Source organism: Chenopodium album, chromosome 24, assembly GCF_948465745.1.
Source record: "Chenopodium album chromosome 24, dcCheAlbu1.1, whole genome shotgun sequence".
In the NCBI taxonomy this organism is placed as follows: Eukaryota; Viridiplantae; Streptophyta; class Magnoliopsida; order Caryophyllales; family Amaranthaceae; genus Chenopodium; species Chenopodium album.
The window spans coordinates 33,769,495-33,841,583 of NC_137857.1; the positions used below are offsets into that span (position 1 = coordinate 33,769,495).

Consider the following 72,089-nt stretch of genomic DNA (forward strand, 5'->3'; position numbering starts at 1 on the left):
ATTTGAGAGCTCAACTGATTGAGGGATCAGTTGAGGGGGAACTTAAGTTCGTAGAGGAACTTGAGTTTAGAGTCTTAATTTGTAATAGGTTGTTTGCCCTATTATTATTAAGAATTGAGTTTAAAATCCCTTGTGGTCGTGGTTTTTCTTCTTGATTAGGGCCAAGAAGTTTTCCACGTAAAATCTCTCTTGCACTTTAAAGTTTTTGTTTGAGTTTCTTTTAGAACCACGCAAAAATTACCCCAGTTCCTCCACAATACAATTCACCCCCCCTCTTGTATTGTTCATTCGAGTCAACAATTGGTATCAGAGCAGGTTCCTCGAAGAAATCAGGAAACCCTGACGAGTTAAGTTCCTGGAATCAAGATGAACAATCACGAGAAACTGGAAGAAGGTTACTCAACGCAGCGTCCTCCTATGTTCAATGGGAAATTCTACACCTATTGGAAGAACAGGATGGAAATCTTTATCAAAGCTGACAACTACCAAGTTTGGAGAGTTATCGAAGTTGGTGATTTTGAAATTACCAAAACCAACAGTGAAAATGAGGTAGTACCTAAACCTATGTCTGAGTTTGATAAGGAAGATTTTGAGAAAATGGAAATTAATGCACTTGCTGTTAAATTACTTCATTGTGGTCTTGGACCCCATGAACACAATCGTGTTATGGGTTGTAAAAATGCTAAAGAAATTTGGGATTTACTTCAAGTAACTCATGAAGGAACTAACGAAGTGAAACGCTCTAAAATTGACTTGCTTATGTCAAAATATGAACGGTTTGAAATGCAACCAAAAGAATCAATTCAGGAAATGTTAACTAGATTCACTAACATTATTAATGAGCTTGTTTCTCTTGGAAAGCAAATCCCTATTGATGAGCAGGTCAGAAAAGTTCTAAGAAGCCTCCCTCAAGATGAGAGATGGAGAGCCAAGGTAACAGCCTTACAAGAAACAAAGGACTTCACAAAGTTCAACATTGAGCAACTTGCTGGTTCCCTCATGACTCTGAGTTGCACCTGGGAACAAGCAACAGTGAAGGAAACCGAGGAAAAGGCGTGGCTCTCAAAGATGGAGATCAAGAATAATCTGAAGTAGATGAAGAAGAGGCAGCTATGCTGGTGAGAAGGTTCAAAAGAATGTTCAACAGAAACAACAGGTCAAGGAACTTCACCAAGAAACCCTCTACTTCAAAGGCTGACTCGGGTTGTCACAAATGTGGATCACTGGAACACTTCATTCGTGAGTGTCCACTTTGGGAAACAGAGAAAGGTAAAGGGAAGGCAAAGGAACAAGTTAAGAGCAACTACAACAAAACTCCTTTCAACAAAACATACATAAGGAAGGCTATGATAGCTGCATGGGGAGATTCTGAAAGTGAGGATGAAGAGGAACAACCTGAAGAAGAATCAGCTCATCTGTGTTTGATGGCCAAACGTGATGACAGGGCTTACTATGATGAGCTTGCTAAAGAGGTATTCCTTGATCCTAATGTACTTAAAACTTATACTAAAGATGCTCTCATTGATTTAGTGTTTGAAATGGAAGATGAATGGACTCACACTAGTATTCGTCTAGGTGAGTGTCAAAGAGCTCTCAAAGTCTGCAAGGAACACAGTACGTGGATTGAAAATCAACGAACTGATGTGCAAAGCAGATTTTTTGAACTTTTTGACAAGAATCTTCTCCTAAAAGAAATGAATGAGAAACTCAAGTTTGAAAATATTATGGTAAATGTAGAACTGACTCAATACAAACTAGCTAATGCTGAAATATCTCCAAGTTCCTCCTCTGAATCTTTGCCTAAATTTAATGAGGATTTTGAAAAACTAAAATTTGATCTTGATGAGTTAAGAATTGAAAAGGCAAAATTGGAGAAGGAACTTGAGCTTCGAAAAGAAAGATGCATTAGTCATGTTGGAATTCCTAAGTGGATTGAGAATTCTCAAACCAAAAGAACTGAAGGTCTAGGATTCATAAGTTCAAAGCATAAGAACAAGAAAAAATATGTAGACCTGCCTAGCTATAAAATATGTACCTTCTGTGGTAAAACTGGCCATCTTGTTGCTACTTGTAACAAGAAGGAACAGTCTGTTAACAAGAATGTTAGGCAAGTCTGGGTAAAGAAATCTGATATTGCTTCAACGTCCAAGGAACCCAAGGAAACCTGGGTTCCTGAATCTAACCAATGAAGTTCTTTTGCAGGTCCTAGTGGGGGGGAACAACATGTGGTACCTCGACAGTGGTTGTTCAAAGCATATGACAGGAGACAAATCAAAGTTTCTCTCACTAGAGGCCTATCCAGGAGGAACTGTGACCTTTGGAGACAACAAGAAGGGAGAAGTAATTGCTAAAGGAAAAGTAGGAAGGTCCAGTTCCCATTCAATAGAAAATGTACTTTTGGTCGAGGGTTTAATGCACAATTTGCTGAGCATATCACAATTTTGTGATAAAGGAAACTCTGTAAGTTTTACCTCTGATTCATGCAACATCATTAATGATAAAACAGGAAGGGTTGTTCTTGAAGGAACTAGAAAAGGGAACACATACATTGTGGATCTGAATTCTGTTCCAAGGAACAACCTTACCTGCCTGAGTGCCATTAATGATGATCCTTTATTATGGCATAGACGTTTTGGACATGCTAGCTTCTCACTCATGGATAAACTTAGAGCAAGGAACTTGGTCATAGGGCTTCCCTCAGTCAAGTTCCTCATACAACATATCTGTGGTGCATGTGTGAGAGGCAAGCAAGTCAGGTCCTCCTTCAAAAGCAAAAACATGGTCAGCACCACAAAGCCATTGGAGCTAATCCATATGGATTTGTGCGGCCCCATGCGTGTTCAAAGTAGAAGTGGAAAGAAATATGTTTTAGTTATTATTGATGATTTTTCTAGATTTACTTGGGTGATTTTCTTGTCTAGCAAGGACGAGACTTTTGATGAATTCGTGTCCTTTGCCAAAAGAGTTCAAAAGTCCAGTGGAAATCAAATTATCCACATTCGATCAGATCATGGAACAGAGTTTGAGAATTCAAGATTCGATGACTTTTGCAAAGAAAATGGCATGGATCATAACTTTTCAGCTCCAAGAACTCCTCAACAGAACGGAGTTGTTGAAAGGAAGAACAGGACTCTAGAAGACATGGCAAGAACTATGCTAATAGCAAGTGGTCTTCCAAGGAACTTCTGGGCTGAAGCTATTAATACTGCTTGTTATATTATTAATAGAGTTATGATGAGACCAATCATTAATAAGACTCCTTATGAACTGTTTAAGGGCAGAAAACCCAATATTTCTCACTTTCGAGCTTTTGGATGCAGGTGTTTTGTCCATAATAATGGGAAAAGGAACATAGGAAAATTTGATGAAAGAAGTGATGAAGCTGTGTTCCTTGGCTATGCATCAAATAGCAAGGCTTATAGAGTTTACAAAAAAAATACATTGTGTGTAGAAGAAAGCATTCATGTGATATTTGATGAATCTAATATGTTTATGAATGTACAGGAACAAGACATTAATGATTATGAAATTGGAATGATTAGAGACAGGAAAGAAGAAGAGGAAGCCTCCAAGCAAACCAAGGAAGTAAGAGAGGAACCTGAGCAAGAACATCAAGAAAATGCTAAAGTTCCTGATCAAGAAACCTCGGAGGAACAAGATCATGGAGAATCCGGCGACGAGGAAAATGCAGAAGAAACCGAAGAAGAAGTGCCTCAAATTGGAGTTCCTGCTAGAGAGTTTCATCCAAAGCCATTCAAATATCAAGGCTCTCATCCAACAGATCTTATCATAAGTGATATTGGTAAAGGAACTCAGACCAGATCACAGATGAGGAACTTCTGTGCCTTCCAAGCCTTCTTATCCACAATTGAGCCAAGAAATCATGACGAAGCTCTGAAGGATGCTGACTGGATAATAGCCATGCAAGATGAACTAAATGAGTTTGAAAGGAACAAGGTCTGGCATCTTGAAGAGAAACCAGAACACAAAAAGGTTATAGGGCTCAAGTGGGTATTCAGGAACAAGCTGGATGAATATGGAACAATTGTGAGAAACAAGGCTAGACTTGTTGTGAAGGGCTACAATCAGCAAGAAGGTATTGATTTCGAAGAAACCTTTGCTCCTGTTGCTAGATTAGAAGCCATTAGAATATTAATTGCTTTTGCCTCTTTCATGGGTTTCAAACTGTATCAAATGGATGTTAAATGTGCTTTCCTAAATGGTTTTCTTGAAGAGGAGGTGTACGTAGAACAACCTCCTGGTTTCGAAAATCCCCAATTTCCTAATCATGTCTTTAAGCTTGATAAAGCTCTTTATGGGCTGAAACAAGCTCCTAGAGCCTGGTATGAAAGGCTCTCTAAGTTCCTTCTTCAAAATGATTTTAAAAGAGGAAAAGTAGATAAAACTTTGTTTTTAAAATCTGAAGGAACTGATTTACTAGTTGTTCAAATATATGTTGATGATATTATTTTTGGAGCAACTAACGAAAACTTGTGCAAGTACTTTGCTGAACTAATGAGTGGTGAATTCGAGATGAGCATGATGGGGGAACTCAACTTCTTCCTTGGACTACAAATCAAACAAACAGAAAGAGGTATTGCAATTCACCAACAAAAGTATGTCAAGGAACTACTGAAGAAATATAATCTTGACCAAGCAAAGACCTACCATACACCTATGGGAACAGGCACAAGGTTAGATGAAGATCTACAAGGAACTAGTGTAGATCAAACTGGATACAGAGGTATGATTGGATCTCTTTTATACTTAACTGCTAGTAGACCTGATATAGCATTTAGTGTTGGCTTATGTGCAAGGTTTCAATCTATTCCTAAAGAATCACATCTTATAGCAGTAAAAAGGATCCTACGGTACCTCAAAGGAACTGACAATCTTTGTCTCTTCTATCCTAGAAGTGATACTTTTGATTTAAAAAGTTTTGCAGATGCTGACTATGCAGGGGATCTGGTGAACAGAAAAAGTACTTAAGGGATGATTCAGTTTCTTGGGCCATGTCTAGTTTCTTGGGGATCCAAGAAACAGAACACAGTGGCCTTGTCAACTGCTGAAGCAGAATATGTGGCAGCTGCTGCTTGTTGTTCCCAAGTACTCTGGATAAAACAACAACTAAGAGACTATGGTATGAAGTATAATTGCATTCCTATTTACTGTGATAATACTAGTGCCATATGCATTTCAAAGGATCCAGTTCATCATTCTCGTGTGAAGCATATTCATATAAGGCATCATTTCCTTAAGGATAATGTGGAAAAAGGCTTAATTAAATTAGTTTTTTGTGAGACTGAAAATCAAATTGCTGACATTCTTACTAAGCCTTTGAGCAGGGACAAATTTGAAAAGATGCGCATGGAACTTGGTATGATACAATTGAGTTAGAAGACCTCAAGGTTCCCCAAGGTATAAGTCAATTGTGCATGCATTATATGTGTCTTACACAATCTGTATATGTGAAAACATAGTCCTGAGCATTAAAATGTATGGCAATACATATGGGATTGTGGCTGTATGTGAAGAAATCAAATTGCACTTGCTTATCTATATTACTAACAAGCTATGTTGATTTGTTCCAAGTTCCTCCTAATATTTTCATAAGATTTCGTTCTATCTCTTCTTGAATTAATTAGCTAGTCAGTTAATTAACTTTTATCTTCCGGGAAAAAAAATCTTATCCTTTTATTTTTGAATTAATCTCTCAAGTTTATCTCTTTAAATTCAAATTTATCCTCAATTAAATACCCTAGTCTTTTCGAATTCAATTCAAGTTTCTGATCAAAAACTTCTCTATTTAATCAAGACTCTTGATGTCAAATCACATTAAATGAATCTTCCATCTTTAATCTGACCAAGTGAAAAGTAATTTCTCTATCCTTCATCAAACGACACATACCCCATTCAATTCACCTTCTACACTATTCCACCGACCTAATTCACCTCTCAGAATTCACCCCACTATAAAATGAAACCAAACCCTAACCACTGTTCCTCACCACCCTACTCCGTAAAATACACACTTGTCTTCAGTGATTCTTCTCCAGTTCCCATGGAAATCTCACCAAAAATCCAAAATTCACCTCAAAAAGCATCACCCATGGAAGTTGAGACTGAAACCTCAACTCAAGCCATCGCTGAAACCCCACAAAACAAGCCCATGGGTCGCAGTGATTCAAAGAAGAGGAAGATAGAGGTTGAAGAGGAATTGGACTACGAGGAACTCGGTGAACCGATTCAGGGGGAAAAATCAAAGTCACCTGCTGTCAAGAGGCTTGAAGCAAGCTCTGATCGATTCATCGCTGGTCTCTGCATTAATCTCAAGTGGTGTGAGATAAGTAAGTATACTGAACTTCTTGATATTCTTGAGGCTCAAAATTGGGTTAAGTTGTTTAGTGAATGTTATGACAATGTGATTGCTCATGCTCCGTTAAAAGAATTTTGTGCAAATTTTAAGAATGTGAATGGTGTGTGTACTAGCCGAGTCAAAAATAAGAAAATTAGTTTTGATGCTGATGATTTGGCTGCTGTGTTTGGAACTCCTAATGAGGGGTTTGATGAGTATTTTAAAGGAGAAACTGAATTAAGTGTTGATGATGTTTCCATTGAAAAAATTGTTGAGTCAATTGGGGGTAAAGCTTCCAAAGTGAAAACCAACCATAACCTGTTCTCACCTATCCAAAAATTGCTGTTTATCTTTGTTCATATGGCCATAATACCAAGAACTCAGCACAGGAACGAGGCTAATCACCTTGATGCTGTGCTCATGTACTGCCTTGAAAACAAGATACAAATAAACTTCCCCTCCCTAATGATCCAGCATCTCACTCACTGCATTGCCAACCATTTGAAGGTTGGATATGCAAATTTGCTAATCACTCTCCTTGAAAGTTGTGGTGTCTCCATGACTAACTATGAAAGCCTCAAGCTAAAAACAAACCATTATGTACAACCAAGAACCCTCGAGGCCAGAAACCTAACTGTTATAGGTGGAGTCACCCAATTCCTTTCCAAAACTCTTCCAAAACCCAAGCAGGATGAAGGTAGTGTGAAGAAAATGGAGGAAGAGGAGTTGGATAGATGGCTGGAGGGAGAGGACAGTGAGGGTGAGGGAGAAAATAAGGCTAAGGAAGTGCTCACAATGCCTGCAAAGAGTGCTCCTAGTGTTGGCAAAAGGAAGAGTACAAGGTTGGCTTTTAGGCCAAAAGGAAAAGACAAAGCTGAATCAACTGCTGTTGTGGATTTATGTGATGATAAGGGAGAAGAGAGAACTTTTGTCCAGGGGGAACAGGGCACTTTCACTGAGGCTGCAGTTCAAGTAGAAGATGAAGTGGGGTTGACTGGTCTTGGTTCTGTCAGCTCTACTGTACAACTAAGGGCTCTCAAGGATACAGTGCAGACACTTGTTGATGCACAGCCTATTCTAGTTCAGAGGATTGAGTCTCTGGAGAAGATGGTGGCAGAATGGGCAAGGGCTTCTACTGAGCTCACATCAGCAGTGCAGCAGAGCACCTCCACTATATCTCAAGGGCAGTCAGATCTGTTGAAGAAGCTGGAGGAGCTGGTCATTGCAGAAGTACCAGCAGAAGATGCAGGAGAAGAGCATCTATCCTCTGCCCCTGAAGCCTAATTCTGTTTTCTCTTATGTCTTAGCCATGAAACTTTTTATCTTTGAATTTGGTCTGGATTGAACTTTGTTTTATTTCGCTTATTTTGGTCTGTAAACACTTAAAACAGGGTATTTTGCTTTTTGGATGTTCTGGAGGAACATCAGCTTGTTTATATAGATGTTGCATGCTTGCTTTATGACTATTTGCATACTATTTCTGCCTATATGTACTTTGTTCTATGCTTTGGACACAAACCATTATCATGGTGCTGTGTTTAGATATATATATATTTGTGTGCATTAATTTTGATGAACGCCAAAAGGGGGAAAAGAAGGCAAACTCAATTGTTGACAAGCTCTCCATCCATCTAAACCTAGAAGGTATAATTTTTCACTTTCAATACTTTCAATAATTTTCAATTCATTCAGTTCCTTGTTATTTTTTAAAGCTAGTTCATTTTTCTTTTAAAGTAGTTTTTCCTTTTCTGATTGTCTTTCAATTTTATTCATGAGTTTGCTTAGGTTTGTCATTCATCAAAAAGGGGGAATATTGTTGATCTTAAGTTTTGATGATGACTCAAGGAACCTAAGCAAACCCATAAGGACTTTAACATTTGTCTATTAGCTTTGAAGTGTTGACAGGTTTATATGCTACGAAGTTCTAGAGTCAGAATGGAGCATGGAACAAGGTCAAAGGAAGAGCTTTGGACAAGGATAGAAGACAATCAGAAGCCAAGTTCCTTGAGTGAGGAACTGAAGCTCCAGAGTCGAAGCTTCACTAAGTTCCAAGGAGTCTATTGTATCTTTAATATTTATTTTAGGCTTCTTGTATATATGTTAAGTACTTTGATTATTGATAGGATTTTAAGTGGATTTAATTTCAGTTTATGAAGATTTTATTTTCCTTGTTTAAAAAGATTCTATTTTCGGAAAATTATCTTTTAAACTATTCTATTTTCTTAAAGATTTTCTGTTTTAATTATCCTAATATTTTGGAAAATCTGACTTGGTAAAATCTCCTTTGAAAACTCTTTTTAAACGGATCTTTTACTTGGTCAAGGAAGTTGAGAAATTTAAGGAAGCAGTAAACCACTTCCTCAAGAATACTTCAGCTTGTTGCCCAAGCCTCCACGAACTGCACTTCCTAGTTTCATGGGAGTTGTGGTGAAGTGGAAGTCAAGGCAGACGTGGGAGTTTTTCAACTGATTTCCTCTAGTATAAATAGAATTAGTTTTCTATTTTGAAGAGCACACTTGAGCATTACAATCTTCTAAGCTTTTCGAAAAGAGTCAAAATCCACTTAAGTCCTTGAGTGTCTTTGTACTTAGCATCTTAGAGTTTTAATTCGAGTTGTATTGGGAAGAGTTTGGGTAAACTCTAGAGTGTGTAGATTGCTTTGAGTGAAGCAAGGAGAAAGAGAGAGATTTGAGAGCTCAACTGATTGAGGGATCAGTTGAGGGGGAACTTAAGTTCGTAGAGGAACTTGAGTTTAGAGTCTTAATTTGTAATAGGTTGTTTGCCCTATTATTATTAAGAATTGAGTTTAAAATCCCTTGTGGTCGTGGTTTTTCTTCTTGATTAGGGCCAAGAAGTTTTCCACGTAAAATCTCTCTTGCACTTTAAAGTTTTTGTTTGAGTTTCTTTTAGAACCACGCAAAAATTACCCCAGTTCCTCCACAATACAATTCACCCCCCCTCTTGTATTGTTCATTCGAGTCAACAATTGGTAACTACAGAATCGCCATGTATCGCCATATAAGGAGAGCGTCATATTATGTATACACGCATGTGCACCTAAATGTATAAGCTTTATGATAGATATTGTTACAACAATTAAAGATGGAAAATTGACGGCACATTATATATAAGAACACGCGATATGGTGTCTGTAGTACACATTTAATTTGCATGAAAGATATCTCTTAACATCTTGAAATTGTCGGAAAATTACTGATCATCACAAGTAAGATAATCTTGCTTCCACGGGAAAATAAGGCACCACAACTGGCACCGATGATCTCTTGATCTCAGAGTTGCTCTTGGACTCACTAGTTCTCTTTTGGCTTGCTGATGCTTCTTCATCACAAGCAACTTGATGGGTGGAAGTTGAGAAGCAACTAAACAAGCTTGAAAATAATGAAGGCATTTTCAAATATATGTATGTATGTTGCAAGTAGTGTTTATGTAAGCTAGCTTTAAAAATTAGCAAGAAAAAAATGATAAATATATTGTTGCAAATGATACCTATGCTTTGATTTTCAAGTTTATAAATAGATGTTAAGTAAAGGTAAATTTAGGCATCCTTGGTGACAAGTAAAAAAGTTTATGTCATATTGCATGCATGTATGTTAGTTGAAGTATTGAATTACGTGGAAATTTTTAGGAGTATTACAAAAATAGTAATATGAAAAATTTGATGCTAATTAACCAATCACGCGATTCCACTTGGTTAAATGTAGTAAAACATTAAAACGATCAGGGAATTTGAGATAGATTAATTAAGGTTTTCTCAAAGCCCAGCCGAGTACACATTTTGTTATTAGGCCCAATATTTGCAAGTCCAACACAGGGCCAGCCAATTCAAAGAGTCACATTACATTTCATGCCTTTGTAGCGGTTTTATACCCAAAATAATTCAAAGTTGTTTTCAGAAAAAAAAAAGTAATTCATATTTCATAACATTTGAGGAAGATAATTTAAGGATATAAGTCATAACTACTTTCGTTTCACTATACATTTATACATACATAATTACATATATACCCCGTATTTTAAAATTTTACATTATTTACTTGTTAATATTTAAATTGCTAACATAAAAACTTTTAGCGAAAGAGTTACAACATAAAAAGTATATTTACAAATTATACCAGGCCTAAGTGTTTTAAATTTATACATTAACATGCATGCAAGTTAAAATGATACGATATACAAAGACACAATATACGCGTGTAATTATTTTGCAAAATTGTACATTGGACGAGTAAGCAATTGAAAGAGTGAAATATGGAGAATGGATTTATAGTGTAAGCATAGTAGGGAGTGAAATTGGTAATAGGGGAGAAATGGTCTAGGTAATGAGAGACAAATAACCCTGTTTTAAACTTTGGCTCTTTTTGGCTTTGGTTACCATTCCACCTGACAAACCCCTTCTTCCTCCTCACCTTTTCTTTTCAAAGGTTTTGGCCTCTTTCTCTTGCTCCCTCCTTTCAATTATTTTTCTACTCGTTTTAAACAACCTTTTTTGTGAATTTCACTACTTAACAAAAGAAACTTATGTTATTTTGCTTGTTTTGTGTGCTCTAAATCATTGACTGAGAAGCTAAGGGCATGTTCTCTTACGTTGAAATTCAGTTCAGTTCGGCTGAGTTCAGTTCAGTTCAGCTCCTAATTTCCTTCTCTTATAAAATATTCATTTCAGTTCAGTTCAGTTCAGTTCAGCTGAGTTCAGTCAATGAGAACAGGCCCTAAGTTTGATTTATACCAAGTTATATAGCTCATCATTCTGGCTATTTTAATTACATGTATAAAGTTACGTGGAAACAAATCTAATAATATTTCACATGATCATTTTTTTTTTTTTTGATATATTGATATAATCTTATAAACGAGCACTTTAATTGTAATGGAGTAATATTTATTTGAACTTTGTCTTATTAGATTTTATTTGAGACTTTTTGTTTCTTATAAATGGGACATTTTACAAATTACAAGTTATTTTGCATGAGTTTGACCTACTGGGATTATTTTGCTTTAGATTAATAGATTATCTCAATTCGTAGGTCAAACTGTATACAATTGATGAAAAGCTCACCTCAAGTGATTTCCATACATTTTAATATGTATTTTTTTTTTTTTTTTAATTGAGGGGTAAATCAAGACACAATAGAATATTAATTTTAATTAATGAAACAAGAGTAGCAATATTATATTGTTGGTTAAATAAATCATCTGGAAGATTTTTTTATAAAGTGCTAATTTGTTTTGTGGTTTAACAATTGTATTTTATGAGAGAAATTGTTCTTGTTCTTCAACCTTTTAAAGTTTGAACTAATTACCCATTTATTAAAATCCTTTCAACTAATTTTGTTGATGAAAATTTTATTTATTAATAAAGAAGTGTATGCAACTTAAAGTACAATGAAATATTAACTTATATAATTATGTTTTGATAATCTAATTACTAACCTCGTTGAATTATTATGTTCTTAATTAATACTAACCTAAGCTTGATAAACACATAGAGGCAAAGACATACACGCACATACAAGTTGTTAATGTATCGAAGGGTACCCTTCTTCTAATCGTTATTAATGAACAAATAGGCTAAGACGTACACTCACAAGCAAGTTGTTAGGTAAATCGAAGGGTATCCATTTAATTTCTAATCGCTATTAATGAACAAAATAAATTTCCACAAAACATAAAAGCTCTAATTAGTGTGTAATTAATTCTACAGTTATACGTAGTACATTCTTATACAGATACAAAATTCTTAAATTCTCAATGAATTAGATCTCGTTTGATAAGACTAAACCTTTTATTAGTATAGTTTAGACTCCAAAAATATTTATAATGAATTTCCAATTCAATTCATTTAATTATTACTCCGTATTGGATATTAAATGTTACAGTACTCTTTTTGATAAATTATTATTGGACATTTTTTTTGAAAGTTTATTGGATATTTCTCAATGTATATTACTTACTCCGTATCTTTTTATTTTGTAATTTTTACTCCCTCCGTCCCCTTTTGATAGTCCCTTATGGACATTTTTCACGGGAATTAATAAACACAAATAAGAATAGTTAAAGTACATTGAAAAAATAAATTGACATTGGGTATGCAAAAAAGTAGAGAGAGAAAGTAATACTCCCTCCGTCCCCTTTTGATAGTCCCTTATGGACAAATTTTAGTCAAAAAATGTTCACCCCATTTGTTTTTTCCAACAACCATAAATATTAATATTTTATCAAACTTTCCTCCAATTTGCAACAATACTTGTGCAAATTTATTTTTCCCATGTAAATTCTGTTTTCCCATGAACTTTTATTACTTTCTCTCTCTACTTTTTTGCAAATCCAATGTCAATTTACTTTTTCAATGTTTTTATCTATGAAAACCAAAAATAAATAGAAAATGTGAAAGTCCATATGAACTAAAAATATGCTAACCTTAAAAACGGCAAACAAATCACTTTTTCCTCATTCCTCGAGTAGTTTACAAAGTCTCTAATTCTCACAAATAAAATATAAAAAGAAAACATATTATAGAATAAAAAAAAAAATAAAAAAAAAAAGTGAAAAAGACACCATAGAAAGAAATCCAAAAAGAAAAATAAAAAGAGACAAATAAAATCCAAGACGTCCGTATTTCATATTCTCACATCCTCAACAAAAGACGCGCTCTCCCTCTCTCATCTCTCATCTCTCATCTCTCATCTCTCATCTCTCCTTCTTCTTCCATTCTGTCCTTGCGTGTTGTCCACTTCTCTCTCTAGTCTCTACATCTCTTCCCTTTTCTCCTTTCTCTCTCCTCTTAAAATTACCAAACTACCCTTCCATCCCCTTTATCACCCCTCCCTCTTCTCCACCTCCCTAAACATTCTCTCTGCAACTCACTCACTCACTCACTCCCCTCCAATGTCGAAACCACCACCCCACCCATCATCAGCCCAGCCCATTAACCCATCATCCTACTCCCACAGCCCAGCCCACTACGCCGTCGCACTCCACGACCACCCCACCCTAACCCGCCTCCTCTCAACCCTCCCCAAACTCGCCGACCCAACCAAAGTCACCTCGGAATCCGACTCACTCCTCCAAGAAAAACTCTCCGATCAGATCTCCTCCCTCCTCGACCGCCGCGACGATATCCCTTTCCGTGACACTCCCCTCCACCTCGCTGTCCGCTTAAACGACGCCGTTTCTGCTCAACTCCTCGCCTCCGCCGGCGCTGACGTGTCACTTCAGAACTCATCCGGGTGGAACCCTCTTCAGGATGCCGTGTGTCGCCGGAAACTGGAAATTGCGAGGATTCTTGTTCAGCATCATCATCTTGCTGCTTGGGCTAAGTGGCGCCGTCGTCTTCCGAGGTTACTTGGTGTTCTTAGGAGAATGAGGGATTTTTATTTAGAGATTCAATTTCATTTTGAATCCTCTTTTGTTCCTTTTATTGGCAAAATTGCCCCCTCTGATACTTACCGGTAATTCCATCGCTATTTCTTTATTACAACCTTTTAGTTCCTACACCCGGGGTGCTGTCGTGTTACGTTCTTTTGTTACGTTACTCCCCGGGTCGTAAAATTACACACTCTCATATTCTTATCAAGAATTATTTAATGGAAACTGGAAAGTAACTGGTGTCAATCTACATTTTTACCTATGTTAGATTTTCAATCTATTTTAATCTAAATTTTCTACAAACAATGCAAGTCTTCAAGAAGTTTGGTGGAAAATAATTTTGAATTTTTTGAAAATTTAAGTTTTAATCTCATCTCGTACCAAAAAAATTAAGTTCAAGTTTTTAAAATTTTAATTTTACATAATCAATTGTAATTTTGTAAATGTTCTTACAAATTTAGCTTAAGTTTCGTCCTAATTACAGGTTTGCAACATTTAATTTTTTGAAATTACTCAACGTTCACTGAACCAGCATTAAGTTATAATTAATCATCTGATTAATTAAATTAAGCTTTAAATTATCATAAAGACTGTACTAATAACGCTAAATTAATGTTGACAATGACAGAATATGGAAGCGCGACGGGAACTTACGCGCCGACACAACACTCGCCGGATTTGACGGCATGAAAATCCAACGAGCTGATCAAAGCTTCCTCTTCCTCGGCGATGGCGACCCCGATAAAGACATTCCAGAAGGTTCTCTTATCGTCCTCAACCGCGACGACGGCAAAATTTTCGACGCTTTTGAAAACGCCGGTTCACCAATGACGGATGATGACGTGGCGGCGTTTTGCTCTCAAACAAGCGTTTACCGACCAGGAATGGACGTCACTAAGGCGGAGCTAATTCCCCGCACAAATTGGCGTCGGCAAGAGAAGATTGAAAGCGTCGGAGAATGGAAGGCGAAGGTTTTCGACGTACAGAATGTAGTGTTTAGTTTTAGGTCGAGGAAAGTGAGTTCTAGAGATGAACAAGTTCTGCCATTAGAGCTTGATGAAGAAGATGATTTTCTTGTGGCAGAGAATTTTGAGTTGAATTTTGATGATAAGAGGAGGCATAGTAGTTTTGTTAAGGAGGAGAGAGAGTGGGTGTCGGTTGGGAGGAAAAGCGTCGATATCAATTTTGCGCCGTCGTCTAAGGTGGCGGAGAGGCGGCGAGGTTCGAGCGTCAATGAGGCGTCGAGGATACCGGTACTCGAGAGGGGGCGAGCTTCGAGTGCTAATGAGGCGTCGAGGATACCGGTAATAGAAAGAGGGCGAGGTTCGAGTGTCAATGAGGCGTCGAGGATACCGGTATTGGAGAGGGGGCGAGGTTCGAATGTGAATGAGGCGTCGAGGATACCGGTGGTGCCTGAGAGGCGAAGAGCTTCATCAGTGAATGAGGGGTCGAGGATACCGGTAGTTGCGGCATCCTCGGCCGAGGTTAAGACGAAGGAGAAAGAGTATGTGAAGAGTTTGCGGCCAACGGTGTGGCTGACGGATGATTTTCCGTTGAAGACGGAGGAGGTGTTGCCGTTGCTTGATATATTGGCTAACAAGGTTAAGGCTGTGAGGAGGTTGCGGGAGTTGCTCACTACCAAGTTTCCACCAGGGTCATTTCCTGTTAAGGTAAGGGCATTTTTGGCATTTCACTTTAATTTCACCTAATTTTTAACTTTGTTCGTTTTTATTGTTGGTATTTCTTGCTTGCTTTATTAATTTAAATAATTAATAATTAATTAATGTGAGTTTGATTTGTTGATGATTGGGATATATGGGGGCTGCAAGTTTTGTCAGTGTCATGTCATGTGTTACTGGGAAATGGTATTTTTTATTGATTCTTCACCTACACTGCAATTGCTCAATTGATTTCAACTTGTTTTGCTAAGTTTTCTTGCTTTAACCTTCGTTAAAACATAAAAGAAATGATAAAGCATCTCTGAAATTTGCATTTTTTTTGATATATTGGGTATATCAAGTGGTGTATATAGTGTGTTGTGTTTTCGAACTATAAAGGGGTGCAAGTTTGTAGCAAGCTAACAAACTACCTCGGATTGTGATCAATATTATAGTTTAGTTAAAATTTGTGGGTTTTCACTTTCCAAGTTTCCTCAGGGATTGGAATTTTTCCTTGTTCGGCGGATGGTTGGTAATGTGTGAAGGGAAAATTAAGGTGGTTTTTGTGAGCATTTATTCGTCTAGCTTAGGTGTTATAATTTGAAGATACGAAATATAAGATAAATAGAACTCTATAGGGAACTTTTAAGTATATATTCTGTAATTCTTAACCTAAATTTTCTTAGTTTTATAACTTTTATTGTTTACTAGTTTTGCTTGCTTTGTCCAAAAGAGCATACTAGTATAGATTTATTGATACTTGGGAAATGTCAAATGTGGGGTTGCAAGGTTTCCTCCTTGTTCTGTTACAGTAAAGATGAAGGGCAGTGGGGGTATTTTACCCTGTTCATAGTACCTGATATAGTGATATTTAACTTTGTCTTTTTTTTTTTTTTGCTACTAGTCTTACTTTGCTTTATTCACTCAGATAATTTGATTTTTATTGAAAATGGGAAATGTGGGGGTGTCAAAATCTTTCCTTTATTGTAAAACAAAAGGTCATTTTTGTCATTTCACCTAATTATTATCCAATATACAATAATACAAGTATACACAGTCTTTAACTTCATTGGTTTATCACTGCAGTATTGTTTGCTTTGTGAGTGTAAGTAACAATGTCTATAATACTTCATATAATACAATCGATTATACAATAGAAATTATGACTTTATCAGTATTAGAAGATAGTTTTCATAAAATGTAAAATTTAGAGGGTATTTTGGACATGTTACATGATTCCTACTTGATAGTTTGACTATACTCTTTATTTGCTAGTATTGGTTTTGCTTTATCTATAGAAATAGTATATAGATTTATTGATAATTGGGAAATGTGGGATAGTTTTGAGGCTTTTTAGGGTAAAATTGAAGTTTGGAACTTTTTACAATATTTGGAGTGTTGAGATTTGGAAGAATGATTTGTCTATTGGTGGGGGGGTGTGTGTGGATGAATTGATATAGAAGGATCAAAACAAAGCTTTGTTTGGGCTTTATGTAATCCAAATGGGTCCACTTGATCCGATGTTTTTGTCTTGGAAATGTGACCGTTTGATTTTGAATTTTACCTAAACAAAATTAAAAAAAAATAAAATATTAAAGTATTATTAAGGAATTTATTTTGTAGGACCATTGTTTTTTTTATGTCGGACTTGGGTCACCCTTAAGTATGTGGGGCCATCCATTGTTAATTGTTCTTAGTGTGTTGTGATTATTGAGATGGAGTGAAGAAGAAAACTTAACCTCTAAACTCTAATATAGTCTACCAAAATTAAGGAATGATGTGGGCATGTGGCATTCTCTATAGTAATTATTTATACAACCAATGTAGATTATGTCTTTTTATGAGAGATTGGTTTTCAAGGTATTCCAGGTTGTTGGTGTATTGGGGGTATGCATGACTTGTGAGAGGAGTTGTCTTCATCATCAAGCTGGATCTTGGTGAATTGAGTGTATCAGACTTTAATGATTTGTGTGATGCTTTTGAAACATTTAAAGTAGTATTCCGTATACTTGAATAACAGGGTACTCGGACTCTTCATTTTACCAAAATCTTGCAAACATTTTCCGAAAGCCAATTTGGTGTTTAGAGACCATAGTTTTTTTTCTCTTAGAGTGCCCTGCAGTCCTGTTGTTGATGAAAGCTGCCCGTCTTGGGTTTGAGCAGTGAAGTGCTATTTTTAGAGTGTGACCTGGCCCGAATGCATTTTTGTCTTTGGCCTGCTATTGCAAGATTTGGGTAATAGATTTCCGACCCTTTACAAATGACCAAAACAGGTTGGTTATTTTGGGTGTGGCTAGGCCAGCTCTTAGCCATAACTATTGTGGATCCATACCAGTTATTATGGAATCTATCATAGCCAGAATCTATCGTAACTATGTGTTGATGTGAAAGACCGCTTGTGGGCTATATGTTAATAGGATCATTCTGTTGAACAGCTTATTAATATGAACTGCAATGATTTCTGACAGTTTAGTTGATCTGATTCAAAACATGGGTGTGAACTGCTTGAGAGGCATGAATATTGAATAATGGAAATGATTTAAGTTTGTTTCAGTATGTTATTTGTGTATGTAAAGCGATCAATCTACATTCTGCTGTCAATCCTGTCATACTGCAACAAGTGACTCATTTTCGGAAGGATGGGAGTTTTTAGGTCACGAATCGTGATCATATACCTAATTTCTCTTTTATCTGCTTTAAATTAAAGACTTGGAACTTTATAGCTCACGGATGTTATGAATCTTAATGTGATGAATTTCTTCTTTTGGTTTCTTTGTTGGTGGTACCAATCTCAACAACCAAGTATGCATCTTTGCTGTATAAATCTAGTGGTCCTGTATTGTTTCTGCCATCTGTATAATTATTGCTACCACTCTGAATTAATGCATGCAATTTTGTCTTGATGATGCAGATTGCAATCCCTGTGGTGCCAACAGTGAGAGTAGTAATTACGTTTTCTAAATTCGTCGAGTTGCAACCAACGGAGTCTTTCTACACCCCGTTGTCGAGTCCAAGATTCTTGAGCAATGGAAATAATGCTTCTGAAGGAGAAAATCGCACCACACCTACATCTTCAACTTCTTCGTGGCTAAGACGAAGTAACAGCAGTCGATCATCTAACAAGACGCAGCAGTGTCCTGAGGCGTTGATTTCAGACCCATTTGCGATTCCCAGTGGATACAGCTGGGAAAGTATTGATAGTAAAAACCGTAAAATGAAAAAATCTAAATCAGTTAGGAAAGCAAAGTAGATAGGCAAGTACAAAATTGTAGTGTAGTTGCTAATTTTGCTTTCCAACTCTTCCTCTTTGTTGATCGAGTTGCATTACTTGCATACGTTGTAGATATAACAAGTGATATTTATCAGCCATAGGCTGCTGAGAATGAGAGAAATGAAAGAAACACGAATTCTACGGCCCAAGCTCGACTCTTGAATTTACATCCAAGCCTTGCTTGGACGTTAAATTTTATGCAATTGCTCACTCTGCTCTTCGGGTGTGCTGAGCATCAAAGGCTCAAAGCTACTCTTTCGTTAGATGCTAATCTTGGCGCGATCAACCATGAAGTATTTTGACCAGAGTAGGTTTTGTGTAAAATCCATCCATAATAAAGACGAGCAGTCTAATTTGTGAGATCGTCTTATGTAAGACTTTGTGCTAAATAAAACCGTCTTATGTCAAACTTCGTACTGAAGAGGGTATCCAGCTATCTAAAAGCGTTCAAAGGTTGAAAATCTGTTCCAAAATACTGTACTTGATAGTAAAATGCAATATCTTACAAAAACAAAATAAAAAAACTTGATGAATTTAGCTTTGAATATCTTGAGCTCTATATTTCCCTTTCACTGAAGTGATTCTCTCTTTGTATCTTTTTCTTTTTGCTTTTCCTTTGCAGGATTCATGTTAAATTCTGTTTTTAACATTCTTATGACCTTGGAATCTTAAAAGAACAAAAAAATTTAAAAAAAATACATTGGAATATAAATATTAAATCTGATTCTTAAATAGAAATACCAAACCTTAACTACATCCAGGATGTCATATTAATTCAGCAAGCTAAGGAAAGGTTTGTACGGGATATATAATGACCCAAATCATTACTTTATAAAAAGCCTTTAAGATACCAATGAACCGTGCAAGTTAATAAAAGCACACTAGCCCAAGCCTATAGCCTAAAAATAGTATGAACCTTACAAATGATTATAAATACCAAGAGTCATATGGTAGGACGGGCTCTCTCACTTTTTCTATTTTCTTCTATTTTTCTCTTACTCTCTTATGCTCTGATCATCACTTCGGTTCCACCCCGGAACAAGGTTAACTATTTTAACAGGTGAATAATCAATTTCAAGGAAAGAGACCTTATATCCTATGAACTTGTGGTTGCCATATACGAAGTATGATTTAATTACAACTTTAATGATAAATTTAATGCTAATTTCCTCTGGTCACTATCTTATATTGCTTCACATGTTACAATATCGATGATTAAAAGTTAGACATTGACAAGTTTGAAAGTCAATTTGTTACGTGTATTTAAAAACAAAGGAAGTATATTAACATTGTGGATTCAACATTACAAGAAACAACAATTAATATTGATTTAGTTTTGGATTTTTGCATAACCATCGAGGAGGGATAATCACTCTGGTCCTGAGAGAATTAGTTAACAATAGTGTTTTATTTGATGGAAGTCACTAGTAGTCCTAGAAGGAGTGTTCATAACCTCGTAAGGGCAGGGCCTTAGGGGGGATTGGGTCGAACGGATCGGCTGGAACACATGGTTGGTCACTATGATAGCTAGACAGCCCATTTTAAGGCCTATAATGGCCATATCTACTTCATAAGCACAAAAAGTAGTTAAATTGGATTTATCTTTTTATAGATGTTAACTAAAGTCTAAAGTAGCTATTTAAGATCAAGAAGAAAATAGAAATTGTCTATAAAATTAGCCAATAATTGTAACAACTTCCAAATGAGGAAGAGTGATTGGACAACAAAGAAGAAAAAAAGATTAATAAAGGTGTTGGCACACAAAAACACTTTGCTTAACAAGAAGGAAAAGGTACATGTAAGAAAAGTAAGTTGCCTTGTCTAATGTCCACTGAAAGCAGCATAAAACAGCCAAACCACATGCATAATCAAACCATTTTTCTAAGAGACATTGTACCATATTTTTGCTCCTTAGTTTCTTGTTGCTAGAGCAAGCACAACTACACAAAGCACCCCTCAAATCTCTCCTCATAGGTTGGTATGGCATCGGAGGCGCCAACGTGGGCTGATCAATGGGGTGAAGGAGGCTTTGGTGCTATGGAGGACGTACACCCAACTGATAAGATGGAGAACAAGAAGAAGAAGAAGACTTTCTTAGGAGGAATCGGTGCCAAGGTCGCGGCAATGGTAGGAATCAAGCGGGCAAAGCAACAACTTGATAAGAAGGATTCTATTCCAAAATGACAAGATTGCTTCCCTTTTGTTTTCTTATGTTTTGCTTGTTTTTCTCTTTTCCTTGTGTGAGAAATCAGCTTAATTATGAATGAAGTTTTTGATCAAATTGTTTTAAGGCTGGTGTACTTAAGATAGTTGGGAGAACAATCTGCATCTCAAATGTTACTGGAAAATTGCAAGGCTACATGAAATTCATGTTTTTGTCTAGCAATCTAGCATAAGTGACCTACAATCCATATGATTACCAAAATAAGCGCAAATTGTTCTTAGAATTGCAAATTAATGCGACTAATATTTGATCATTTTTCATAATACAACCCCAAAACCCAACATAAATGGTCCATCACTCAAATACGACCCAAATTAATCCGAACATATTCTATCATTTATACTTATACAATGTTATAATTTCAAAACCATTCCCGCTTTTATACTTCTATAGCATATATAAGGACATACAATGTTGTGATTCCTATTGGATTAGATATCGGAGATATTCAAATTCTTAAATTAAGGTTATTAACATTTGCAAACTAACTTAAACATTCACCCACTGAGCACAACTTTGAATAATCAATAAGACAAGTACCACAATAATGGCAAAGTCAAAGGCACTATACATTCTTTATACTTGTATATCATTAAGTAGGGATTATTTGATTGATACTTAATACTCGTATATGGCAAGGACAAGCAAGCAAGGTTAGCATATGGTTCTTTTCTATAGATTTGCTGAGCCAAACGATTCACGGGTTTCCTAAAATGGTTCAAAGGGAAAAACATCTTAGGAGTTAACACCCTTGTTCTTTTTCATTCCCTTCTACATAATTGTTATTTCCCTTCCAAAACAAAACTCAGATATGAACCCATCTCTTTTGCAATATAGGCTCAAGAAGCATAGCCATGCCGGCTTTAGCATGAAAAAGAACAGAGTATTACTCCAAACTTGTAAGTTGTAACAGAAAGATAGCTTTGGCCATGAAGTAGTGACAAAGCATCAAACTAAAAGAACATATAAACCAGCAAGCCGTTCAATCTAAAGAATCTTCAAAATACGTAGTTAAAAATATCAACAGAATCAAGCCTGACTGTCAGGAACACAAATTGTGCTTCTAAGAAAACAGCAGTAAGATAAGCAACCGAGGATTTACATTTCTAGTTTATGTCAACTTTGATTATTTACGAGCACATCAGTCAGAGCTGTCACCAATGCACCTCAAACCAAACACATTCTCCCCACTGTAAGTCATGTATAGAAACCCATCTTCATCCTTATTGTCCTCATAAATTGTTGACATCAAAGCAGCTGTAGCACAACCAAACAACCAAGTCACAAACCATAAAATGAAAAAAGCATGTAAGATTGTTAAAATAGTATCAATCAACATTAACAGATTGTTCCAACTTACCAGTTGGAGGTAAAATATTTTTGACAAATACAAATATGGCTTTCTCAGGACTTAGATTCACTCTCTTCCTCACCACATACACAAACTGTCCGACAGTCAAATCAGCTGGAACGAGGTACCTGCAAGACATTACAACAGGTAGCCCAAACATAAATCACTAGATCAATGATATGATAAGAACATTATTCAGATGTGCACAACCTACAAATAGTTAGATGTTGTTGCAATTTAGCAAACTTATATAAACTGATAATTACAAGTGTCAATGTAAAAAGAATGAGAGAAGTTTCATAATGCTAACATTGCTAAGTCAAATCTTAGTATCAAACTGTAAATCGAGACAACAGTGCACATGTGCCATGAAACCAGTTCAACAGGTGCAATATTTTTCAAAACACCAGTTATGCTACTTAGCCTCAAATATTGGAAATTGAAGACAGATAACCAGAAATGGGACTAACTTTTTCTTATCAATGTCAGGAATATCAGTTCTTTCAGCCTTCTCCACAATCACCTGCATAAATTGGAAAAATAGGTGAGGTTAACCATTGATAAGAAATCAAAGACGCAATTACTCATCATCAGAATCAATTAACAAATACAAGTGTCTTACAGGAATTCTATCAGGATATTTCTCCCTGATACGAGAAGCTTCAGCTTGCCTCTTTTCTGAACAAAAAAAAAAAACCAGCTTCAATGCTTTTGCATCCAACAGCTTTAGCAATCAAATTAACATTCTTCAGGGAAAAAAAAAAGAAAAAAAAAAGATACATGATGGAAAACAAAGCTACAAGTCAATACAACAAACATGGGAATAATTAGACCTACAACACAAACACATTTTTGTAACATGGTTCAAAAGAAGCAACAACCTTCAATACATTAGAAAAACTTTAATCTCAAAAATTTTCAAGCAAGGTATCTAACCATGACATATTTCACATTTAGAACAGCATCTTACAAACACATTGCACAAAACCGGGAAAAAACAGAAAATTATTTTATCAAACAAGCAAGATGCTTAATTTGATGAATTATAGCAAAAATCTCAGCCTCTTATCTCCCCAAGTTCACTAGAGTAACCAATGTATGTCATCAATACCAATTGAATATCCCTAGTCTTATTAGTTTCCTTCACAATGAATTAAGGATATTCCTTCAAGAAAAGAGCAAAAATTCAATTGCTTAACTTATGCAATACTTATTGTACATCATATCCAATACTTTTTTTCCCAAAAACATCAAGCCAATGGTCCAAATTAAACTGAAGCAGGACTACAAGAATTGTCACTCCAGTAAGTACCCGGTTTCGATGCAAAAATGTACAAAGAAAGAGTCATATTCAAGAACACGTTTACTAATGAAATAACACAAGACACAGGACATGATCAACCAAAATTCCCCCTTTCCTCAACATTACATCAACCAAATCAATATCATTCACTATATTTTATTATCATGAACACAGGATTTTAAACTTTGCAAGCAAAACCTTTATCAAATTACAAATTATTGCAATAATTAACATAATCAAGCATAATTTATCCAACATTCATGTATAAAAACTACCCATATGCATAATTCACATAATTTGATCACCAAAATATTCTACTGAAGAAAAGGCCCAAAATTGCTTCCAAGATTCATATTTAGAAACAACCCAGATAAATATTTCACAAAAGTTGATCATCAAACATTCAAATACCACCAAACAAAACCAAAATTTAAAGGGGGCAAAAAAAAATTCAAGAAATTGTAACAAACCAAGAGGGTGCTCGATTTTGAATGAACTTTTAGCCATCTCACCACTCAAAAAGGTAGAATTGAAACCTGCAAATATCAAGCAAAAAAGATAAAACAATATTAAGGAAAATCAACTATAAAAATAAAACTCCATAGAAAATTAAAAATTGGCAAATTAAAATTACCCAGAACAAAAAAAGGGAAGATTTTTGGATTGAAAACCTCTTTTACCAAGAACTCAATGTGGCACGTCGCAATCCAAAAAGCAATCAAGAAGAAAAAACAAGAGAGAAAAAGGGTTTTGTGGATATTTATATAGTGTTCTGAGATTTTTTTAATTTTTTTATATTTGTTTGGAGATAATTTTATATTTTAGGGAAAGGATAGAAAGAGGGTTACGGAATTGCAGGGTGATCGAAAGGATTGTTTGTTGGATTGTCGTAGTAATCAAGGGAAGTATTCTTAATTCTCTCCTAATTCTCTCCCTTTGGTGTTTGGTAAACCTTTGGAAGTTTGGATTTTATATCTTTTGTGTTGCCTTGCTGTTATGTATAACCGAGATAAAATCATGTCAATCGATATAATCTCTATTACCTTGTATATAATTTAGTGAAAAGTTTATAGTTTATATTTAGCTAAAAATAAATGTTTTTTTTTTACAAAATATAATTGTGAAGATTGACTATTTTTTTACAAAGTATAATTGTTAAGATTGACTGATTCTATATAGATGGAAAATTATCGAATTAACATGATATTAAAAAACATGACACATTTCCCTCAAAAAAATAAAAAAAAATTTTAAAAAAAAAACCTTGCAAAGTAACAAGTGTTGTGAACTTGTGATAAAGGAAGGAAAATAACAATTACATTCTTAAACATCAAGGAGTAGTATTTTGATGAATATCTCATTGCCCTGGCTGCCAGGGCGAGCTCGCCCTGGCACAGCGGAAGGGGGCAAAATACGATGTCAAGGAAAATGGCAAAATCCCAATTGCCCGGGCGCTAGCAACATCATCAACATGAGCTTGCTCGCCCGGTCGGGCGTGGCCTTTCCCGATAGAGCACATGGGAATCCAAGCTTTTGAACGTCTTTTTGTAATCTTCTTGGCTTTCTTTCTTGCTCTCTTATTGATTCCTTGTGACCCCCAAATTAAAGAAGATGATTAAGGTGATTTAATCTTCATCTTTATGTTGATTTATTCACTCTCATTGATGATTGAGATTCCTCATATTCTTCCATCCATCTTTATATATTGAAGGATGATTTTCTGATTTTATATAATTGAACTTTACCTTCAAACACAAGCTTAAAACACATTGGGCATAAGTTTCTTGACTCCAACCTTCCACCCAAAAGTGCCTTTGTGTGAAAGTGGTGTGTTAACCTTAGGGAACGTGCTGGCGAATACAATTGTGCACCTCGGTTGCGCCGGAATTTCGTTTTCAAGTCAATAATTTGCATCACGACACACCGTACTCTTTCATTGTCATAAGATCGTCTTTTTCAATCTTATTATTTTAATTTCATTATAGCCTTGGAAATTCTTCTTATTTTACAACAACAAGTAATTACATATGTCTCAGTGTTTGTGTTTGCGTCTGTGTTTATGTACTCCGTATACGTTAAATTTGTGCCACATTTTTAAACTATGCATGAGACGGCAATGATATATTAGACCCTCACGACTTGACATGGGGTTTGGCCGTTTGGGTCATGTTTGAATTGCTATTTGATATATACTTTTTTCTTTAAGAAATTGTACTCAAATGCTCAATGTTGTGATTTAGATCAATGATTGATTTCAAACTGTGCATAATCCAAATTTAGGATTACCTTTCATGAACATTATTTTCATTATCTTCAACTTGAGGTGCTCAAATAATTTTAAAAATAATTTGAAACCCGTTATTGATTCTACTTGAGGAGAAAATACAAGTTAATATCCTATATTAACAAAACTTACTTGAATTTTAAAAAAATTTAAAGATGAATTGTTTGGTTGAATGATGTGGAGGTTTTGTTTTTGTTTTTTTGTTTTTTTTTGACAAAAGCAAATTATATTAATAAAATCACAGTTTACAACATATAAAATAAAAACTAAAACTTACTACTACATGGCTTTTAACAATTAAGCCTTTACAACTTTCGACATTATAAACCATATTACATAATTGGGGATTAGGAAGTCTTTATAGGCCAAAGAGCGGATACCTACTTCAAAACACACAGAGAGCAGAGAGTATAAAAATTGTTCGATCATGGCTAGTTTAACCTTACCTAGTGGGATCAACTTATCACCAAGTAAGGCCTTCAAATTAAACTGATCACTTGGACATGTGACCTTTTCTTCAAAAACTGTTCTTGTTGGCAAGAAAGCTTTGCCAACGTCGAGGCTCGAGAAACCCCAAAACAAAGTTTGGGCGCCTGCTTCGGATAGAAAATGTCAAGAGTAATGGTCACAATGATCACTACAAAGAAGGGAGCAGAATGACAACCATAATCATTCCACCATAACACACACTTCACCCTAGCCATGATCAACTTCTTGTTCGTCCTCCAAACAACAACAACCCATGTTAACTTTCTCAACACAACAACAAAACCCAATCCCTTAACAAGGGATCCAAACTCCCTCCGCACACAACCATCCAATAAACTATAGCCAATACAACCAGAAACACAGGACAACAACCAAGAAAGGCTAAAATAAACCATACATAACTTTAAAAAATAAAAGCAAACTCTGAATAATAAGAAGAAAATACATACTTAGATTAGCCGACCAAGTCAGAGAGCCCCTTTCGGACCCATAATCCAAAACCATAACAACAAAGAACCTCAAAACCCTAACCATAACTTCACCGTTTTCGTCATGAACCACTCCTGACGGCGGTGTTGTTGCAGGCGTTAGGTCAAATCATTCAAGATACAAGTGTTATGCCTTTTTATTAGAGAACTTTGGACAACTGATATGTATATAATTAGAGTGCATATAGGACCTATTTGTTAGGCATGCATATAGGAGGGCATTATGGGGTTTTACTCTTTTGCATTTGATATTTTTCTACTGTGGTACAATTGATGTACTATTATGCATGTATAATGTACCATTAAAGTATAAGTTGTTTTAATAGTATTTTTTGTGTACTATTATGCATGTAGTACTTTTTAGCATCCTATGTCGTTAATTATTTTCTCCTAAAATACCTACCACCTGTCACATATTATACTGTAGTGGTACATTTTTTCATCTTATTTGTTTCTAAAGCATATAAGCGCTATGCGCCAATACTTAACCATATAAGTACATGATAAAATCTGTTACAAAGTGCTTTTTATGCTTGATGGGCTGACGGCGTAAGTAATAGGTGTTATACCAATTAGCAAACTATTTTTTTTTTGTATTCCATCCGGTTCACCCTTTAGGCTAATCTGGATTTGGAGATCAGTTCTGGGTGGTTAGGTTCCAGTTCCCTCCCAATTGTTGTTGTAGGGAATCGAACACGGGTCTTTTTTACTAAGTGTAATCTCAGTCACCACTACATGAACCAACAATCAGTTGGTAATTAGCAAAACAATATGTTGCAATATTATTAATGAACAAGTGAATAACTAATGGGAATAGGATGAACAGTTTAGTCTTGTTTAAATCCATGTTATAAACAATATTAGAGAACAAATCAAATGTCATTTTTACCACTTCCTTTCAGTTAGCATCAAATACATAAAAATATTTGATTTTCTAACAATTGACTCACACATTCGATTTAGCTATTTGTGCACATTATCTCTCTACTATCACTTATATCACGATTTTAACAAAAAGTTTGACATGCTAAAAAAACACAAAATGCGGCCAAAGAATGTGTGTTAGTTTGTTAGGACAAGAAGTTAGTAAATGATGAAAATGAATAGCAATTACATACTAAGTATTATAGAATAACATCTTAAAATGTATGTTTTTTTAGGGTGGATTAAATGTAGTTATATCCAAAACACAAGCCATATTGGTAAGTTATTACTTCAATCATCCCATAATATGATGTCCATCTATATATTTTAGTGGTCAACCTCTTAAAAATTAAACTAGTTTTTAGGTTCAAGCGATGTTCTAAGTTACTGCATTATTTTATGATTGAAATCTTTATTTAAACTTATTTAATTTTGGTAGAATGACATGTGATATAGTGATTGCTTAGTGGCTTAAACTTGTAATGACCACAAGCCTTGAAATCCATTGATAGAGTTGTTTGAGTGATAATACTCATAAGGTTTTCTAGATTTCAGAGATTATGAAACCCTACATTTTCAATAATAATCCTCGTTAGACGAACCAACAAAGAAATTAAATCTACTAGAATAATCACCATCTTAAAGATGCAATCAATTTATTGAAAGCAATTAAAAAAAATTTGGGGCTTACCACCGGTAAAAATACCAGTGGAAGCCCCTACCAAGATTCACAATTGAGATCAGTAAAGAATGTTATTAAAAAAACTAAAAATATCTAGCAATGGAGGCTAGAATAACCTTTCTAATGAAAAAAAACCCTAGAGGGAATCAGAAAACCCTCTCAAGAAAAACCCTAGAGAGAACGCAATTTTTAACCTTACTCATTTCCCATTGATTGATTTATCAAAACGTCAATATGTGAATCAGAATTCCCCTTATTAAAAATAACCTTAAGACCTTGCAAATTGACTGAGTGTAACCACCTAAGTTTGTTGAGAAGTTTGTTCTCTTTAAACTTATATTGTTTTTCACACCTTTGAATCAAAACATATGTGTAAATCAAGTTGGTAAAAGTTTGTGACCAACTTCCCCTTAATTCTTCTTGATTCTATGATTTTTTTTAGTCGAAAAGGACACAAAGCACAATATCTTCTTTTTATTACCCCCTTATACTTAACCACTTATGCGTTATGCCTATTAGAATAACTTGTGAATCATGTGTGCTTATTGCTGTGCTATAATATCCTTTTAAATTAGTAAACTAGTGAGTAGCTCGGGCGTTGCCCCGACATACTACTTCTTATTATTTTTCATACTATTATAGTATAATATTATTTAATGTGCAACATTAAAGCATAATTGACTATTTGTCAAGATGGTTAAACAGTAGTGAGGAGGTCTACGTGGCGTAGAGACATTTCTAGGAACGCCTTTTAATATATTAGTATAGGTTTCAATATATATTTCTATTTTTTTAATTTTTTTTTGGTGTTCCATGTGGTTCATCTTTTGGGCTAATCCAAATTCGAGGTTATTTATGGGTGGTTAGATTCTGATCCCCTCCCAATTGTTGTTGCAGGGGATCGAACACGGGTTCTCCCTACCATGTGTACCAATCATCAATACACCAACAATCAATTGATATATTTCAATATTTTTAAGTAGACATAGTTTGACTTTTGCACTTTTTATACAATCACCTTAACTTTGACTATCTATTGTAATTTATATGTAAGGTAGAGCATAGTCATGTCTCATGTGGGAAGTAAAAAGGAAAGAAGGAAGTATTTTCTCAAATTAAAGACGTTGCAACAATTATAAAACGAAAAAGACCAAATTTTATCTTTCATTTTATAGCAATGCTACAATTAACCTCACTAATTAATTTGAATTCTAACATTACAGCTTATAAATTTGTTTTACATTAAATCTTTTTATATTTCATCCAATTCAAATTACAATTTTTTTTCTACACACAAATTACAAGTTATTTACAAGTTGTTATTACTCTCATATCTTCCTATTCTTATGTTATACTCCCTAAAGTCCCTATGTCCCATATTAAGTGTTTATTTCATTTTGCTTGGTCAATTAAGCATTTTTTAGATGGTTTAATTTGATAATGCATAATATGATATCTACAAATTAAGACAAATTTAACAATCATCACATGGCTATGGTTTATGGAAATGACTTTGGCACACTAATATAGAATTTGTAAGACCCATTGTGAGTATACACTCTATTTAGGGTTGTAATTTTGAAAATATGGAGCCTAAAACAAAAATATTATTGTAAGATATGTATAATCAAGCTTAAATAAAATGCATTATTTACATCTACTTATAATTTATACCCACATTTAACATTTTCCTGTATAAAATGTTAGCACCAATAATAAATAAATTCTGTACAATTTTCTATCCCGACTTCCATATTTAATTGAAAAGTTACTACACATTTACTTGGGATGAATAAGCATTAATAACCTACTACTGCCCACCTATTTATTCATTTATTTATTTATTAATAATAATAAAACTAAAAGAAAAATACTCCAATAAAGATGACTTACCGGTGGTTGAGAACATGAAAAAGGCAGTGTTGTGTTGCTCTCCCATATCCTGCATACAACAAAATTAATGTGCTCTACGCACCACCAATATTCAATAGTACTACACGGGATATTGGCACGGCTCAATCAAATACACAAGGTTCTCTACTACGAGAACCCGGTTTTCTGATTGAATCGTACCAATATCCCATGCACGAGTTTAAACAAAAAAAAGTATGTGTGAACCAAAACCAACCAGAAGGGGAAGAAGGGAAATGTTCATGTTCATTTCATTGAAGATGCATAACTAGTACGAGAATTAAAATTTTGGGACGTGTACGAGAATTAAGATTGCGTACATCTGACAACCCTATAAACCCTACTTGAGGCGAAATCTTTTTTTTTTTTTTTAAATGATTTGTTGTTGTTAAAGAGGTTTGAGAATTTTGGATGTTGATATAGATGGAGAGAAAGAGGAAGAATGTATTTGAAAGTTTTTAGAATGAATTCATTGAATTAATATGCCAACAACCAAATACATAAAAAACACAATAAGAGAGGAGGAGGAGAAATGAAATGAGTAGGGCAAAAAGGAAATGATATAAAAGCCTCTAAATGTTTGGTATTTATGAGGATGAGTTGGGAAGGATGGGAAGAGGGGGGCAAGAATCAAGATGAATGTTACAAAAGATGCTATTGTATTTAATTTTGAAATTCAAAATAATTATTTTTGGTTGATATGCAATATTATTTATTGATTTTTTATTTATATTTTTGGTAGGTGAACTAATTAAACACTGATTTAAATGGGGGCAGCTGAGTTTTTATGGTCCATTTTTGAGGTCAGAAATTATTGCTTTTTACTCTACATGATTTGATTTTTCATTAAGATTTGGTATATATATTGAATTTGATTTGGAATTAATCACCTTTTTAACTAACCACCTTTTTTTATTTTCAAAGGGATATGGATTATTTGATGAGATCTTGGCAAATCGTGTATGATTGGGATATATAATTCTTCAAATTGGAGGGGATATCATACATCATGACTGATTCTTAGGTAATAATAGTATTATGATTTGACAAAGAAATCAAAAGAAATAATAACATAACTTATAGTCGAAATGTTGAAAACTTTATTAAACAAATGGAGTGGTAACATTGACGTACAAGTATATATAATAGTTAATCTAATGCATAAAGGTTGACAATTACAATAATAAGAACACTTCTTATGTCAACATAATCAACTAATTCAAGTCTAAGTAACAACAAGTGATGCAAGTATAATGTGTATTGGCGCATGTTACATACACAAAAGTCGCATTTAAGATACATATATGGCTAATAAAATGTGAACCACCAATCTTTTTAACATGAGAAACTAACGTCTATTATCAGTGGCCAAGTAAATCTTGTATTAGAACTAATTTGAGTTTATCAAATAAACTTATAGCTAGATCTATTTAAAATGATTTGAACTTATCAAGACCTTGTTGAACTCATTCTCGTCAATTTTATTTGAGCGTTATCTTACTTGTGAATTGACTAGAATGTATCCGTGCTAATACACATGAATACATGATATATCAAACTTGCAAAGAAAATGAATGTTGTTCAAAGTTAGGGAAGTAATGATGTATAGTACAATTAGAGATCATACATTGTATTCATCATGCATCAATGTAACAATCTCACACAACTTCTACAATTATTTGTCATATACTCTTATGCATTAAGTATTTAATTTATTCATGATGTTAAACAATGTAACATGATACGTTTACTTCTTATAGTAAGTTTGGATAAGCAATATTTCTCTTGTAATTTCAATGTTTTTTCGGTGCTATCATGTTGTTGGGTTAGTGTAACCCAAATTTCATAAGCCCAATTAATTACGTCTCAAGATATTCAAAAACTTTTTACAAAAAGAAACTGATGGAGAATTGTAGAAAAATCTAAAATTGGTGAATGGTCATAAAGATTTTAGATTTAGTTAGCAATTTAAAGAATATAGATATAGAATTTTCCACACTTCTTCGCGAAGTGAGTATGATTAAAGTATCATCACTTACGTTTACACACACAGGGTTTGATTCATAACATAAAATAAGGAGGTGAATTGAGTTTAAATTCGATTAAGTACAATCTGTTCACTGCCCATGTAAGAGCAGTTAGAAATGAGTATCCTATCATGATTTTGACAAAAATCTTAATAAGATGAATTCAATGAATAACTAGTACTCACTGCTATAGAAGTAAATTTGGTAAGGACTATAAAAGCTATGTCCAACATATTGAGCTCAAGTCTTACTTGTGGACCCAAAATTGGTTGATAGATGTTTCTCTATGTAAATTGGAAATGAGTTGATCCTTTATTTCTCTATTTGAGCATTTATTTACTAATTTGGTGAAAGAGAAGATAATGTGATTTTTTGTCTCTTAAGTGTAAATAGGGGAAGAATGGTTGGAACGAGGGTAATGTATTAAGGAGCGAGTTAATGGAATTTCATGTATAAAAAGTGACAACATAGAATGTGGGTGGTAGAATATAGTGATTGTGTGAGGAGTGAGAATATGTTTTGGGTGTATTAGTTATTCACCATCACACTAGTTACGGTGATGACTGAGAAAGAGGGAGTGTATAGTACATTGAACACTGTCTAAGCTCATTTGTTATTTTTTTTTTTTTGCATTATGCTTAATCTAATCATGTTTTAAAGAGAGTGTGAGAGAGAGTTAATTAGTATGTAAAGTTATAAACTTTGGAGAGCACAAATCACCCAAAGAGAAGGTATAGGTTAAAAAGTATCTTACTTTAATTACTTAAATAGAAAGTCATTAAAATTGGCATTAAATTGACTTAATATGTGTCAATTAAGAATGTTGAGATAGGTCCTTAATAGTATTTCTAAGAGGTGGTAATGACAGTGGATTTCGGTTTTCTTCCCTGTTTCATTACTACTCGTTACCAACCCCTAGCTAAGAGACTACTCATAAGTCATCACATGAAGAAAAACACACTAATAACAAAATCTAGGGTATCCATTATTTTAACATGTAGAGAATGGAATAGAAATTACCACTTGAAGCTTCAAAATTGAGGAGATGGTTGGAAATTGGAGAAATAAATCTTGAAATATCTTCTACGATGATCGAGTTTGTAATATTCTTTTTAGATACTTTGATTGAAATGGAAACTTATAAAAAGAACATATACGTATTGGTGATGAAATTGTATAATCAAAGATGTCTGTTTGAGGTTTCCCTTGCAGTGATAATCACTAACATATTACCATAAACATAATATATTCCCGCCTACCGAACAAGTGCTAAAATCACTCCGGGAGGATGCATGTTTTAACAGGTAGGGTCTAATAAAAGTATCACCATCTCAATTGGAATAGGAAGTGAAAACATAAAAGTTGGTGTTGAGCTGATCATAATTGCATGGAATAGAGACTTGCCTATTTCCTTTGATGTGTAAAAAAAAAAAGTACAAAAGATACAACAATTTACAAATCTTTCTATAGTACAGTCTGATCTCCAACATACTTAACCAAAATCGACGGAGTAGAGGTCATATAACAAGGTGGAGAAAGAATAAATCAATCTAGATAACATCTCATACAACACACCTACTTACACAAGACAACCATCCGAAACTCTCGTTGATATAATACATGTACAAAGAAAAAATTCTAACATGCTAACTGATCCGAGCTGAACGAAACATAAGGGCAATTCATGGTAGAGAAACTCTCAATATTGGTTCTCTAACCAGTTGAATAATAGTTTCGAAAAGTCCTTATTGCCTCCCAAAATGTTGCTTGTTGCTTCCTCACTCATTCAAAATGGAGCACCACCAATATAAGTTTTCCCTTAACCCATCCACCAGTATTTTATCTCACATGCAGGACGTGTTTACACAAAATTGCTCTATATGTGTTTCATATACATAGGTAAAGTAGAGAAGTATGATACCGGCATACCGCTGCTGTATTCTAAAGAGCCTGTGCCTGAGTTTTTCAAAAAGTGGCTTTCCATAGTTCATCCTCACTTTCCCCACAACGCTGGTGAACCTCATGAATCCTTTCATCAGACCGACAAATGCCACTGCAGATCCAGTCAAATGAAGCACCACAAACATTTCCTGCCTGAGCTTTCCATTCACAATCTGTAGTGATAAAATAAGCACAAAAAATTAATGTTGAGGTTATCTTCTTTATCTATCAGAAGGAGATCAAGATTACATGTACAATTTTACTGGTATAGAATAAAATTTGTAAGGGATAGTAATGAAGTTGTATATTGTTCACGCAATGGTTCATACTTATATAGTTGTCTTAGAAGTGCATTTCCATTGACAAACATTGATTATTCTACTCTCAAGGAAAAAATTATTTGTGAAAAAAATTATGAAAAGAATCCTACCTGGGGGAGTACCACAACATAGATTCTTGTCATCAACATGTGTTACATCCAGACCAATAAGCCATGATCCTAAAGAAACATCTTCATTCGCATATTTGTGCAGCAGATGTCTGGAAAATCATAAATATCACCAAAACAAATCACATTACTAATCAGGAAAAGAAACAGTGTTCTGTTGAGGTGTCCATTATTTCAAGTGAAACATGGTCCGAACATATTAGAGATAGCACATCATATAGCTAGCAGTAGGGGACTAAGCAGGTAGCCAAAATGTTCAAATTATAGAATGATAACTCACAAAGATTCTAAAAGTTGTGGATTTACTTGTTAATGGCTATATAGGTTGCCAAATCATTTGAAATAGCATATAGCTGTCCTGTAGCATGTCGAAAATACTTGTTTCCCTCTCCACCAAATTTCCAATGCTCTGGCTCTTGATATCTCACTCCCCTGTTCATGATAAGCAGCCATTAGGGGCTATGAATTAATGGTCCCTTCTATAGTATATAAAAAATGACAGAACTCATATTACTTTTTAGCAAGGATTGGACCAGACTTCATGCAACCTACATATACTCTAGGCTTCAAGCGATGGCTGGATAAAATCCTCCCTAATGTGCCTGCATAAAAAAAATCTAAAATAAAAACACAACTTCAAAGTATAGATGCATAAACCTTTTGCTATGAGAACTTCATTGTCAGATAAATTATCATAAAACACAAACTATCTTGCTTTATTGATAACTAAGAATATGCTTGTATTAAAAATTTAAAATAGACCATTTCTGTGAGAGGATGAGAAGAATTCCACTACCTAGCTAAAGCAATTGGAGATAGCTATACAATACGAAGTAAAAAAAATGGAGACCATGAAGCGAACAAAAACTAAGACTCAAAGCACATTTTTTCTCACATTTTCCCAGTACGAATAATCCATTTACAGACGTCCATCATCAAAATTTGTTTAGACTACAGTAGCTGCCTTCAGTCAGCATAATATCCTTGTGTTTGAACATTGTAACTATAAATAATTAATCGTTATGGCACAGAATGTTATGCTAGAGACAAGGCAACCTTGAACTTCACTTTATTTAATTTTCAGAATATATTAGAGAAGAGGCCATTGGGTCTTTCAGTCGGTACTACAGAGTACAGAAATTATATTGATTCTTTGTGTTAAAAAATTTATGGGGAATGCTTGGACAAGAATGCCTGAAACTTCTATTATGTTCCTGTAGATAAATTATTCTATTCATGAACAACATCTTCCACTGCACAAACTACTATGAGAGCTTAAAATTTATAAATGGCTGCAAAATCCTCCCTCTTCTAGCAGCAGCACATCATGCTAGGTGCTACATCATGCATTGATTTAATATACTAGTAAAATAAATTAGATTCAAAATGTGGGCACTTAAAAAAGCCTATGGAAGGGATTTAAAGAATGAAAGTGCTTGAGAAACTCCTTACCTAGATTAACATGAACATCATCATCTACTTTTACATAAAAGTCAGCATCCCACAGGCCAACAGCGGTGGAAAAGTATGTCCTTGTCTTGGCTGAGAGTTCCAAATAGCCCTCTACATGTTCCTGCTTATAGTATGAATATGTACAATTTAAAAGATGGCAGATAATAGTTGTTTTCATGCATCACAGTTAAGATAAAAAAAGGAAACAAAGCTTACCAATCTCAAAAAGTCTCCATGTTTGTTATCCTCTGCTTCGATTGCCTTATCAAGAATGCCACCAGATGTTGAACTGATTACATATTTCACATAGTTACATTTTTGTACAATTGTTCTTATACAAAAGAATCTCTCATATATTAATCAATGGAGAAACACAGAAGGAAAAACCAGCCAAGGTCAGCATCAGATTACGAAAACATAACATTATAAAGGCCTGAGGTGACCTTGAGTCAATGACGGATAGCGTGTTTGTAACCCGTTAAATTGAAAATAAGAGGCAAAGCGTATGGTTCCGACCACCCAAGTGGCCTCCTAGGGTCTTGTGGGGTTCATGGGAAGAACCTCATCTTCTTTCCTTTCCAGGCCCGGAAAAGTTGAAAATTCTCCAAAACTGAAGACTATAATCCATGCTTTTAAACAACTAAAATTCCAAAATTGAAGTGGATTGGGGGCTATCTAATGGCATCAAAAAAGTTGGTTTAGAACCATACTACGCCTACCAAAAGGTCTCTAAAGTCTTAAAATGAGTTTGATTCAATTATATGGCCATTTCAAAGATCTAATTCCGGCTCCACCCCAAGACTAGTTACAAAAATGCCACTTCACCTGGTGTTCCTGCAAGTGCTAATATCTGTACCCATTTGCAAACAAAGCCAACGGCTAAAGAACCACTTCTGTACATTGATCGACCTTCATGGGAATAACAATCCTAGTTGGGGGAAGGGAAGAAAAAATATGAAGGTACATCATAACATATATTCTCTAAAACTGCATAACCTAAAAGATTATTATTACCTGTGGCCAATCACAAATCGTATAACGATGCCCTTTTCTTCTTCTAGCTTCTTTCTTTTGTCACCTTTATATTACAAAAAAGATCTACATATCAACATTGGTAACCACGCTTATAGAAGAAAAGAGGAAATATAACCAAATGGATGCCCAACCATAAGTTTATTGTATGCACCTTGTGGCATCCAAGTTGCACGAACTGAATCTCTTCGTTTCCGGCTATTAAAAGCTGTGTTAATTCCTATGACCATCAAATATTTTCGTTTAGAAGTTAAGTCAGCAATCTTCAAGCTCTCTGTTACAGGAGATCCATTCATTATTGACTCTTGTGCTGCTCTTGCAGCAGCTAATTCTTCTTCAAGTTTTGAAATTGTTTTATCCAATGAACTGCATCAGAATAAGTCATCCAGCTCATTACACGTGAATTAGGAGCAAAAATAAAGGTGCATAAGTGAAAACATCATTCAAGCATAAGAGAGCTTACTGTATGCTGTTGCCTTTCACCAAGGATTCCCTAGGGACATGATTAGATTCATGCTGAAAAACCTTCATATTGTGATGGGAAATGTTGGGTTAGATGTAATGGTAATTTACATATTAAGAAGGATAAGCTTGGATTAAAGAGGCAAGTACTACTTGAAACTTGACAAGTGAAAATTGTAAATATGAGCATGAGTCATTCAGTAGTTTAATGAGGAGAGTACTTTATGATCCCATACTAATATAGGCATTTATGATGCCACTTTACTATTCCACTTTTATTATTTAAAAATAAAAGTAAAACAATATATTGTGAGAGGAGATTTATTTTCATGTTTATCTCAGAGATAAACTTGAATTTTCCCTTAATACATTAGGTATTGTGCAGCTAAGATGATCGCATATGAATTCAAACACCTTCACAGTTCACAGCATATCTGGATAATGCTTTAGAGATATGCGCTTTATATAAGATCAAAGGAAAGTCATCATTGCACTGATAATTGAAATAAGCTGGACTATTACTAAATTAATCAGCTCAAGTCTAAGCCACACATGAAAGAGCTTAATAATTTAATCAAACAAGAGCCAATGTACGACTGAACTTTTCTACAAAATAGAAAAGCCAAAACTCTGTGATTTAGTCAGTGGAACAAGGAAAAGGTCTAGTTTTCTATTGCAGAGCTAGAAGAATAGGTGAGTTCTATCAGCATGAAGATTTCAAAATCAAATTTAATCCCTATATTTGAATTGGGGATGGAAGATAGTATTCTAAGAGGATAGACACCTGTTTCTGCTCTTGTTTTGTCCGTATGTCTTCACCTCTGCCCCTTGTATTCACAGTATCTTTTTCTTCAGGCATCATCCACATCCTGGGACATGAACGATGTTGATAAGGAACATACATCACGAGAAGAGTTTAAATCACCACCAACAGTTCTACAAAAATGTACAAGATACTACTAAAAGTTCAATGCCAGAAACTGTAAAGGCAACTTTTGAACTTATTGTTGAATTGTATTTTTATACTCAAAATTATATAATAACAGATGCATAACCATTCAACTTAAATCACATGTAGGTTTATCACAAATCTCTTTCGCAATCGTAGTTAAGGCAGCGTGCATGTAACAAACCCATTTTACATGAGTCTCTTGGTACCATTCACCAAAGCATTGTACTTGCGTAATCGCTCTTAGAACAAGTATAACTACAAGGACTAACAATGAAGGAAATTGCTTGGACTATTGACCAACAAAAATGATGCGCTAGCTGAAAAGGTTCACGCTTTTTCTTTTACAAATCCAAGCAGCCTAAAAGTGAGTAGATTAGTGACAGTAACAAAATGATAAGAACTTTAACAGTGAACAGACGGTTGGAATCATAGTAATTGACATGCATCAAGAAAGATAGAAACGATTTGGAATATATTCAAACTTTTGCCCTTCTTTTTAGTCAAGAGAATGATGCTTGTGGCCACTCGAAACACGAGAATGTTATGCTCAATGTTAAACTCAGATACAAAGCAACAAATATTTAGTTATTGTCATTGTAAATTTGTAACTTTGTATTTTGAATGATTACATATGGTCACAAAGGAAACAATATACTTCCTCCGTTTTTATTTAGTTGACACGTTCCATTTAGGAACACATATCAAGGAGAGGAAAGAGAATGAGAGAAAATGATAAAGCAAGTGGGGTACACTAAAAAGCAAGGTATAAAACTCACCTAAAAATGAAATGTGTCAACTAAAAATAAACTTCCTAAAAAGGAACACGGCTCAACTAGAAAATGCAATGCACCCAAAACCACCTCCCGTGACACTCACTTACCACAGGCGCCAGAGAGGACAGCAGGCATTGGACACCAACAACAACAATGCAATCGGGCAGCAGCAAGAAACAGAGCACTAAAGCAGGGGACAAACTCTTACAATTGTTTGTTTGTATTGCACTAATATAGTAGGAGGACAAGAAAGTAGCAATTGTATTAATTAAGGCATTATTGCCATTTCGAGTAATGTAGTTGTAGTATAAGAAGTAGCAGCTTAGTATGAGAGGGCATCCAGAAATTTGTAGAGAGAAATCGGAGAGTAATGGCCTAAAGCCATGTTTAACTTTTGCAAGCCTTTGGCTTAATCAATCAAACAAACCGTCCTTCTACTATTTGTTGAGTATTACACGTATTCCGTTGCAGAAAAATGGAGGTAAGTATTTTTATTTTTAAATGGCCATGTACTAATGCATATTCTACATCATGACAATGATGATAGATTTTTGGTTAGTTTTTCTATTTAGTACTCTATTAAGGTAAAGCAAGTTGATTATACATTCAGGCACAATATAACTCAAATGAAAACACAAAATTGTATAAAGAACATTGATACGGGGTCATATGGGTTGAGATTTGTGTAATAACATGAATTGTCAGTATGATTTTGTGTTGTTCTAAATGTAATCTTGTGCTATAATAAAATCGATCCACCTTAGATGATCTTACAAAAGTATACTTAGCAGAAAAATTAACCAAAATCAATCATTAATGTGATATTGTAGGATAAGCATAGATAAAGTGTCATTAGAAAGCATAGCCTTTTTCTCTGGTTAGTAGTTACCCTATATAATCAGCCAAACACAAGGTTGCTTATAAGAATTTATCATTTATTATTATGGAGATAATCAAAACCTAGAGTGAGATATTTATCATTCTCAGGGCTATATAGAGTATAGACCTATTAGAAGGCTTTCTATGGTTCCAAACAATTTTTTATGACTACAGCAGGCAAGTGGGCAACCCCATATCCACTTTAATTTTGGAAAAAATTCCAAAAAGTTGGTCTGAAATTCTGAAAGCGTAGATTAAAGCCTTCAATTTTAGACAATTTGCAGCTTTCCCGGATCCGGAAAATACAAGAAAATGAGGTGCTTCCCATATATCCCACAAGACCCCAAGAGGCCAGTTTGGGTGGTTGAAATCATCCATTTTGCCTTTTAACTATCAGTTAGCCGGTTACATACACATCTCTCTGCATTAACTCATGGACACCAAGGACCTTTACGTTAATGTATAAGAATTCAAACAACATTATATGACCCCAGGAAACATCCCTACCATCATTTGAGTTTTCTCGACACCAGATCCCAAAATCACCAGAAATGGTCCTAATTTGCATATAATAACTTTCAGAACTGGCAAACATTTTTAGCCATTGCAATCGCTTCTCAACAGAAACCTGACTTCCAATAATGGCCAGATCTTCAAGTTTAAACACAAATTCAACATGAAGTATGAAGACTTCTAATGGTACTCCATGCATGAAGCATCCCGAGAAAATTTAGAGTTATGCATACGCAATGCAAGTTGGCACCTATACTGCCTTAAGGACTACATCACAGCAGACCAATCCAATAGTTATCATAATAATAAGTCAACAACAAACTTGTAACTGCAGCATTAGAACAGGTTTTTCTTAAGCAGGTTTTCCTCATGCACTTCTAGTTGATCCAACTTTCCATATTAGTACTGGTGATATCAAATTAGGATAGTACTGTTAAACCTCTGCACACCGCCATTGAAGAAGAGATCATATAGAAAAGGCATCTCAACCTTAATGCACATTTATCATACAATCTCCACCGCCTACAAGTTCAGCCACCCAACCAGCAAACCAAGAAAACACCATAGCGCCTCGTTACACAATCTCGGAGAACCCATGGTATCCCACCAGTGAGTCAATAGCCGTAGCAACTAGCAAACCTATCTCAACTGGCAATCCTCCAGGGTGCTGCAGCAGTAGAACTCATTCAACTACTCCTCCAGCTATGCAAAGGGTGATTAATATCACTTTCACTCCTCCTTGACCGGTTCGCCAATGATCTCCCTCCATAGAATGGGGCATTGACACTCTCTCTAATCATTGCTCAATAATCATCAGTTTGTAGATAGAGGTAACATTAATTGATCCTAGGTTTTTGGTTTCCCACAAATTGCAAATTTCCCCAAATTCCTACTTTTTAACTAAGAATGTGTTGATCTACCTACTACTAGATCAGAACCTCTTCTGCTTTAAAATAACACACGCAATTATTAACATTATTACAATTTCTACTGCAATGATCTCAGCTCAATCCACAACACATTTCCACAAAAAATTCCAAATTTCCAACTAATCAAATTATAAAAATTAAGCAACCCCTATACTCTTGATCACTTAAAACCCCATTTAAATCAAATCTCAATACCCTTTCCCAAATTAAGCTTAACATAAACGCTAAAGCATCATTTAAATGCACAATAAATTAAATTTAGAAAAAATAGGAACAAAAATAGGAACAAAAATTACAGAAAATAAAATCAAACTGCCCAGAAAAAAGAAAAAAAAAAAGTTACCTTTCTGTGAAGAACATTCCAGCACAAAAGCTACCAATACATAGCAAGATAACAAAATTCCGTGGTAAAAAATTTCTTGAAGAAGATTCATTTCCTCCCAATCCAGCTCTATTTTTCACCGACATTTTTGTTCTGGGTTTTCTTCACAAAGCTCATTTACAAAGAAGAAAGAAAAAAGATTGCAACTTTATTTTAGTGAAATTATGACACTGCAAGTAATTTGGTACTTATTTCTCAAGTCAAAAACCAAATTGATGATGATCTGGTCTGGTGGTGTTTTTTAAAATTTCTCTCTCCAATTCATACGAGATAATACTATTAGATTATAAGAAAACGAGTTATATTTGAGTATTTAATTAACACTTGTATTTTCTACTTGTGGATTTTCATTTGTTTTCCCAACAAGACAATTATTGGGAGATTAAGATCCAAGATCAAGAATTAATGGATACCCTACCAACAACACCAACCACATGACGTCTTAACAGTATTATATGATTATATCCTTCAAATACCAAATGGGTTGGTCACTTGGAACCAAATTCATAAGGTTTTGAGATCTATACCTAAGTACTTAGGTCTAGTTGTCAAGTTTGGCTCGAGTTTGGCTAACTGGGGTTTTTAAATTAAGGACCTGTTCACATTAAGTGAGCTGAATTGAACTGAATATTTTATGAGAGAAGAAAATTAGGAGTCAGACTGAATTGAACTGAACTAATTGGAGCTGAACTAATTAGAGCTAAATTGAACTGAAATGAAATTAAATAAATGTGAACAGACCCTAAGCGTAATGTTAAATTTCGAAACAAATATGAAATGGGCCTGGGCAACCCGAACAAGGAGGAGGAGAGTTAGGTCCACAAACAAGGCTTTGGAGCTTCCATACTAAAACCAATTTGCAATAGTAGGAGGTACTCCTCTACCTTATAAAGTGAAACCATCTCTCCTCTTTCTCCAATGTGAGACACTCATAAGTGGGCTACAATGGGTTTCAACATGTAATTTCTTATTTTTTCTAACAAATGGGTCTCATTTGTAGATAATAAATTAATAACCAAACACAAGGTATTAATAATCAAGTTTTAACCTCATACCAACTTAGCTTTATTCTTTATTCCAAACTCATGTTATTACGTGAACCAAATGCCTCCCAAGCTAGTTTGAAAGTTGTTTTTTTCCAGCATCTTTACATCATTACACGAGCTTCCAACATCTTTACATCCTCAACTTATATAGTTTAAACTTATTGTAACTAAATTTATGAGTGCTTTTAAGAGTCCAAAAACGTATTTTCTCAAAAAAATAATAATAATAATAATAATAAAAAAAAAAAAAGAGTCCAAAAACGTAGATTATAACATTTAATTTTGGACATTTTCAATCTTTTCAAGTGTGAAAAAATGATGAGGTATTTCTTTTTAACTATTTAGGTGATTGAAATCATCCACTATGCCTCTTTATTATCAATTTAGTTGGTTATACACACTTTTTTTTCAACAATTTTATGCCACCATGGAACTTCGTGAGACTGATATGATCATATATGATTCCAAACAATATTATATGACCCAAAGAATCAAAAATGCTTCGCCTAACATAACTTGAGTTTTTGACCTAAATTATGATATCTCCAAAAATGGTTGATTTCACGTTTTATAGCCTTTAAAGTTAGCATATGATGAATGTTCTTAAGGTTTAAACATCGAGGTGCTTCCCGAGCTCTCATAGGGCCTCGTAAGGCCTATTATGTGCTCAAAATCATCTAATTCATGTCTTGCCTCACCTATCTACTTTATCTCTTCTTTTATTTTTATTTTTTTTATTGCAATATCATTGCATATTTTCAATTTATAACGTTTTAAACTAACGAATGCCTTAGGGATGTCTGGGGTGTTGGATAAGATAACTAAAAATAAAAATATTGAATTAAAATGAATACTAATTACACTAATCGACATATGATTTTAACATACATTCCTTAATTAATATACTTTAGAAAATATTTTAAATGCTTATCTAGCATCCCGGCCCTCAGAACGTTCGTTAGCAAGATCCATTCACATGAGTCATCATGATTATATTATGTTTCATATTATGATTTTTATCCGTACTAACGCGTTACAACTTTACAAGTACGATAATATGCGGCTACCAGCCATAAGGCCACGGGGCCACGCTTGTGTAGAGTAGTAGAGTTGCACCATATGTTTTGGGTTTCAAAAGTGATAAAAGGCCCCGTGTTTAGATGAGCTATGCTAGATGATCCAATACTCGTTTCCTATTTTGGGCTCCTTTTGATGCGTTTCAAATAGTATATTCTATACGAGTAGCACATTACCAATTTACCTACATCATAGGCTTATTACTTAGAGTTGTTACAGTGTTTTACAGTGTAGCATATAACCATATACTTCGTATCACTTTCGATGGGAAAGATTGTACGAATTTCATAATACAAACAAAGAACTTTGTATAACAATATTATCAAATATATTCTACGTTTAACACATAAATCCCATGTATTAGTATAAGTACATTCAAGTTAGTTTGAAATGAAGAAAGAAAGTGATAGAGTATAAAACATATTCTTGGGCCTCAACCATCAGCTTAAGCTTTTGGTTGAATTGGTCCTTTAACATGGTATCAGAGCCATCGTGACACAAAGATCACGGGTTCGAATCTCATCCACCCCCCACTTTCAAGTGGAATATTAAGCGCAGGGTATGAGGAGGGCCCATGCTGCATCCACACTTCTAGCCCAACGGGCTCTCGTGTGAGGGGGCGTGATAGAGTATAAAACATATTCATGGGTCTCAACCATCAGCTTAAACTTTTGGCTGAGTTGGTCCTCTAACAGAAAGTAATTAAAGCTCTTGTTAGGAACTTTCATACCTTAAAACTTATAGAATTACTCCGTAGTAGTTTATGAGATTGGAGACTCTGAAATTATATAGTCAAAAAAAGTTTGAAATCAATTGGGGAAAGAAAACAAATTCTCAATTGGTTGATTGAGATGTTTGTCGGTGCCCATACACATTATGCACATGTTCAATTTGGACAAGAATCACAACATAAAAATGAGGGAGAATAGTTAAGGCAATATTTTCTTTAGGATTGGGTATACTTTATTTGTTCAAAGGTTCCTTTAGTACACATAACTTTCATATATATGGAGTATTTATTCTTGGATGTAGATTTGAACCCTAATCTTCCGTCATTGTTCTTGTCTACACCAACTACACATAGATTATCCTAGTGTTGGTTATCTTGAACTTTAGAATGCGCATCATGCATGGTATGGACTATGTTACTATTTTTGTACTAAAGTACAACAAATATCAAAAGAAAACTTCAAAGCTTTATTATCACAGTAACCAAAACCCTACAATTGTTTCCTGCTTTAAGAACCAACATCCAATAGCTTTTCATCTAATTTTGAATTTGAATCGACATTTTCTTTTTGAGTGGAATGAAAACATCTGTCACCCATTAAACTCGATATCCTGAATTCTATACTCCTAAATTCATAATTAATCGAAAGAAATGGTAGGTTATCCAAATTGGGCTACCATCATCAATTCAAGATACCTTAAATACTTTATCTTAGCCAAGGGTCGTTAGAAACTATTTTTAGCTCAAGCTAACAAAAATAAAGTATGACATCTAGACTAGAATTGATATTGGCATGAACCAATCCGACTCAAAAATTAATGTCAATAGATGATTTATGCGATGAGTATTTAATTAAACTTTTTAAATGTAATTATTTGATAGCAAACTTGTGCCTGCATTTCAAATATAACTTGACACAACTCATTTGGTTCGAGTTAAGTCTGATCAAAAGGAACCGTGTAATATATACTACCTGTTTTATCCATTATGTGCAACTTTTGTATATTATTGTAAAGGAGGAGGTAGTACGTCGTTTGGTCATTAGTCCATTGCCAAGTGTTTCATTCATGAGAAGTTCGAAAAATGTAAAATGCACCTGTATGGCCCTAAAGCCTTAAAGGCCTTAAACCAACTGTGTAGTGGGACAACAAAGATACAGGCTAGAGCAAAAGATACATAAAACAAGAACATAAAAAGATTAGAAACAACAACAAACTAGTCACATTAAAATCTCTCTCATATTATATAATTAAACATTCAACTTCCTCCTAACAAAATTTCAGAGGACTGCCAAACACAATTTCACAAAATTAGGCAGTTCCTCTGATAAATGAAACTCACCAACTAAACAAAAAAAAGCACTAATTAACCATACTTAATCAAGCTAATCAACCATACTTAAGGACTAAAAAATTGAAAACAACTTACATGGGACCCCTTATGTAACAGATAGATGACATCCATGTTCATGATGAACCCATGCTGATGTTGATTTCATCATCCCCAATTATACAAAATTGATGATGTCTTCCTTGGATAATGCACTAATTAACTCTTAATTATATCCTAATTTAATCTTATTTTTTAACCTATGATTCCTTGATGCCATTGCATGGTAGTCCATGCACACACCACATAATAATAATAATAATAACTAATATAATAAAATTAATATAAACTAACCCATAAAAATTAAACTAACCCATGAAAATATAATTAAAAATTTTACTCTAAAAAACCAGTTTTAGTCAAAATAGCATTTCTTACTTTACTAAGGTCTCTTCCTTTAAGAGTCCTTCCAATACCTTCATAAACAGAGAAAGATGAAATCTGACTTCTTGCTAACTTCTTTGCTAAATACTCATGTGGTGGAACCATGTCATCATCTTCACCATCACCATCATCATCATCATTACCATACACATACCCATCACCATCATCATTCACATGACCATCATCATAACCATAACCATGACCATTACCATGACAATTACCATAATACCCTTGATGATTAACAGCATTATAATCAACCCATGATGATGCAGAACCACCATTCTTGTTCTTTTTTGATGTCATACCATAAATTTTTGACCAATCAGGAATTTCCAATGGTGCTGATGACATCTTCTCACATGATGATGATGCTGATGATGATGATTTGGGTATCATTCTTGCAGTAGCAGTGAATTTTTTTGTTGCAGAAGATGAATTTTTCAATGATTTTCTGAGTTTTGGACTTGAATTTTCTCTGCTTTCTAGAATATTCCATACTTCTCCTTCTTCAAAGTCTTCATCTTTAACAAATTTTCTGCCATTCCTCCCTGCCATGACCAATTTTTTTTTTTTTTGGAATTTAAATCTGTGAAAATATAAATAGAAATAATTTAAACTAAATTAATTTGAAGGAAATTAAAAATGGTGAAATGGGTGTGAGGAAAAACTGAAAAAGGAGCAACAGAAAGTAAAGTTTAATGGGAAATGAGAGTTCATACACTCTCTATATAGGAAAGAAAATAACTTTTTTTTTAAAAAAAAAAATTTCTTTTCTTTTTTTTTTTTTTGGGTTAAGGGTTACAACTTACAAGTACAACTTCTATGTTGCAAGTATTTTTCTTGTGATGATTTATAAAGTGGGTTTATTAAAGTTAAAATGGGTGGGAACTCACTCACTTTATTGCATATAATAATTCACTTTATTGTATATAATAAACACTACGGAGGTATATACGAAAATATTGATTAAATTAATTTTAAATTAACAACTTAATTTGAAGAATTTAGTGAACTTTTATGCTTATAAAGTGGTCACGTATATCTTTAAGGGAAATACCTTTTTAGGTTTGTTAGATCACATTATCCAACCATAAGTATGTACTACTTTGTATTAGTTACTCTATATAACTACAAAATAGCATGTGATACATGGTGTAAATTTTTTTTTTCTTCTTCTTTTTTAAAACAGTGTAAGTGAATGATCAATATCACATATAACATGATATCCATCATATTTGATTTATTTAAAATAAAAAACTATACATACTCATTATATTTACACATTTTTATTTAAGTTATTTGTGGTTGATGCAAGGAAAAATGAAATGGGTTTGTTAGAAAATTAAGTAACTCCATAAATCACATTAAGTTAATGAGCAAAATTGATTGAAATCTAGGTAGTCATAATTGGTTGTTTTGGTGAAAGGGAATAAAACCAGGAATCTTCCGTTGGCTTTTAGCTGGCAAATGCTTCCAAACAAAAACCTAGGGAAGTTAATGCAAAGTGAACTTCCAAAAAAAGGAACAATAAAATTGGGCTACCTATGTATTTAGGTGACTGTTAAAGAAGATTTTTCCCCCTTTATAACAACAGTATTATTAATGTTAAGTCATAATACAATCTGAATATTAGTTGTTCAGTAATTTATTTATTACCTGTATTTTCTTTTTTAAGTTTCGTATGTAATGTGGACTGTATATGGAGTATGCATCTTTCATAGTTCAAGTCAACATGTTTTGATTTTAATGTTGAATTTTTAATAAAGAAAATATGTGGTTCGCGGGTCATATTATATCTATGACACATTAGATGCTATGTAATCAAAGAAAATTTCACGAGTATTTGTTTACATGGTGTCTATTTAGTGTGTGTATCGATTGTGTGTATCGATTACACACGTTATCAAAGAAAATTTACGAGTATTTGTTTACATAGTGTCTAATTAGAGTATCAAATACACACGTTAATTTAATAATAAAAAAAAATGTTCTAATTAAAACATACAATTAAGGGTATGTTCTCATTGACTGAACTCAGCTGAACTGAACTGAACTAAACTCAGCTGAACTGAACTGAACTGAAATAAATATTTTATAAGAGAAGGAAATTAAGAGCTGAACTGAACTGAACTCAGCTGAACTGAACTGAACTGAATTTCAACGTAAGAGAACAAACCCTAATATATACTCGAACCACAGCTCCAAATTCAGGAGTTTATCTAAGGCTTAAAGAAGAAATAAAAACCTCAAAAGATCTGAAACATACCACTTAAATTTCCAATTAATTTAGAGTAAAAATGTGAAATTCCGAGGATGATATACGTGGCAATCAAGTAAATGAATAGCGCCAAAAAAAATCACGGATTTCAAGAGAAGTAGAAGCTGCCTGATCAATCCTGATTCCTGCAAAGAAGAAGATAGAGTTTTCAGAGCAAAAGTCAGAGCAAAAAGACAAAAACTTAAACCAAATTTAATTTAATAATTTAACACTAAAATAATTAAATTTAAAGAAGGGAGGTTAAATTAGATCCAATGAAACCCAAAAAAAGCAAAAAAATTGATGGGATTTAAGAAGAGAATCTCAGTTTCTAGTACATTTTTTACCTGAAAATAATACTGTAAATTATGGCCAACTCAAATCAAAAGAGTAAGAGTGCAGTAGCAGAGGAGAGAGAAAATGTGCAAAATAAATTACTTAATTAAAGAGAAGTGAGAGTGGTCTCATCTCAGCTCAGCTTCATAGCTAGCTCTGGAAATGCTACTTGTATTTACTTATTTTAGGGTGTCCCTATCCATCACCATTATTATAATCTTTAATTTTTTTATTTTATCGGAAATAAAACCTTCTTAGATGTGTATAATTGAACAACTTATCCAAATAAAGTGAGACGAATAGATTATGAAATGAGTTTGAATACGAACATACTGGTTAAAGTAGTTTCAACATCATTGAATTTACGCTAAATGACTTGTAACTCAAATGTCTTAAATTGAATTCAAACTCAAATTAAGGGCCTATTTTGATTGATTAAATTGAGCTAAACTGAACTTATTAGAGATGAACTGAATTGAAATAAATTGACTGAACTTATTAGAGTTGAACTGAATATTTTATAAGAGAATGAAATTAAGATAAGAACTGAAGTGAACTGAACTTATTGGAGCTTAACTGAACTGAAAATAAGCTAAAGATAATAGGCTCTAAATGACTCTTATACTCAGTACTTTTGTTTTTGTATATTTACATCAAATCAGTAGTTTTATTTTAAAAAAATAATAATAAAAAAATAAAATAAAAAAAAACCCAATTATATATACTTTCTTAATCCCTTAATATTTGCTCCGTTTTTATTTTTAATTTATGCTTTTGAGTTTGCTCGATACTACTCCTTTAGGGCCTGTTCTCATTAACTGAACTCAGTTGAACTGAACTGAACTGAACTGAATTGAGCTGAGCTGAGCTGAGCTGAACTGAACTGAACTGAACTGAAATGAATATTGTATTAGAGAAGGAAATTAGAAGCTGAACTGAAATTAGGAACTAAACTTAATTGAACTAAACTGAATTGAATTGAATTTCAACGTAAGAGAACAGACCCTAACTTTTGGTTGCAAGGGTCTATCTTTACGTTTACGACCACTATAATTATCCCACCACTTTTCTTTTTCATCATATCATATTAATTAAAAGTTTAAAAATTGATCGTTTTAATAGAGCAAACAACAGGAGATAGAGAAAATAGATACCAATTTCAATATTTTAAGCTCATTTTTAAAGTGAAAGAATCAATAAAGATGCACGTACTCATCTAGTCATCTACCCTTCAAGTTCCAAGAAGGTCAAGACAAATGGAGGATAGAGAAGGAAGATATGGACATATGGAGGCTCAAATATTGTTGACACATCTTGTTTAATTTTTAAGTTTACAATGTATTTATATTTATATAAATTAAAGGTTTACACATAAAAGTAAATGTAATCATATAAATTGTTTCAATATATCCCTACCTTATAAAAAGTAGAAACATACTCTTATGAATAGTGTAATGCCAATTATACGCTTCAAAATGTGTATTTACATACATACCCTCATTAATATGTAGATGCTATTTTAATGAATAATGTTTAGACAACTATACCCTCTAAAATATTTATGTACTTTTATGCTTTCATAAATGTTAGTTGTCTTAAAAGTAAAAACATACTCTTATGAATAGTGTAATGCCAATTATACCCTTCAAAATGTGTATTTACATACATACCCTCATTAATATGTAGATGCTATTTTAATGAATAGTGTTTAGACAACTATACCCTCTAAAATATTTATGTACTTTTATGCTTTCATAAATGTTAGTTGTCTTGAACATTTATACCACCTAAATATAGTTGATTACATATATTTCTCTTATTGTTTTTTTTTTTTAGGAAAAATTTCTCTTATTGTTAATTTAACTAATTTTGTGATTTAAAAGCCAAACCAAAAAAACCTTCAAGATATGGCTAGCTATGATGCGCGCATCGCGCGCGTTAGCTGCCCTAGTAGATTTTAAATGTCATTTTTTTATAAGTATACTTATTAATAATACAAATAATAAAATATAAAATAAATTGTTATTAGTCAAAATATCATGTAGGCAAATAAATTATTCAAAATAGGTCACTAAATAATCATAATAAATAATTCCTAAATGGACCCTTTACCACAAGAAATATCCATTACTTACGTCAAACAAAATGATAAAGTATATATACAAGCAAATTATGAGTTTTAACCATCAATCAATTTAATCTTTAGGTTAAATTGATCTATTAATATAATACTCCATCCGTCCCTTTTTTACATTCCTATTTGTAAAATTACACGGGAATTAAGGAACTAAAAATAAAACAAATAACAAATAAAACAAAACACAATGGGACATACGGAGTACATAACATTAAATGATATCTTTGAGTAAAACAAAGGTTGGTTAATATTTGTCAAAAAAAAAAAAAAAAAACAGATTAATATTTAATGATGTCATGTGATTAATCCTTTGCAAAAATAAAAGGACCAATGCTCCTATTAGAAAATTAAGAACTAATCATATTCATCTAAATTTAGGCATAAGGATTCTTAAGGAGGAGTGAGAAAATAAGAGTGATAATAGGAAAGTAAGAGTGAGCATTAATTACAAAACAGAAAAAGAAACATAATTTGGGATAATTGGAAAAAAAATACTTACTAAAAAAGAAAAGGAGGAATATAATTTTGGAATACCCAAAAAAGAAATCAGGATTGTAATAAAGGGACGGAGGGAGTATCAATATTCAATGTGATAGAAAGGTCTTTGGGTACTCCCTCCGTGTTTTTCTAAGTGATACATATTGACTGGCACATAGTTTTAGGCAATTTAATTGACTTAAATAAAATAAGAGGTAAGTGGGGTAGTGGAGTATTAAAAAATTGTTAAAGAAAGATAATGGGGTTAATAGTTTATTGAAAAGTAATATATGTGAGAGAAAGATATAATAAAAAAGTAGTAGTGGGTTTGGGTGGGGACCACGAGAGGAGAGAGATATAATATTTTAATGTATTGTTTTGCCAAAAAAGGAAATGTATCACTTAAAAAAATACGGCTGAAAATGGAAAATGTATCACTTAAAAAAACACGGAGGGAGTATATGAATTTTAAGTTTCAACCATCAAATTAAACCTTTAATTTAATGGATCAACGCAAAATATTAATTTTTTTTAAAAAAAAAATCAATACTTGTAGTAAATACTACCTCCGTTACACATTATTTGCAACGATTTGACATAAAGTAGAGAGGAAAAATGTCTAATCGTTGCAAATAATATGTAACGGAAGTAGTAGATGAAGAGTAGGCAAAGGCGTTATGATTGGGTGGAAAGGAAAAGAGGGATTGACGTGATGAAGCATTCACTGGACTCACTCACTGGATTCAGTACTAATACTACGAGTAAATTAAAATTTAAAAATAAACCTTATCCATAACCTGAGTTTTCTCTCTCTTGCGCAGTAGTCTCAACTGATGCGGCGTCAGCACTAAATGCATATTTCTACATCTGCCACCTTTTTATTGTTTCTTCTTCCCACTTTTTTTCTTTTTTTTTTTTTTTTTCCTACAAATATTTTGCTATCCGATTTCTTGTTACTATGGGCGTCAACTAACACCACCCTTACTTTCTTTATATTAATCGCACATATTTAGGACTTATAATCTTAGAGTTGGAGGTGTCAATTCGGGTTGTTTAAATTGAAGTTACATTATTTTTAAGGCCTGTTCTTATTCACTGAATTCAGCTGAGCTGAGCTGAACTGAAATGAATACTCTCTCCGTCCCTAAATTACATTCATCCTTTCTATTTTTGGTATTCCAAATTTACATTCCTGCTTTCTATTTTTGGTAAATCAACTCTCTTTTTCTGTTTTATATTAAATGCATTCTCACTCATTCTTACCTAATATCACTCATAATCCTTGTGCCAAATTACAATGAATATGATTGGTTAAATTTTTTTAATTAGGAGCATGTGATTGGTCCTTTTTTTTGCAAAGGATTGATGACTTGTCATGAGTAATAACTAATCTATCTTTGTACTTCTCATTGCATTATCTAATTATTGTTATTTGTCTTATTCTTCCCTCCTTAATTCCCGTGTAAATTTCCAAAGAGGAATGTAATTTAGGGACGGAGGGAGTATTTTATAAGAGAAGGAAATTAGAAGCTGAACTGAACTAGACTGAAGTGAACTGAATTGAATTTCAATATAAGAGAACAGGCCCTTAGTTTAATGTATTACTTTAATTTCAGTTTAGTTCAAATTAAAATAATAACCCTAAAAGTAAAATTAATTTTGCGTAGATAAGGGTAAGAAACAAAGAGCACTATCTAAGTGTAAAAGGCTTTTGTGCATCTTAAAAAAGTTGTCCAAATAATTTGAAAATGTTTTGATGTGTTTGATTCCCTTGATTTACTCTAGTTTAAACTTTTATTTGACGGAAATATTCTAGTTTAAACTTACTATGCTTCTTACAACATATTTAATTTTAAGAACTTACACTCATAATATTAAAAGGTACTGGTACAAGCTAAGGTTGTTATACCCACTATGAAACTTCATTACATTGTCACATATTAATTGAATAATTCATGGCAAATTTATATGCTTATCCTATGTTTTTTTTTTTTAGTTTCATCTTATTTTACATTATCCTTGCACTTTGAAAATAAAAACTCACGTAACCGAAAGCGCAATTTTCCTAATAAAAATTAAAGTCTTGAAGATGGTGAGCTTAAAACAACTACATGCATACACCATAGTCCATACTCCATAGTTGCAATAAATAAACTAGCCTAGTGAAATTCAAAGCATTTCGAAAGGCTGAAGACATATTCCTACATTTGAATAATTGTCTGTATTAAATTCTGTTGCAAGATAGGTTATATTAAGGCTATTCGATTTTATGAATATATACTTCCTCCGTTTCTATTTACTTGCAACACAGTCTTGTGGCACGTGTTTTGAGGTCGAGTTTATGTAATGTAAACGGATAATTATTAATTATTATTTTTACAAATGATACTTAACCCTATTCTAATCTTCGTGTAAAAATTATATTGATAATATCGCTCGCCTACCCTCACTAATCATCTCCTAAAACTGCGTGCCCAAAAGATGTGTTGCAAGTAAAAGAAAACAGAGAAAGTATAATAGATATAATAAATTCAAGGGATTGATATGAATGAGAAGTTAACAACACTAAAAATAATTGCGTAATAGTATCATTTATGAAGTTTTAAATATGCAATACAATAGAAAATGTGTACTCCATATCTAAGACGCAATCAAAATTATTACTAATTTCTATGGTCCATATGTATTCAGCATAGAAAAAGGTCTAGCTAGTTGAGCTAAATAGTTAGACAACTAACAAGTGATAAAATGTGCTTTTAACAACTAAAAACCAACTTTACTTAGATAAATTAAGGGCACTATTAACTAATATTTCGCCTTTATCCTTTTATTTGTCTACTCTAGTACTATTAAGACAATAACCAATAAAACACAAAACATAAATATAACTCATGAAGGTAAAGTAGTCATGACTAGAATTGATTGAATTATATGCTCTTTAATGCTGTATTATATTTTTAAATTTACTACTTTCTCCGTTTTCTTTTACTTGCAACCTAACACTTCTCTAAAAAGAAAATGTCACAATACTTGCAACACACTATAAAAGGAAAGTTACTTTAGGGAAAAACTATACTATATCCCTTATTTAAAGCACATGACCCACTAATTTAAATTACACTCCTAACAACCACTCATCCTATTTTAAAGTTTATTATATCATGTAAACCTCACCTTTCTTAATTACCGCGATAAAGGGTGTGTTGCATCTAAAAGAAAACGGAAAGAAAACGGAGGAAGTATTTAATAGGGCACCAAACTAAATCTTACAGCAAAAAGTCTAGTTGAGATGCACCCCAAAAAAGTAAAAAGAAGTGGAGCATATGAATTGGCATCAATCAATTTAGTTCAAATTCATCCATCAATGCAATTTTACTTCCCTGGTTTTGGGAAATTATGGCTTTATGCCAACACACTACAAACATACAAGAAATAAAACAAATACAAGTATATTTATTTATTATTTACTTGTAGTGAGTATTATTTTTGAAGGAAAATAAATGTACTCCACAATATTAATAGTTAGAAATTTGGCATTTTTATTTTTCTGATTTTTGTGGGGTCCAATAATTTTAATTAGGTATGGACATAGTAACGTACTTCCTCTGTTTTTTTTTACTTGACCTGTTTCTTTTATCACGCTTGCCAATGCAAAACTTTTACGATCAATAACTTTAATTCTCCATAAGTAAAATTTACAAAAGTTATATATTATGATAGTACTTATTGAGACAAATTCAATAAGGTCTCACATGAATATGTTTTTTCCTTACATACTATTCACAAAAAACGGTCAAAGAAGAGGTGGTGAATAGTGTAAAAGTCAAAGCGGGTCAAGTAAAAAAGAACGGAGGAAGTAGTATAAATGTATAGTAGTACTAGCAGTAGAAGTAGTAGGGATAAGAGCTGAAGGGTCATAGTCACACACGATTTGGATTTTGGGTCACCTGGAAATATCAAATTATTTGTGGGTCAACTTCTTTTGTTTTTTTTCCTTACTTTTACAATTATTGCTAGTATTCTTGTTTGTGTACTAAAATTAAATAAATAAATAAATGTACTACAAGTATTATTCATATTAATCATATATATATATATATATATATATATATATATATATATATATATATATATATATATATATATATATATATATATATATATATACTTTTGTCCATTTGGAAAGAGTCAAACAAGTAAGAGGTTTGATCAAATTATTGCAACTAGCTTGTATTGTTGAGAAAATTGTACTAGCTTATTGATCGAATATGCCATGCATCATACATGCACCTTTTGTTTAGACTTTTTATTTGTGATTAAAGTTAGCTTAGTTAAGTTAGATAGTATATTGTTGGTTGGACTTACTATATATCCTTTCATTCCTAACTATTGTAAGTTTGTTACATGATAGAGACCATATACCATATTCAATCCTATGATTTTTATGCAGTCTACAATACATTAAAGCTATTATCCAACGTCTTCATATGAAACCAATATCCATCATATTTCCACTAGTGAGTGATTTTATGTAGGTCATGTACTCATGTCTGATGCATGAATCTCTAATCAAGTTGATTTTAGAGACGGAGAGAGTACAACATGTAATAGTAGTACACGGAGAAGTTGGGGCCAAAAATGAAAAACGAACAAGTATTTAATGGGCATATGTTACCATGCTTTGTCCTCAACTTGCACAAAGTATGTATTCATGAGAATCATGACCAACAAAAGAGCTGGTACGTCGGTATCGAAGCTGACCATATTATATACTTCGTATATAGTTTGTGATTATTTACTACCATAACTTTAAAATTATACGAAGTAGTAGTTTTAGAGCACATGGCTAGAAACTTGTGCTTTATGTATGTTATCATGACTTTCAATAACATTCACATACAATAGGGTTTATCTAAATACGTAGTATATAGAATTGTCTTGTCCTTATTGCATTATTGTGCTTGTGTTTTCATATCAATTAAAGTTGAGAGGGTATATTCCATTAAATTTAGTTTATAATCATATCAAACTTTTTTTTTTTTTTTTTGGGGAACAATTAAATTGCCTCAAATAATACTAGTATATGAAGTTGTACATGATGAATTGAAGTTGTACTAAAGAAGTAATAAAGACCATAAGAAAAAATCGAAAACCTTAGGAGCTCAAGCACAATATTAATTAGTACGTATATACGTCAGGTATCCCTTCATGATAAGAGTATTCTAATGTTCACTTCTTTCTTACTTTTATATAGAAGAAACACTGGAGTTTCAAATAGATACACAGATCTAATAAACTTTTGTTGATTTTCAAAAGGTGCTAATATTGCTATTTGCTCAAGCTAGATATAAAACTAGAGAAGGTGATATAATTGATTAATTGCCATTAGATTCTTATATCTTAATAAATCAGTTGATCATGGGTTGAGTCACACCTAAATCGGTCATGTATAACTTTCTCATACGTTGAAACTGAGTTTCTCATCTATCATTGAAAACTATAGAGATAAACTTTCATCTTTACTTAAAAATATGTCCATTTAAGGTTCGTCCAATTCTGTTCATTCTCGAGATTCAAACCACAAATAACACAAACCAAAATGAAACAAGAAAAATATTTATACCGCGGCTCACAAGCATTCTGATCTAGCTACTGAATTAGGACATTCACATTGACACACTATGTAACTATATACTTTGTTGATTCCGAAAGTATTAAGATTCCATGCATATTAGTAGCAAAATTATCAACAATTTCACTAGTACATCGTACCTTTTGGTGCAATATGTATTGCAGTATTGGTATTTGCTTATGTGAATAAATTCATTTTCCAAGTGCAATAATAATTTCCAATATTTTACTTACATGTTATTATAGAATGCATTTAGCCAGGTTCAATTGTAATCAATTAATTTCAACGTATAGCAATGATCAAAGGGAACAATATTAGTACCAATTAACATCTATGCTAGTCCTTTAGGAGATATGAGTAGACAAAAGAGCACAAAGTCTTGACTTTACTTTCAATAATTTTTGTGCCTCTTTATTTAATTTTTAGTATTAGGTGGGTGCTAGAACAAGTCTAAACTCGACATGATATGTGCACTACGTGGAATTAAGATTTCACACAAATTTATGTCTCTTCAAAATACCTAGAAAAACCCTTTGCTTCTATATATATATACCGGAATTTTAAATAATGTCATTATGTGGAGACTATTTATGAATCGATTTAGGTACTGTATTGACCCGAGCCTATCATTCAATTCTTTGTGGGACATTATTGAAGACCAATTGGAAATATTCTCCACTACAAATTGTGTAATGTACCTCTCTCATCCTTGTCAAAAACCCACCTGAACTAGTCATTTTATAAAAATTATGCCATTATCCTAAAGTTTGTTGCCTGGTGGTCATCACTACATGCATCATTAATCTACTAAAAGGACCAAAGCATATTCTATGGCTCTTATAGACCGATAAATCAGTTTACACAACATAAGAACCCCCACTTATCATATCATATACTAGTACAAATACAATAATACAATGCAAAGATATATAAAAACAATTTGTCAAGGTTACTCATTGTTCAATCTGTTACACCGAAAGGCATAAACTGCCTACATATAAATGTGCTCATAAGGTATAAGGCCCTGTTCTCTTACGTTGAAATTCAGTTTAGTTCAGTTCAGCTAAGTTCAGTTCAGTTCAGTTCAATTCAATTCAGCTCCTAATTTCCTTCTCTTATAAAATATTCATTTCAGTTCAGTTCAGTTCAGCTGAGTTCAATCAATGAGAACAGACCCTAAGTATATAGATCGGATAAAGAAATAGCCTTGATTGTAACATGCATAAGGTACAATTAGTTGTACATATATATATATATATATTTATAATGGTTGACATCATTTTAACCTTAAAGCTACTAATTGAAACCGTTCATTAATCTAATGCACGTAAAAGGGGTCCTCTTAATTAATTATAATTAGCTTGAAACTATAACTAGTGGAATTGGTCAAATGAACTTGATTACGAAAGGACTACTTTATTGAATTCTACCAATCGATGTAGTGTAAATGGATTATATTAAAGGAGGTAACAATTACGAGTTCGTACATGCGTTATGTTAATTACCAACTTAGAAAAAAATTACTCTAGTATAATGAACATACATGAAGAAATTAAATACTTGCATAGTTGTATAACAAGCTGTACTCGTAGCTTAATTGTAAGCATGAAACATAAGCATGTTGCTTGATTGGCGTGACTCGAAGGCATGCATGGTGCATTAGTTGTGGTTTATAATGGTGGTGCGAAGTTGCGAACGAGCTTTCTAGGTGATCATGTCACTCATGTGGCCGGAGAGTGGAGTACTGCAACACCAACGACTTGTGAGTTGAATGATACATATCATACAATTAACGGGGAAGTAGTTGTGATAGAACACACATGTAAAATGTGAGATTGTCTAGGATTTTTTCAGGGAAATCATTTAACATTAGAAATATGGTAGAACGTGACATGCATCGTGGTTATTGTCTTTTATTTTATAATAAAACTTTGCTTAACTTGTATGTGGGTTGTCCCTCCTTCTGCCACCATTGGCGTATTCAGGATTGACAGATAAGGTGTGTACAATTATATACTTTATAGAAAATTATGTTGTAGTCAGCAAAAATAACGGTTGGGAAAAATGTGTAACAATGGGATTTAAACTCTAGACTCGACTTAAATTCAAGAAAGCTTAAAAAACACTTGAATAACTAGCAACCTACACTTAATTTATTGCTAAAAGGCTGCACTAAATTTTATTTTTATGTAGTTGCAGGGTATGCAAAGGCATACCCTTGGTACAAGCTATATCCGTCCCTGCCTGTCGCGCATTTTAATTTTAGACCTTACATAAACTTATCAGTGTGTCAAAAATTTCGCCAATAGCATATCATTAACTCCAAAGTCTTTGCGTCTATAGGATCTAATATGACTTTAATTTCATATGAAAAATTGATAAACAAACGAACATTATTTCAAGGAAAATCAGTGAACATCAGCTTAGGCATATAATGATGCCAACAATAGTCAACACAAGAGAGTTGGTGCGTGGTGGTGACTTGTTTAACAGTCATAATGTATCAATTTCACGGTTGAAATGATTGACTTGTACAAATTGTAATATTTGATGATGAAAACAGCATAACCTAGACAAACAAATTATAACCTATTCTCAGGTTATAATTCCTCACCTATGAAAAGTTAAAAACTATAATTTGTCTTTTCAATAATTCTTGTACATCATGTGAATGACAAATATGTACAGAGTAGTATATATGGTTTAGTTTTACAGATCTAACGTAACCTTTTTAAGTTTAAGGGAATTAACCCAACCTTTCATCAAAATTAATTTAGATCAGCAAAAATTAGTGTTCGCTCGTAATTCTATTGAGTACAAAAGGTATTGATTGGTTAAAAAAAAAAACGTTTGCTCAACAAAACAAATTTTGATTAAAAATTAGTTTGGAGATTCAAATATGTCTGTATGAATTTGAACAAGTATTGAAATTTCTTTCAATTTAACTAGTAAAACTTATTAACTTAATATTCTCAAACGTAGACAAACTAGAGAATCAAGTGCGAGCTCAATGGTTGTGTGGGCCTGTGAGGATCCCAAACTTTCGGGGCCATTTGTAACCATAGTAAACTAATACAAACGGAGTAGTATACACTAAAAAAAACTTTCATAACTTTGGTCACTTGATTCCAAAACAAAGTCCAAAAGAAGAAAAGATGGAAGATGAAATAATAAAATGTTTTTTTTGTAGCAAAAGAATGAATCATTTTATTAATACTTTGAAACAGTATAAATAGCTTTAATCATTTACTGTTCCTTTATGGTATGCGAAAGTGTATGCCTAGAATTCTGCTACTTCACATTATTATGACTATATTGGTAATTTGGTACCTTATATGAAGCAATATGAAGAACTATCAGCAAAATATTGTTGAACCTATACAATCTGTAGAATGTCCTAAAACCCTTTTGCCTAAGCCAGAGTGAGATCCTCAGTTTTTGCGTGCTGCGTGATAAAGTTCCATATACTCTAGTGCTGGCCGATTCCAAGACCAGTCTTGTTCCATCACACGCTTGCGCAGTGTGTTAAACCATTCCTTTGCATCATACCAAGCTGATATAGCCCTGAAAATTTCATCAGTAAGTAAGCATCCTTCTACAACATATTGTACAGACGAAGACCCTGGTGGTCCATTGGCCCTACAAATCTCATGCTATGGGATCAAATTATCATCTGGTTGGGGACTTGAGAGGGGGAAAATGGGCAGGAGGTTAGCAATGTTGTACTGTACATAACCAAAATAATATCTTACAGAAAGAACGACATGGTGCGCCAAGGCACAAGATACGTTGACACAGAAAATTTTTGGGCAAGGAAGGCAACAAATTCATGGTCTATAAGTTATGTCAATAGGAACTCCTGATGTCACAATAAAATGGAAATATGTAATTATGAAATTGTGGTTTCAGATGATGCTTGGACACTACATGACTTTATGAGACTAAAAGCTAACAAAATGCAAGAACAACCTCAGTCTTTCCGGTACCTAAATGGCTAAATGCGCATCTTTGTTTAAGTGACAGGCTTGAAGTTCTTAGGAGGTATCTTAGACAAAACACAAACCTAACCTAGCAACTCTTGAGTGACACAGACTTGATATTAAGTGGCTCTATTGGCTCATTAAACCACCTACACCAGTAATTCATTGTAAATTTACACACAGTCATACTTCGTATCAGACAAAGAGTTAGCAGGAAACAGGCAATTTAGAAGGGGGAGCTTTAGAGGCGTCGTCGTGATAATGTAATGTAATGTAATGTTGATGCATTGATGGTGATCTTTGAATTAAGATGAGACATGTTAAAATATAACTACTTATAGACTTTATTTGTTTCTTCTTTTTGTTCTACTTGAGCAAGTGTGGAAATATACTCACCTGTCAAGAGCATAATCTACCCCGGCAGGATCAGCTCCTTCAAAATTGAATCCATTAGGTTCCAAACCTTGTGCTCTTGCTCTCTCTACGTCATGATCAACGTCAAATACAGTATCGTAAAGTCCTGCAAGAAAATGAGTAGATAATGACAGTTACAATATATTGACTATTGTGGTACAGTTGTAAACTAGTGAATACATAACATGATAAAGGCAAGAATACAAAAGCTGAACATCTCACACCAGTAACAACATGATATATGAATGAAAATTTTGAAAGCAACATAACCAAGACATGACTTCAGCTTTCAACTGAAGATATTGAATTAAACAGGGAATCAAAAACAAGAAACATAAGGGAGGAAAATAACTAGAAGAATAATCTCACCATAGAACCAATGTAGAATACACAAGAAGATTACATAACTTGATAACGTGGTTAATAAACTATTTATGTTGGATGATGAGTATGAAATATGAGAAATTGAGAAGATTTGTACCTCCAGTTTTGCGAACAACTGGTATTGACCCATATCGCATAGCAACAAGCTGGGTTAGGCCACATGGCTCAAATATTGAGGGGACAAGAATCAAATCTGCACCTGCATATATCTACGGAGAAGTTTAATGAAACTAGTAAGTCTACATGCACTTTATATTCAGTTACTAGAAGACAAATTCAAAAGAGCATGCAATTGAGTTGTAGGATCAAATACCAAGTGTGAAAGAGGTTCATCGTAGTTCAAACAAAGGCCAGCACGGTCATGATGCATATTATGCAATTGATTTGCAACATCAACAAATTCTTGCTGTATGCGTGGGTCGGGAGCAGAGCCCAGCAACACAACCTAAAATCATAGAGCACTGAAATTGACTGACTGCGACAAACTAAGCAACAATTATTTAGTAAAGAACCAATATAATAGGAGGAAGACCTGTCCACCACGTTCTATAGTGCGCCAAATAGCATGCTTGATGAGATGGATTCCTTTCTGATGAGTTAAACGAGTAATTATTCCCACTAATGGGAAATCACCTTTTTGAATGCTAAACCTTTGTTGTAAAGCTTCCTTGGCTGCTTTTTTACCTTCTGCAACATTTTCTGATGTGTAATTTACCTGATATTAAATGCATCAAGCATATATGTCAGATTAAGAAGCTGTGCTTGAGTTTTGATGGACAATGGGAAAATAAAGTAACATCTGAGTCATAAAAATTGCTGTCTTAAGCTTTAGAATCAGCAGAACATAATCTTAATCAAAGATGCTTCACAGATGAGAAATTCTAGTCCAGGCTTAGACATCAATGCTCAATTATCCACCTTCATTTCTCAGTAAATTCGAGAAAATAATTGATAAGACTAACAAAAGCACACTTAAGCTTTTCCAAAATAAGAATTTCAGATTAAATGAAGAGGAATTACTTACTGGAATAAACTTATCATTGAATGGATCCCATATATCTGGATCAATCCCATTTAATATGCCGTGAAATTTGTACAGGTGAGGAGCAATTGCAGGATTTCCAGCAACCTCCTTTGCATAGGTATTTGAAACCTGATAAATGATAATATACATAAATTAAAACCACCATCACTTGCGAACACAGGCGTAACTAAACCCAAAGCAATGCAAATATCCCGCCACCAATTCTTTGACCTCAGAGATTGTAGCTGCCACAGACCACACAACAAGATGTTAACACAGCCAAGTATAGACTCACAGTTGTAGCCTTGTCTGCATATGCCATTGCTTTTCCAATGAAGTACGCCCCAAACTCAAGATTATGGATAGTGAAAACAACACGAGCATTAGTAAGACCATACTGCCCATAATGCTCTTTATACAGCCATGCCACTGGAGCACTTGACCAATCATGGCAATGAATTATATCCTGCACCAAGTGAACAAATTACAAATTGCATCTATGAAGAAACAGAATATGTTTAGTGGTTTAGATCTCATAGTGCACTAAAAGAGAACTTGTGACCAGATACACTACTGAGGAAGGCTATAGATAAAAAGACAAAATCCTCATGGACAGTTAACTGACGGAGATCAAAGAATCAGCAATAGCAATTCAATTAAGTCAAAGTCTGAACTTACAGGATGAAATCCACTTTGGAGGAGATATTCGAGTGCAGCGTGGCAAAAGAAACCAAATCTTTCGCCATCATTTTTACCAATATAGACAGAATTAGTCTGTAGCAATCTGTCCAAAGCAAGGAAAGAATTTAAGAACCATGGCAAATGACCAAATCATACACAATAGTATTTATACAGATTTTTTAGAAAGAGCCAGATTTTTAGAATAGTGAGTTCACTACCCTAGATACATTAAATAATGTGATGATTTGTTAAGCCGGTTAAGGACCGGAAATAAAAGAAGATGGATGTTTTACATCATGATCTATGAGATTATTTGTAACACTCAATCACTTAAATGTATGTAGCATAAATGGAGAAGATCTTGATGTCTTGAGTCTACACTTTTTAAATGGCTGAACAGTGATAAGACTTTATAAAGGAGAGTCACACTTGAGAATTTATGAGAATAAAAATAAATAAATAAATAAAATCAAACATATCCCAAGAGCCAAGGCTCTATAGTCTATAGCGCGGATACAAATATGTAGCCAAAAGGAGATAAAGTTAAGTCTCATTATTAAAGATGCGGCATAAATACTGGTCTTAGTCCATCAGAAGCCCAGGCATTTTCTGGTAGCTTTGTACATGCTTACTGCTTTTCAATTTCTAAACTTTATCTGTACAGATTACAGAACGTTTTTTTACAAGTCTTTACAAAAATTCTCCTCATTGACTTTAGCAAATTAGGTTAGACCACAGGCCTCGCTAACAGATGCTGTTTATTTTTATTTTCTATCACTAGCTAGCAATTGCTGAAATTTAAGTAGTGGCATAAACATAAGAGCACAAAAGGTTTGGCAATTACCCATTTAGAGGCTCCAAAAAGTGGACAGACAAGCCTTCAACCTTCCCAAACCAAACTTTTATCTCAGTACCACCCCATGAATAGCTCTTTGCGTGATGGAAATCCTTCACCTGTTGCAATCCAATGATGATAATGCATATACTTAAAATAAAATACATATATCTGAGACTGTAAAATAATAGTTGGTAAATCTGGCATATAATATATTTTGCTTTTGAAAATTAGATATTATTCCCTTCCACTTGCCATCTTCTTCCAACAAAAACCTGTTTGTGCCCTACTGCCCTCCCTCTTTCCTTCTCCTGTAATAGACTAGGATTTTCAGATCATAAGCTCTAATGAACAAGAAATTTAAACCTAAAAACTTGAATCTTTGATTGATAATGGCAGAATTTGGATACAAAAGTGATAGGTTAATAGCTTTAGGCTATTACTCTCCTTGATAACTTTAGGTTATCACTCTCTTAGTAACCTGAGGTTACCATTCTCTCTCAGTTCCTCAATCCAAATCTTCCCCTTCTACTGCTATACTACTACTCTTATATAACCAAGTAAAACTACAAAATAACTTAATATTAATGTGTTTGTCAGATCAGAATTCAGTCCTACGTTGCCTCACTCACTAGTGTTTAATTAATTTCGTCTCCTAGTGTTGCTCCTTGTACCGGGTCCATCACATCTCCCTCACCTGCCCTTCTCCAGTAGTCCCCCTTCCACTGCCGATCCCTTCTCCCCCTTCCAGCAAGTACTGTAGCCCCTGCAATTGGTTGGCTATTGTAAGGGAAATAGGGCAAACCATGAAAATTGAAGGAGGGTTTTAAGGAGTAAGAATATGGTGATAGGAACTGGGAAGCAAATAAAATTGAATGGGGAGAGAGGGAAGAAGAAGGGCTGGCAGATGATGGTGAGGCCCAGCGGTAGCAGGGGCTGGAGTGGAAACGATTGGGGGGGGGGGGAGTGGAAGCGGCAGGGCCGCAGGGTTGGAGATAGAGTTCCATTTCATGGTGCTCCTTGCATAGTTATGAGTTATGACTAATCCGTTACCATAGAAAAAAACCATAAGCTTTCGGACATTTTAAGTATAACTTATCAGGCTGTTAGTTATTGAACTCAGCATAGAATAGGTAGTTAAAACCAAAATCTCTACGGTTTATGAAGAAAATGTTTGATGTCTTAATGAGCTTATGAAGCCATTCTAATTAAGACAGTAAGAAGCATAAAAAAAAAAAATTAAATAAATAAAAATCAAAAAAAAAAAAAATCAAAAAAAAAAAAATTAAAAAAAAATAAAAAAAGTGGAAAGTGGCTTACATGATTAAGGTTCAAGCACTGATACTTTGGAAGAATTACATCAACATGATGGTTTAAATCTTGAACAGCACGAGACAAGCTAGTAACAACATCTCCAAGGCCACCCACCTGCAGCAATTTCAGATTATAAATTAGTATGTTTGTAACTACAGCTTAAATTGCATAAAGAAGTCAGTTGTCCAAATAGAGAATCTTTTGGTTTTTTAGGATTCTCATTCCAACTCAAAGACTAATTTGGAGAGGGGAAATGCAACAAAATAGAATGATTTATCAGATACAATTTGTGAGCAGGTTAGCAAATGAAACTTGTATGTGATCTACCCCTCCTATCAAATAAAGAAGCAATTTATCTTATAGATAGACATTGATCTGCCATAACATTACTCAACTCATCTGTACGTAATATTTCTGTAATTGGTTGAAAACCTTGGTATATTTTTGGTCTTTATAGCAGATTGATTGAATTTTTTTTCCAAATGATGACTCAGCTTTGGGAAATTAAATCACTAAGATAAGACGGGGATCAATTGGATTCCTGAGAATCCTCTAGATTGGTTATGTAAGCAAAAAGAAAAACAGAGGAAAATTAGCAAGCTCACACAGAGCCGCTAGCCATTAACAAGAAAGCTTCATAGACAAACAAAAGTACGTAGTATATGACTACGACAGTAACTCACCGTCTCACCTATAAGGCTATACTCCCTTTGTTCCCTTTTGTTCTTCCTATATAAAATCAGTGTAAAAATAATTTTTTTTTTTTAAAAAAAAAAGGAAAATGGGCTAATAATAACGTAAATAAACAGTGGGCGAGTGAAGTTAATAGAATAGGTGAAAAAGTGAGAGATATTTGGAGGTAAAAAAAGACATTAAATTGGTGTTTGGAGTTACTAGAGGTTAGTGAGACATATTAGGGGTAAATGGGGAAAATTACAGGCTATAAAAAGAAAGATTCCAAATTGGAAGAACAAAAGAAACACCCCAAAAATGAAAGCAGGAAGAGCTTAAAGAAAAAGAGAGTGTACTTGACAGGTATTCCTCATTGTAATACAAGATTTTTTTTCCTCAAATATGAATTTCAAAATGGTTATTCGAAAAAAGGCCTTGTGTATGCTCTAGACCAGTTAGGAGCAGTCCTCCATTCCTCCATATAATTTGCTAAAAGCTGGAATTTTGCATAGGATAACGGTGTTATTGTACCATCTGAATGTAAGTACAGAACAGCTTAAGATAAACTACGAAGAAGCTTGATGAGAATGGAATGTGATTATGTGAAAATTCCAGCCTACGGACTAACTTAGCATGCATATAAGTTGAGGTCAACTCATCCCCATCATCATGAATGAAGAAAAGATCTAATCAATCTTCCAACCATAATCCATGGTGAAAGGGTAATGCAGATGTATTTTAAGAGTCTACAGCATGAACAATAAATATATTCCTTCAGCAAATCTGGTTTATGTGTTCTACTCATATTGACAAATTTTATTTCAGATTATAGTAAAATGCTAGTACAATGCAAATGTATTTTAAGAGGCTACAGCACAACAAATGCTTCAATATAAAGAAAACTATTTTCCTTCAACATACACTTGCTCATATAGACCCCGATTTTATTTCAGAGTATAGCAAAATGCTAGTAAACCACAATCTCTAAGGATGTAATCTTATGTATCACTACTATTTTAGCCGAAAGGCAATTTATCAGGCCAAAAAAAAAACCTAACTTCTTACAAACTCTGGCATGCACAGGTTGAAAATTGAATCAAAACAAGAATCAACTCATTGAAGATTTTACCTTAGCAATAGGAGCCATTTCGACAGCTATATGAACAATATGCATTGGAGGCTCTTTGGCTATCCCACCAAAGACAGGTACATGGTAATCCATACCAAATTTGTTGTCAAAAATTCCACCATCTTCCCACTCGGAGAAAACAAAATCCATCATGTACGCATCCAGTGGTACCTTGACTACAAAGAGAACTTTGCATTAGGAGATATCGATTATCGAGTGCTATGATACCAATTGCAAAAACAACTTGAACTCAGCCTTTAAATATAGGGGTAAATGTATAAATGAATGCTTTACTGCCCTAGTTAACATCAACAATGGATGTTCTGGTCAACAAATCTTCCCAAAGGAAATTTGCAGAACAGGCTAACTAATTCATAGCACAATAAATTAAAAACCAATTTAAGAAGACAGAACCATGAGGAAAAACAAAGAGTGCAATTAAAATACAAAGATCAGGACAACGTCAATGTTCACATCCGCAAGAAATGTCAGTCACCCATCTAATATAAAATTAACAGCAAGTAATTTCAACTATATATGACACAATGCACATCAGCGAAACAAAGCACATGAAGTGATGAAGTTTTCTGAAATGAGAGGCGCTTTCTTGTCTCAGATAAATAGTAGAAAAAGACTCAGATAACGTGGCTAGAAATTTACCCAAACAGTGAAATCCTTTAAGGGTTCACTAGACACGTGAAGAAACAAAGAGGTAAACATACACAACCAACATCGTGAAAATGAATCCATGAATAAAAATTAATCGTACAATTAGGCAGTTGATTAAGCTTACCAGTTGTCTTGACATGAGTACCATTCTCGGCAGGGAACATTTTCTGAGGGGGCAACGGACCTCTACGATGGGTCCATTGATTAAAGGAACCTCTAAACCAAACTTCTGGCTTCCCATTCAGAACAGTGTTAGAGGGATTGTAATACACAGTAACATCTTGTCCTGCTCTTACATCCACAGGATCAGTGTAAACAATATGCCTCTGAGACAGCAAGAATGTCTTCAAAGTTTTTTCTTTGGTTTCAGCTTTCATACGAGCTGTTTTTTCAGCCTGTGCAATTGTGCATAGAACAACATTGTTACTATAGAATAAACATGCTACTGATATCAATCAACAAGGCCATGTAACATGCAGTACAAAAAAAGTACAGGTACTACACAACAAAAGGGGATGATAGACCCAGAGAGAGAGAGAGAGAGAGAGAGAGAGAGATAAGCCATAGAGCAAGTCCATTGTTGTTAGTTGTACAATGGCTGTTCAGGCAACATCAGTCTACTAATAAGGTAATACCTGTAGTTTCTTTTCTTCCTAGCAATACAACCACCTTCCAAAAACAAAAAACAAAAAGATGAAGAGAAGAAGGCACAAGTAACCAATACGTGTATCTATACACATCCAAATTCAAAACTTCAATACCAACCAGGGAAACACAGCATCATCTGACCAGAGGACTCCAGACATCATTTGTTCAACTCTATGTTATACCCTTACAGATTTTAAAGTAGACAATAGGTGACAAGTCCATTGCTTCTATGGAAACTGTATGCTGTGATCATAGAAAACTTAGGTGAGCATTTTCCAGCAAATGTTTTGATTTTCAGCAGATAGTGGTGTATTGCCCTTTCTCAGATATCGAGATAAATTATAAATCACTGATAAGCTCCTACTGAAGTGAAGATTACTTGAGGGACCAGAGACAGGGACACAGGGTGGTAGATTAATGGCCTTTCCTGAGAGAAACTACCCGTTCAAAAAACTATTTTTTAAAAAAATAAAATAAAATAAAAATATAAAATAAATAAAAATAAATAAAAAAACCTAGCATTTATTGTTTTAACTGCAGCCTGATGATAGCTAGTAGATGGTTTATTTAAAAGGCCAGGAATTATCTGTAGTCAACTACAGCATTCCCTTCAGATTTCAGGGTGTGATCATCTGAGGGATATACACAACATAAGTAGCAGTACCAATACAACCACACTCTAAAGTAAAAGGCTAGCATTATGATGCAACTTAATAACAAAGTAATCACCTTGGCACGTAAGGCCTCTGCTTTCACTCTCCTGTCCTCCTGAAGTCTCTGGTATATCCGCAGTTCTTCCTCAACCCAGTACAGTTCGTCAGGCACGGACTTGGGAACAACAGCGTGGAAATCCAGACGCTTATTGTTATCATATATGGAAGCCTTCTGTGGTGGCCCATCAGCGAAAACCCAGTCCAAGACAACTGCTTGATCAGGAACCGTAACTATACAAAGATACACTCAAATGCATCAGCATATTAAATTATAAACATTTCGAAAGCATTTTACATATTGCATATTATTATTGATCTTTTTTGTTCATTCCAAGGATCCTTCAAGTCCATATGCAGTTCCATTGCAAAGGGAAACAACTCTTTCCTTTTTGTTATTATTTCCTTCTAGTCAATTTGTTATGCATACAACATTTGGGCACTGTCAAAGAAGAAAAAAAGTATAAGCCTGTTGGCATATACTACCTGCCCTTCCCCAAAAAAAAAATGATAAAGAAGAAAGAGGTAGGGAATTCATAAAAATGTGATTTATTCAAGGAAATCTTTAACTATAGCATTATCATACCTTCAGCATACCACCAGTCACCATCTTTCTCCTCAGATTTCACTAGTCTTGCAACAATAGAGAGCCCAAAACTCCAATTATTATGACCCCCGTGAATCCAAACATCATTGGCATGAACAAGAGGGCCGGAGCTTTTGTTATAATACAAACGAACCAAATCACCATCTTTAAATTCACGAGGTTCAAAAAACCAAACATTTTCCATGGATGACACAGCTTTCTTAACCAGTTCTCTCAGTTTCTCTTTTTGCTTCTCTACTTCTGTCTTTGCTTGTGCTCGATCAGCTTCGCTAGCAGCCTTCTCTTCCTCCCTTCGCCACTGCTCCTCAGCTTGTCTCTTCCTCTCAGCTTCTATCATTGCCAGATTCTCTTGTTCTCTACGTTTCTCCTCGAGCAAGCAATCTTCAAAAGTATCCAAGTCCATGCCCCCTTCCACAATAATGTGATAATCTTTCTTGTCATTATTGTCATAAACATGTTGCCCATTAAAAAAAATAAACTCCATCTTGTATGCTTCCTTGGGAACATGAATCTGACAAGACCACCAATCACCCCTGAGATGGCTCTTATGAAGTTTTGTGGTATATGATTTCCAACGCCAATCATTAAATGCTCCCATGACCATCACATCTGGTTCATCTTTTAGAGGGGAAAGACTTCGATTAAGGAAGAGCTCTATATCCATATCAGGTTTTGCTGTCTCCGGATAAATAAAAACTTTGTTTCCTTTGGAAAAATTATCCTCTGCCATTTCCTCAAGTATTTTTTGCCGTTCAAGAGCTTCCATCTCCAACTGCAATTTTCGCAAAGCCTCCTCCAGTTCTTTCTCATCAGTGGTTATAGCAGCCCTTGTGCTTGAACCCACCACCTCAGTTTCTGTAACACTTTCATCATCAGATTCCTTACTATCTAACTCTTTGGTTTCCCTCTCATTGCTAAGGACAGTTTCAGATCCTGGCAACACTACAGAGTCAGTAACATTCTTGTCAGATTCAACACTTGGGTAGCTCATCAAAGATATATTCTCCTGAACGCTAATTATATCCTCTACTTTTTTCTCGTAAGGGGTTAAATCAGAAACCTTATTTTCTGATACCATCAGTCTAGTTTCAGCCTCATAGTTGTCTTCATTGCTTTGCTTATTTTCTGACGCCATGTCCTCAAAAATCTCAGAACCCCCTCTGTTTAAATCTAAAGCTTCATTTTCGGTCATCTTATCCTTCTCATTCTCATCAATGATTCCAGTACCAGAAACTTTTTTTTCAGATTCCAACACTTTGCTTTCAGTAGAACTTCCTTGTTTGCCCTCTAAATCCTCAGCTTCTAATCCAGTTTCATCAATCACAGCACTAGTACTGCTTCTACCTTCCCCGATAAACCCTGCAACAGTGTCAATTTCCTTAAGCAGATTTGTACTACCATTAGTTACTGCTTTCTTGGTTGAGGATGTATTTCCAGCTTT

The 72,089-nt window shown here is 34.0% G+C and overlaps 5 protein-coding genes across 5 annotated transcripts in view; 1 reads left to right on the forward strand and 4 right to left on the reverse strand.

The window, feature by feature from the left end:
• The first annotated feature begins 12,986 nt into the window (after positions 1-12,986).
• LOC145611626 (uncharacterized) lies at positions 12,987-19,078 on the forward strand. The gene is made up of 3 exons (XM_081666969.1): positions 12,987-13,824; positions 14,370-15,411; positions 18,311-19,078. The coding sequence occupies exons 1-3, from the start codon at positions 13,262-13,264 to the stop codon at positions 18,647-18,649; spliced, it is 1,944 nt and encodes a 647-aa protein (XP_081523095.1). The 5' UTR covers positions 12,987-13,261; the 3' UTR covers positions 18,650-19,078.
• Positions 19,079-21,842: 2,764 nt separating this feature from the next.
• Positions 21,843-24,407, reverse strand: LOC145612613 (autophagy-related protein 8C-like). The gene is made up of 6 exons (XM_081667950.1): positions 24,183-24,407; positions 24,019-24,084; positions 22,868-22,923; positions 22,716-22,768; positions 22,255-22,373; positions 21,843-22,151 (listed from the first exon to the last, which is right to left on the reverse strand). The coding sequence occupies exons 2-6, from the start codon at positions 24,053-24,055 to the stop codon at positions 22,036-22,038; spliced, it is 381 nt and encodes a 126-aa protein (XP_081524076.1). The 5' UTR covers positions 24,056-24,084; positions 24,183-24,407; the 3' UTR covers positions 21,843-22,035.
• A 9,466-nt stretch (positions 24,408-33,873) lies between these two features.
• LOC145612561 (putative beta-1,3-galactosyltransferase 2) lies at positions 33,874-42,540 on the reverse strand. The gene is made up of 11 exons (XM_081667909.1): positions 42,078-42,540; positions 38,473-38,557; positions 37,690-37,751; positions 37,381-37,592; positions 37,209-37,272; positions 36,411-36,483; positions 36,195-36,315; positions 35,257-35,344; positions 35,049-35,174; positions 34,725-34,834; positions 33,874-34,467 (listed from the first exon to the last, which is right to left on the reverse strand). Exons 1-11 carry the CDS (start codon positions 42,200-42,202, stop codon positions 34,319-34,321), a joined length of 1,215 nt encoding a protein of 404 aa, XP_081524035.1. The 5' UTR covers positions 42,203-42,540; the 3' UTR covers positions 33,874-34,318.
• A 3,651-nt stretch (positions 42,541-46,191) lies between these two features.
• Positions 46,192-47,640, reverse strand: LOC145612257 (uncharacterized). Its single transcript, XM_081667634.1, has one exon. The coding sequence runs from the start codon at positions 47,295-47,297 to the stop codon at positions 46,695-46,697; it is 603 nt and encodes a 200-aa protein (XP_081523760.1). The 5' UTR covers positions 47,298-47,640; the 3' UTR covers positions 46,192-46,694.
• A 13,099-nt stretch (positions 47,641-60,739) lies between these two features.
• Positions 60,740-72,089, reverse strand: part of LOC145610018 (starch synthase 3, chloroplastic/amyloplastic-like) — a 12,973-nt gene continuing 1,623 nt past the window's right edge. The window contains exons 3-16 of the mRNA XM_081665263.1: positions 70,628-72,089; positions 70,061-70,275; positions 68,808-69,078; positions 68,015-68,190; positions 66,220-66,327; positions 64,909-65,018; positions 64,062-64,167; positions 63,679-63,849; positions 63,384-63,512; positions 62,892-63,074; positions 62,673-62,804; positions 62,457-62,568; positions 61,958-62,081; positions 60,740-61,145 (exon numbers count right to left, since the gene is read on the reverse strand). The exon at positions 70,628-72,089 is cut by the window's right edge and continues 251 nt beyond it. Of these exons, the coding sequence (XP_081521389.1) occupies positions 61,013-61,145; positions 61,958-62,081; positions 62,457-62,568; positions 62,673-62,804; positions 62,892-63,074; positions 63,384-63,512; positions 63,679-63,849; positions 64,062-64,167; positions 64,909-65,018; positions 66,220-66,327; positions 68,015-68,190; positions 68,808-69,078; positions 70,061-70,275; positions 70,628-72,089 (3,432 nt within the window). The 3' untranslated portion in view covers positions 60,740-61,012. The remainder of the gene's footprint in view (positions 61,146-61,957; positions 62,082-62,456; positions 62,569-62,672; positions 62,805-62,891; positions 63,075-63,383; positions 63,513-63,678; positions 63,850-64,061; positions 64,168-64,908; positions 65,019-66,219; positions 66,328-68,014; positions 68,191-68,807; positions 69,079-70,060; positions 70,276-70,627) is intronic.

What these genes read in the sequence shown, in the direction of transcription:
- LOC145612613 (XM_081667950.1), bottom strand. Translation starts at nt 24,055, where the DNA reads ATGGCTAAAAGTTCATTCAAAATCGAGCACCCTCTTG. An exon ending in CAAAATCGAGCACCCTCTTG is followed by an intron (nt 22,924 to 24,018) that starts GTTTGTTACAAT and finishes TTTTTTGTTCAG; the next exon opens with AAAAGAGGCAAGCTGAAGCT. An exon ending in CCTGACATTGATAAGAAAAA is followed by an intron (nt 22,374 to 22,715) that starts GTTAGTCCCATT and finishes AATGTCTTGCAG; the next exon opens with GTACCTCGTTCCAGCTGATT.
- LOC145612561 (XM_081667909.1), bottom strand. Translation starts at nt 42,202, where the DNA reads ATGTCGGTGAAAAATAGAGCTGGATTGGGAGGAAATGAATCTTCTTCA. An exon ending in GGAATGTTCTTCACAGAAAG is followed by an intron (nt 38,558 to 42,077) that starts GTAACTTTTTTT and finishes TTCATGTCCCAG; the next exon opens with GATGTGGATGATGCCTGAAG. An exon ending in TGCAACTTGGATGCCACAAG is followed by an intron (nt 37,273 to 37,380) that starts GTGCATACAATA and finishes TGTAATATAAAG; the next exon opens with GTGACAAAAGAAAGAAGCTA.
- LOC145611626 (XM_081666969.1), top strand. Translation starts at nt 13,262, where the DNA reads ATGTCGAAACCACCACCCCACCCATCATCAGCCCAGCCCATTAACCCA. An exon ending in GCCCCCTCTGATACTTACCG is followed by an intron (nt 13,825 to 14,369) that starts GTAATTCCATCG and finishes TGACAATGACAG; the next exon opens with AATATGGAAGCGCGACGGGA. An exon ending in CAGGGTCATTTCCTGTTAAG is followed by an intron (nt 15,412 to 18,310) that starts GTAAGGGCATTT and finishes TTGATGATGCAG; the next exon opens with ATTGCAATCCCTGTGGTGCC.
- LOC145612257 (XM_081667634.1), bottom strand. Translation starts at nt 47,297, where the DNA reads ATGGCAGGGAGGAATGGCAGAAAATTTGTTAAAGATGAAGACTTTGAA.